The following is a 72,089-nucleotide window of genomic DNA, read 5'->3' on the forward strand; positions in this document are numbered from 1 at the left end:
ATCGATTGTCAGTTATCTTAAAATGAAATCAAATGATATATAGGAAATATTTTTAGCTAGAAATCATAGTATACATGTATATATTTATATTTAGCTAATTATTTTTTACTATAGTTTTATCTTAGGGTGGTAAAGAAAGAACATTCTTATACATCTTGTACATTTTATACACTTTTACATACTTTTTATATATATAATTTTTTATTATGTAGTTATATATGTAATAATATCTAATTTGCTTTGGTAATTGAAAATTGGTTAATTGATTTTTTAATTGTTTATTGGAAAAGCAATGTGATAGGTTGTTATTTTCTTATATAAAGTAGCTGCTCTGATTTTAATGTAACTCTGATGAAACCCATGTTGTAAGTGGGTGAAAGCGCTCAGTTTGTGGATGTAAATAAATGTTGTTGGTCCGTTTTTATTCAATTAGCGTTTTACTTTTTCTTTTTTACAAGTGTTCGTTTTTTTGGTTATTTTAGATCAAATAGGTTATGTTTGCCAGGAGAAAAAATACAGAATGTGAGTAGGGCATTCGAATATCTTAATGTAATGAAGTATGGAACTATGTGTAAAAAATTTTTTAGGCAAAGTGCGAAAAGTGGTTCAAGGCAAGCATTATAGGTAAATCAGACTGCAGTTGGTATCCAATAGTTCAATTAAATTCAGCTCGAGCCCAAGTAAATCCAAATAATTTTATTGGAATCAGACGAACAAAACAGGACAAGATGAGCGCTTTCACTAAGGTTTAGCTTCTTCAGATCTTTACAATATCCGGTGTAAATCCATCCCTTATATATTACAATCACCAATTACACTAATTGAACAATTACATAAAAAGAAGAATAACACATTAAAAACATTTAAAATTAATATATCCAAAGAATATTGTTATGAAAGACATTGTTGTATAAATGCAAAGCATATCAACTGTTTTATATGTCAAAGACATATAATTACTAGAGACAAAAATGTCTTTAAGCATGATGGAAGCTTATGATTATAACAATATTGCAGTCCTTCATGTCTATGATGAGCATATTCTATTTGGACATAATAAACATTAAGAGCTTCAACGGAGAACTTCACTATACTAAAATGTTATCAGGGATTACTGACTGGTGGAGCTTTATGAGTATTATTTCTGAGAAAATAGTCACATAATATATTATAATAATGAGCTACTAGTACTTAAAATTAGTGTTAAATTGTGTGTGGCATAGAGTTGTGGCATAGAATTATTATTGTTAAAAACTATATGAATGTAAATATAATAGAAGAATATGTAAAAGGAGTATATGGATATAATACTATTAAAAACTGTTTTTTAAAATATAAAGAGTATAAAAGCATGTAAATAGGATGTATGAGTGGTATATATAAATGTAAATATATCAATAATTTATGGTAATGTATAGTATACCTATGAAAGTAGGAGAATGAATTAATAAAAAGTGACATAGGTATACAAATGTGTGACTTAGGAAGTAAATAAATAAATAAATAAATGGATGATTAAATAAATAATCGGCATAAATATGTATCAATAGTATATAAATGTATAAGAATAAATATAAATGTAAATATGAAGGCATATAAAAATGAATATATAAATAATGAATATATAATATATGTAAAGTGATTAATGAAAATATTTGCTGAACATGCATAAATGAATGAATAGATGGATGAATGAAATGTGACATGAATGAATGAATAAATAAATATGTAGCAATAATGTATAAATATGTGAAAATGTGTAATAGTGAGAAGAAAGAGCATGTAAATGTGTGTAAAGGTGTGGTCCGTCAATGAATGGGACAAGTGAGACCAGCATAAATATAACCCAGACCCTTTTATATAATACATTTTATATTATTCATTACACGGTCATATTTATGCTGGTCTCACTTCATTATTTATATATTCATTTTTATATGCCTTCATATTTACATTTATATTTATTCTTATACATTTATATACTATTGTTACATATTTATTTATTTACTTCCTAAGTCACACATTTGTATACCTATGTCACTTTTTATTAATTCATTCTCCTACTTTCATAGGTATACTATACATTACCATAAATTATTGATATATATTTATGTATATACCACCTACCTCATCCTATATTTACATTTTTTTATCTTTTATTTTGAAAAACAGTTTTTAATAGTATTGTTTCCCTATACTTCTTTTACATATTCTTCTATTATATTTACATTCATATAGTTTTTATTATTAATAATATGCCCACAACTCTATGCCACACACAATTTAACACTAATTTTAAGTACTAGTAGCTCATTATTATAATATATTATGTGACTATTTTCTCAGAAATAATACTCATAAAGCTCCACCAGTCAGTAATCTGATAACATTTTTAGTATAGTGAAGTTCTCCATTGAAGCTCTTAATGTTTATTATGTCCAAATAGAATATGCTCATCATAGACATGAAGGACTGCAATATTGTTATAATCATAAGCTTCCATCATGCTTAAAGACATTTTTGTCTCTAGTAATTATATGTCTTTGACATATAAAACAGTTGATATGCTTTGCATTTATACAACAATGTCTTTCATAACAATATTCTTTGGATATATTAATTTTAAATGTTTTTAATGTGTTATTCTTCTTTTATGTAATTGTTCAATTAGTAATTGGTGATTGTAATATATAAGGGATGGATTTTACAGATATTATGCTAAGAAGAAAGCTAAACCTTAGTGAAAAAGCCATCTTGTCCTGTTTTGTTGATCCTGATTCCAAATTATTTGGATGATTTTGGAGCCCGAGCTGAATATATTGAAAACCATGGATACCAACTGCAGTCTGATTTACCTATAATGCTTGCCTTGAACCACTTTTCGCACTTTGCCTAAAAAATTTTTTACACTTGGCTTTTATCTTTATTTTGTGGCACGAGTGCGTTAATCCGTTGGTTTGAACACTTTACGCTTACTAAAGTATGGAACTATGTTTATTCATGTTGGTCCAAATGATGTCATCTTTAAGGGGTCACCGTCTGTTAGTACAGAAGTTTAATAGAAAAGCTTGTACAGGTGTTGAGACATATTTTTCACAAATCACATATATAGAAACGAGAGCCAGGTCAATGCAAATGAAAATGTTTTTCTTTAAATGCCTATATGAAAAAGTGTCCCATTTTAAAAATGTGGGAATGTTTGTAACATCCAAACCTAATTTTTTGGCATACATGTATTAGACAGGATGTAAGTCCACTTATTAAGACAAAGAAATTTAATTTTTGTAGCATATGTGTTGCAACATTTGACTTACACAAGACAGGATTTTTTCCAGGCTAGAATTTAAACTTTCAGCAGATAGCAACATTTGGTTTATCTAAGTTAGTTGTAATGAAGTTCTTTTATTGGAAGATTTGGCTTGTTCACATAAGACTGATGCTGTTATTAGATGGTGCAACAACATTAAGTGATAAAGCCCTAACTATGTGAATTGATTCCATTTGTGGCTCGGGTGTCTGAGGTGCTGGTAGAAAGCATTCATCAAAGATGCTCCCTGATGGGAGTTGTGGTCCACAGAAAGGAGGTGTCCTCATATGTCAATGAATGTGGGAGAGGGGAAACAGAGTAGATCATAATATAACCTCCTTTAGGAGTTGAAGTGGTTGCCAGCACCACCCCTCAGGATGCCCTGAAGATCCATGCCAGCCTCACCTCACTTGGACAGCATACAAGTGAGGCAGGAGGAGAATACACCTGGCAGTAAATAGAGGCAGGGGGATGACTGGAAAGGATGAAGTAGAAAAAGGAGTAGTGGTAGAAAACTAGATCTGTCAGGGACTATATATATATATATATATATATATATATATATATATATATATATATATATATATATATATATATATATATATATAGACATTCTAACAAAAAAATCACCTTGAAGTGTTACAATAGGGATTAAAGACTTTTAGGAAACATGCGGTTATTACATCTTTGATGACAACACCGATATTGTAAACTGAGTAACCATGAGAATAAAGACAACCCTGTGTCTTAACAGAATTTCATGACATTTTTATTTTGATCTGTTATAGGGGATCAGACCTGACATATAGCCTAAAATGTACTGTTGTAGAAGATGTTTGGTGATGTGTCTTTTGTTATTCATGGCTTCCACTGGAGGACTTTTTGGTTTTTGCTCAAAAGGCAGAGGGAAGCTGATATGCTGAATGGGTATGTGTGTGTGTGTGTGTGTGTGTGTGTGTGTGTGTGTGTGTGTGTGTGTGTATGTTGTCAATTTATTGAGTTTTCAGAAACTCAAAATTCATATCGGTGAGATGTTGTATTTTTCGGCTTTTCCCGGGTAGGGGTCGCCACAGTGGAACTCCGATCCGCTACTGATTGGCAGTAGATTTTTACGTACCGAGTTGCCAGCCCTGACGCACTGAAACAGATTACAATTGTTGGAATGTATAGGCCTCCAAAGTCAAGTATAGATGACTTAGAGAAATTTATACATTTCTTGAATGAAACATAGGAGGAAAAAAATCATAGTTGCTGAGGACTTAACTTAACCAGAAGCAGAGTGGAATAATACTGGTTTTGCAGCATTAGTAAGGAAATTATTTCCAATGTATGTTCAAGAACAACAGTTATTGCAGGTGTAAACAAACCTACAAGGGCAAATAGCAGACTGGCTATTATTTGTATGCCTAATGAGATGATTGTTTCTCATATCATGTTTTGCCAACTCTGAAGTCCATTGTTTATGGTGTTATAAAGGTAAAAATACCATTAGATACAGCTGACAAACTGAAATCTAAATCATTGCACAGAAGATTAATAATAGATCATGTGGAAGTAAAACAAGGTTGCACTATAACTTTTGAGAACTGATATATACAAACTAGACACAGTGTGAGATAAGTTCAAGAAAATTTGAAGAAAGCTTATATGAATATATATATGGGATTTCAAGGTTTAGAAGTAGATTAATATATATATATATATATATATATATATATATATATATATATATATATATATATATATGAATTCACTTCACAATCTTGAAATTCCTAAACATTGAATCTCATATGATAGAGACCATATGATCAATGTTTCGAAATATTGAAATTCTGAAACAACCCCCCCCCTAAAGAAACAACTATTTAAATGTTTCTGCAAGGGGGCTGCACCCTCCACACCCCCACAACTTAAATATAGCAACTCCGAGATTGCACTACAGCGAGGAAATCTCCCATTGCAAGCTGTATGTAGATCTCCAATCAGAATTTCAAAATTCTGAAACTTTGATCATATGGTCTTGACCATATGAATATCAAGGTTTCAGGATTTTGAGATTCTGAAGGGAACATATATATATATATATATATATATATATATATATATATATATATATATATATATATACTTTTAAATACCAAATTACCAAAATCCCAAACCAGAGAATATCGAGACCAGAACGTTGAAACAGCTGTTTCCTGAAAGTTTAAAATATCGACACTCATATTATAAAAACACAAGAAGCAAACCTAACCTTCCTGCCGTACACTGCTACAAAATATAAAAACAACTATTTACTTCTCTATGTTTAAGCAGGGGGAGCAAGCCCTTCTGCAACCCCCAAACCCAATGCTAATTAAATATGTCAACTCAGAAATCACACTACACTGAAGAAGATGGTAACTCTACCACTCCACAGTGTATGGCTGCATATCTACAGTTCAACATAATGTTCTCTGTAAATTTAGACAACGTAATTCTTTAACTGTTGACCATTTACTAAATACATAAACACACCTCTACCTGAAACATTCCTTCATGCTTGCACTTAAAACACAAATATGTTTTTATTTATACAATCTGGTCCACATAGTGCACTTAACCTTCAATTGCAGCAACTGGATCGTCTTTTCCAAAGCTCTTAAAACTCCATACCTACCCAGTGGTTCACTACCTCAGAAATTAATGGCTACCATACTTTTTTTCTCATAATCTACAAAACCTTAAAGGGATACCATACAATTTACAATTATACAACACAATTATTAACTTCTTTTTAGCATTTTGATATTCGATGTTTTAAACATTCAGGAAATAGCAAATTCGATATTCTGGTCTCGATATTTTGTGGGTTAGGATTCTGGTAATTCAGTATTTAAAAGTAGATCCATGTGTGTGTGTGTGTGTGTGTGTGTGTGTGTGTGTGTGTGTGTGTGTGTGTGTGTGTGTGTGTGTATATATATATATATATATATATATATATATATATATATATATATATTTTTTTTTTTAATTTATGGGTGCTGGGCATTGGATTGAAAGAAGAGTGCCCTGGTACCCAATAGAGCAACACGATTTGTTTAACACTGTCACGTGGTTAACAGGTGTGTGAGACTGGCAATCTTGGAGTAGGGGAATATTTTTTCCGCCGGGATTGTGCAATCTTACAGTTAGCATATATAGTTAATCTATATAATTAGGAAATTAGTAGAGGGTGGGGGAGGCACATCCTCCCACATGGGGGGTGCAGGGGGATAGCCCTCTGCAAAAACACTTACTGTTAGTTTAGTCTGCTTCTGGGTAATCCCTGGAGAATGATGTGCAGAATGTGTCAATATTGATGACTTCATTGTTATGAAATTGATCTACTGGGTGTCAGTGCACTGTTTGTTTAATCCAGTGTTCTACATACACATGTATATATCTATATATATATCTATATATATATATATATATATATATATATATATATATATATATATATATATATATATATATATATATATATATATATATATATATATATATATATATGTGTAGAGCCAGACAGGAATATATATATAAATAGATATAGATGTAAGATGTGGTAGGACATATAAATCGATAAACTGTGTGTAGATTGTAAAAATTATTTTCAAGCATATCAGATTGTGTATATATTTATGAAATCTTGTGGGAAGAGTTTGGCTGTGTGAAGAGGAAGATAATTAGTGCTAGTAACATCCATATAACTTTAAATACTGAAATTAAATTAAATTATAATAAAAAAGTAATATGCAAAGTACACTCAGACAAAGCAGAAGGAAAACAGAATTAATGATAATGATCTGAGAAGACACTAGCATGAACTTGCAATGGTATTACATCTGTTATTCACAAGGTTATTTATGTATTGGAAGATTCTGCAAGACTGGAGACATGCAGTAATAAAAACCCATCTTTAAGGGAAGGGCAAATAGGACAAACCCAGATAATTAAACCTTTCTTTAAGGGAAGAGGGAATAAGACAAACCCAGATAATTAAACCTTTCTTTAAGGGAAGGGGGAATAGGACAAACCCAGATAATTAAACCTATCTTTAAGGGAAGGGTGAATAGGACAAACCCAGATAATTAAACCTTTCTTTAAGGGAAGAGGGAATAGGACAAACCCAGATAATTAAACCTTTCTTTAAGGGAAGAGGGAATAGGACAAACCCAGATAATTAAACTTATATATAAGGGAAGATGGAATAGGGCAAACCCAAATAATTAAACCTTTCTTTAAAGGAAGGGGTAATAGGACAAACCCAGATAATTAAACTTATCTTTAAGGGAAGAGGGAATAGAAAAAACCCAGATAATTAAACCTATCTTTAAGGGAAGAGGGAATAGAACAAACCCAGATAATTAAACGTATCTTTCAGGGAAGAGAAAACAAGACAAACCAGATAATTAAACCTATCTTTAAGGGAAGGGGAATAGGGCAAACCCAGATAATTAAACATTTCTTTAAGAGAAGAGGGAATAGGAAAAACCCAGATAATTAAACCTTTCTTTAAGGGAAGAGGGAATAGGACAAACCCAGATAATTAAACCTATCTTTAAGGGAAGAGGGAATAGGACAAACCCAGATAATTAAACCTTTCTTTAAGTGAAGAGGGAATAGGACAAACCCAGATAATTAAACCTATCTTTAAGGGAAGGGTGAATAGGACAAACCCAGATAATTAAACCTATCTTTAAGGGAAGGGTGAATAGGACAAATCCAGATAATTAAACCTTTCTTTAATGGAAGGGGGATTAGGACAAACCCAGATAATTAAACCTATCTTTAAGGGAAGGGGGAAATAGGACAAACCCAGATAATTAAACTTTTCTTTAAGGGAAGGGGGAATAGGATAAACCCAGTGTCCTTTAGACCTGTAAGTGTAATTTCTTGATTTGAGACAATAATATAGACTATTTTGGATAAATTATTGTCAGAATTGGAAAGATGATCTACAGTCTGTCTGCAGGTGACTTGAAAATAGCTAAACTGATTAAATCTATTATATGTAGGCCATATCTTTAACGGAACTTGACCAAATTGACCACTTTTACACAGGAGAATAATATGCTGATAAATACATCAAAAACTGAGCATGTAATATATGGCAAACATGGATTTGAGTAGGATATTTGATATTGCACACAGTGATTGAAAATGCGAATTCATTTAACATCCTGGGTATATGGATATACCCAGCTTTGTGTTTTTCCTGCTCATGTCAGTAATTCGACAAATTATGGCCACAAAACTGCAACTGTATAAAAATATTTTTAAAGTCAAGGAAATTAGAAAGATGAAAGCATTGTTAGCAGTTCATATAAGACTCAGACTGGTGTGTGGGGTAATAATATAGAAACGTTATAAAAAATGTCTCAAGAAACCATGGAACAGTTATTAGTTGCCAAGAATTAAACTAACAACCTTTCAGAAGAAATTCTTTTTAAGGTTGTATGCAAGATTATACAAATCTGCTTAAATCAAAAGCTTAAAAAATCCCAAGACCTTATTCAGGTATATTGTGCATTTAGAGACAACTACCTCTGAGAGTATATGGGGTTATCAAAGAGTAGTAGAAAATCACCAGACAGATGGTGCTGAAGATTATATAGGAATATGAGATACACCTATTGTTTTTTTGACAGAGTAGTTGATACCTAGAACAGACTACCAAATTATATTAACAGAAGTACTAGTTTACACATTTTTAAGAACAGCTTAGATACTAATTGTGGGGAAGGGTCTTTTGGTATACTGGCAGGCTAGAATGGCATTATTGCTTGTACCTGAAAAATATGTATGTTTGAATAAGGCCAGTTTACTCATAAAATAAGGTAAAGATTAGAAAAAAAAATCTGTCTTTCCAGCATGTTTTCTTATGTTGGTGGACACAAATCCTTCATTCTAGTATTATTGAAGCTGTTTGTTTTATGGGTATGGGTTTAGTCACAGATGGATCAGAATGCAAAGCACAGATCTCCTCATAAGAATTCATAAGTGATCAATTATAGAAATATTGCTTTGAGCCTATCTTGGTAGCTAAGGGATTTTAGAACAGCAATCATCTTGGGAATGAACTACTGGAACCTTTCTAGCTATGTGATGTGTCTTAATCTACATCAATAACAAGCATCCCTCCAGATTAGTTAAATAGGATGACACATGGGAGTTCCTTTACATCCTGATTACCCTAGACAAAGTTTCATACCATATCCTAGTAGGATATAAGTCATCCTATATGTCTTATGAAACCCATAGATCATACATAGACCTAGGAGATGCTCACAGTCCACCCAATACCATACTTATGGGAGATTTTAATTATCCCTCTATAAACTGGAAATCCTACATGACCCCAAATTTGCAAGTGCAGAGATTCCTTGAGTTTGTTAACGCCCTGGACCAGTATCTGCATATGCCTACTATAGGTACAAACATATTGGACCTGGTACTCACAAATATAGAAGAATGCTGCACCCTCCTCCATGCCATGTCCTCTCTGGTAATGTCAGACCATAAAGCAGTCTTCTTTGAAATAAGAATCAGTTTTGTAACTCCAGCAAATTGTGTAACAGTTAGAAACTACTCCAAGACAAACTACCTTTTATTAAGTGATAACCTGTCAAAATGTCAAGCCCTTCCAAATTCAGATAACAAGCAGCCTATACAGAACTATTCATAGCATATCTGTACAACAAAGTCAATGACTTCATAGAAGCTGTTGTGCCTACCAGAGTTAAGTGCAAATCTAAATCAAAAAACAAACCACCCTGGGGAAATCCAAAATTAAACAGGGTGTACAATAAAAGAAAAAAAAGTCATAGCTAAAATTAGGAAGCATAACACCAAAAAAAGATAAAAACGGTGTCATCAAACTAAATGGATAACTTAAGAGGACTAATTAAATCAAACAAAGCAAAATTTGAGGTAAATATAGTATCTCAGGCCAAGAAAAACCATAAAGCCTTCTTTTGCCAAACTGGTGGTAAATGGAGCCATGTATGTAGAAATTGGAGATACAGCAAATCTTCTGGTTGACAAATTCAGCTCCATCTTTACCCCCAACTCACTGCTAGCCACACCCCAGGAATACCATCTAACATAATCCCTCTATCAGGAGGGAGCATGTGTTAGATGCACTCTCAAAGGTCAAGAATACAGCTTTGATAGGCCCCTGATAATATCCCAGGATGCCTCATAAAGAGCCTGAAATGTGACCTGTCATGGCCACTGGTGTCACTATCCATCCATACCCTCTGCACAGGCTTCATGCAATGTGAATGGATGACTTCAACAGTTATGTCTCTGCACAAGGCAGACCATCAATGGATCGTGGGAACTACAGACTCATTAGTGTGACTAGTGTCATATGCAAAGCCATGGAAACAATTATCATGGAGATAATTAACAATGACATAGGAAACCTTCAGACACTGGACCCAACCTGATTTGGTTTTGTCAAAGGCAGGTCATGCCTACTGAACCTGGTGGACTTCTTTGAGAAGGCCACTAAAGCAATGGATGAGGGCAAAATGGTGCTTGTGGCCTACGCCACTCAGGCATTGTAAGCAAATTAAAATCATTCATAAAAACCCCAAAGATACTAACATCTTACAGGAAGGTCTAACACAGACAAATGGCTGGTGCCAAAAGTCACAGCTTAAAAGTCAATGTCAAAAAATGCATAAAAGTGCCTTTTGGGAAGTTGACCATCCAATAAAACTGCCTCATTGATAATACACTCCTGAAACTAGACACAGTAGTCAGGGATTTGAAGACTTGTGTAAATAGTGACCTGGCTTTTGATCAATATGTGTCTAATGTAAGAAAATCATTCTCTGTCACTCATCTTATAAGTGAGGGTATTCCATTTAGGAATAGGGAAGTCATTATGCCATTGTACTCAAGCCATGATCAGACCCATGATTAAGTATAACTCTCCTTTCTGTACATACCAGTCTAGGCAGATGAAAAAACTGGAATGTCCATAGAGGTTCTTTGCAAAAAAAGAACTGGAATGTCCACAGAGGTTCTTTGCAAAAAAATACAGGGCATAAACACAATGTCCAATGCAGATCAGCTCAAATCCCTATCTCCATACTCTGTTTCCTACAGACTGCTGAGAGGTGATTTATGCCTGGCATACAAGGCATTTTCTATCCTACTCTGATGGACATTTTGCATATCTAGAAAATGAAAGGCACAAGAAGTACTAAATCTAAAGATTTAAACTTTAACTGTGACTTAAATAGGACATGTAAGGAGAACAGGTACATATCCCAGAGAATCCCCATTCTCTGGAGTAGGATTCCCATCCAAGTAAAGCAGAGTCCTTTCTTAACCCTATTCAAACACAACCTGGACTAGTGGAGGGGAAATTGGAATTCACCCCTGGTCTGATACCTATGACTCTAGTGGACAGAGGCAACTGTCAAATCATGTTCTGACTAACATACACCCTCCTTAAATAAACAATAGGGCATAATAACTCATGGGATACATTTTGGTTGCATGGCTGGGCTTAGTGGCCATTAGCCTAATATACACCTATGAACCTATAGGCCTATGGACAACTACATACCAATAGGAATATTTTAGTCTGCAGTTGGTTTAATTAGAGCAGAGTGCAGTAGGAGAATAACTTTCTTCAATTAAGATGACATGTCTTCAAATATCAGTTGTACTAAATGGATGGATTTCAAGGCTATTAATGCTATATGCTGGTCAAAGGAGAGGGAGCAGTTGACCTAAGTGTTAAGATTTTTCATTACTGTGTCAGTTTGGTGAGAGATCAAACCTACTGTATAAACTGAAGATAGAAATTTTGTTTTGCCCAAGGCAACAATGCTAGATTTTTGCTTTTAATTTTAGACCTTTTTCAGTATACCACTGATTAGTGAAGACTAGTTCCTGCTGTAGTGACAGTATGTCAAGGAGTGTTCAGACAATAACACCCAACTTACAGTAATTAGCAAACTTCCTTAGCCACTGATCTGGATTTACTGTTTGGAGGTCAGAGAAGAAAATCGAAGAGGACGGTCCCAGCACTGATCCCTGAGGTATGCTGTTAGTTACTTTCTTGCTTTCTGTGATGGTACCTGCTACTCTATCTGATGAGTTTTATCTTTTAGTTAGTTTGTTATTCATATCACGATGTATGGGTGTACATTTAGATCTGTGAGACTATTTACAATATCAGCATGGGGGGTGTCAAATGCTTTTTAGGTAGGCAGTGTGAAGATTGACAGCTATCTGTGGCCTCTGTAACCCTCTTCAAGAAGCTTTCAAAGACAGCAATTGTGACGTCTGGTGAATATCCCACCGGACTGCCACCAATAATGCGATGTACCCTTCAATCCTAGGTCAGTAATTATGGAACTTCAATCCTCACTAATGACTCCAATGTGAGACCATCAATTTAAAGAAGAGTATTATTTCACAATTTCCCCTAAGAGCACAACAGGAGCATGCTCTGTAGCCTAGGACTGGATTGTATACTTATGTCCACCTCTAATATGATTCTTTATTACACACTCCAGAGCAATGTGTCCCAATCTTAGACCTCTGATACACTCACATTTAAATAAATTGAGTCTCACACATCCAAAGACTTTTGGGAAAGCCTGACACAGATTTTCAGCTGTGTTCCTTCCCCCAAAGGATACTGTAAAACGCTGCCACCAACCAGAGTGTCTACATGCCCTTTCAAAGAGGTACCCAATTATTAAAATTAGGTATTAAAACCAATGGTAGCAAATAGCAGGCAGGCAAGCTTTTGGAGTGACCCAGGAATTATCAAAGCAGGTATAAGCACTCTTAATCAAAGAAGAATACACTGATTGATCAGCCACAATGTAAGATAATAAAAATATTCAATAATAAGCAAAATTATTAAAAATATAAAACAGTAATTTCAATAAACAAACAGAATTCAATACCAGGAAAATTAAATTAATTCTGAAGGATAGACATTCAACATTTAGAAATTCAGACTATAATTTCCTAGCTAACTGAAGAACACTGTCCTAATCTAAACTAAATGTCACTACAGAGCAAAGGCAGGCTTACAGTTCTTGGTGAGTCCTTTGCGTATCCACTGCTCAGTGCAACTATGTACTGTAAACTGAACTGAACTGAGCAGCTATAGTGAACTTAGCTGAACACAGCTGAACAATGGTTTCAGCTGTTTAAACTGTCTTCAGCAGGTTATTTTATAAGCAAGGTTAACTGTCTCAGCTGTTCCAGTTCTTATTTCCATTTCACTGTTTGAAAGTCAGCAGCCAGCTGTTTATTAAAGTTCCTCCCTGTCTTTCAGTCTCTGAAAGTAAACACAGAGCAACTAGAAAAATTTCAATGACATCATCTGTAGATCAGCTGACAGTTGGTTGACAGTTGACATCAGCAGACCTGCAGTTAGAATCACCTTCACAAACATGCGCAGTTAGACATGTAACAGAACATTGTTCAACTCTTGAAAACACCCTGTGCAAACACAGCATTAATCAACATACAAGAACTTATTTACACCATCATAGCTAGTCATGCTGGCATATAATACACATGTTACTCTGAAATTATGTGCAAAACTTCAGCCGGTCATGGTAGCAGATGACAGTGTCTAATTTCTTCACATTACTTATGATCTTCCTTTGACAAACCAAGTTGCAGAAGGTTACGGTGTGTACTATTTCTGATATTACACTTTATAAAGATTCATGTATGTATGTCTGTATGTATGTAAGGTAGGAGTACAGATTTTGGAACAAGCCTGTGATTGAAGAAATATCATAGATTTAAAGACACAGATACATACACAAACACACATGTACACACGCGTGCACACACACATACACACACACACACACACACACACACACACACACACACACACACACACACACACACACACACACACACACATATCACTGACAACATTGTAGAATGACCAAACATGGAATCTTGTAACTGTATGTAGGCTGCAGATGAGCACAATATAGCATGCTGTGTCCATTGCATTTTCACCTGTTGTGGACTCATTTTGCAATTAAATACACTTAATAATAGTGTACAGAATGCTCTTACTATATGCCTTACATGTCTACAATCAGCTACAGAAGCCACATTATACCTTGACAGCTGATGGCCTTTTTGGCCCTGTAGCAAACCACAAACATGCAAAAAGCTGGACAGTAAAGCAGAAATCTAGTCACTGTGATGCTGGAGCACATGTATCTGAAGTACAGTTCATGATGGTTGAACATGCATTCATTTCTTGTTCATTTTGCATGAAGAAGCCTTAAGTAAGATCCCTTTTTACAAATAAAGAAGTAAGTGAAGTAATGGATAGACTGACTGGTGTGTTTTTGTTTTTATCTGTATTTATCTGTACCATGAACTCAGTTACAGCTATATGTTAAACCAGGAGTGATTGTTAACACGAGCTAGACTGACATTGCCTACATCATTGTGGTGTCTCATCCTATGTCACAACAGATCACTACAGCACATTGTTCTTATGCTTTCAGAATGATTTTGAGCACTTTAGTCACACCTGTGGTGGTTGTTTGATAGGTTCATAGGCTGGTGTAAAAATCAGAGTTCTGGTTAGCTTTAAAATATTTTATTGTAGTGAGTAACATATACTAGCAGCAAGTATAAATGTCATAGCAGCATATTCAAATAAGTATAACTGAAAGCATCAATATATTTAGATCAGCATAAGTAAAAGCACAGTTAAAATAATTTCATCTGAACAAGTGTTGCATCAGACTTTAACTGAACTGCTATCCTGAACACAACATATTATATCATTTCAGCTCAGTGATTTTCCTCTGTAAACTGCATCCACTATCCCTAACCTTGGTTCTCAGGCCTTGCCTTGTTTTGCAGCCTTGTGGGTGTCTAGATGTTTCATCATTTAATATTTTCTTTATTCTTCCCTTGAGAAATAGAACAGAAAAAGAACAGTCTGTAGCCTTTCCTTGGGAACTGTTATCTCTCATGCTTGACCAGCAAGGTTATGGGAACTATCTCTCATGCTTGACCATCAAGGTTATATTTTTCTTTCAGCTTAACTGTCCTTTTTTAAAATGTATGCATAAATGAAACACAATTTCTAGGTCTATTTTACCTTTTAATTTGTCTAATGTCTAATTACTTTAAAATGGAAGTCCCTAATTTAACAGTTGCCCCGAGGTCCCTGATGAAAGTCTACAGGGACCTACTTTTACAAATGTATCATATCTGTATGACCAATAACCACAATAAGGGAGAAAAAGGTGTAATTGCAGCTTAGAAAACAGTTATCCACATCTCAATGGAACTCCATAAAATAGAAGACTATTGATGGGCTTAACAGAGTTTTAATGCAGTAAGAAAGCACACACATAAATGATATTCCTTGAAAATACGTTTATGTCTTCAACTTCATCATATACAATTAAAAACCTAAATTGCATACCTTAAATACTTCAATTAAATACAAATTCACCAATAAAACAGTAAATCTCTAAAATTAACATTTCATGTAACATTTACATTTCATGCAAACAATGTATTGTTATATCTATACCATCGATACTCTACTATATCTAAAGAAACATTAAAAAGAAAACAATAAGCTGTAACAGTTTTATTCTCTGGCACAGATACTGTTTTACAGTTACTTGTCATCTTCAAGTGTAGTTCTTCTGCTTGTAATCTAGTCGCACTAGAAGAATGAAGCATCCCAGACCTTGCAAAGTGCACAATCATGCCAAGCAACAATATCAATGTGATCCCTACACTCCATCATTCCAAGTCATTGCTGGGGTATTGAAAAGGCCTCCCTGCAGTTCCACTGTCCTTTGCTGTGTCCCTTGTACCATTAAGCCTTCCAATCCCCCCTCACCCATCTCTTGTGCAAGGTTGGATGACTGTTGTTGACAGATGTCCATTTTAAAAGACTATATTCAAAAAATCCAAAGCAGCCAGCAATATATTCTGTATCACAACCCGTAAAGCACTGAAAGCAGTATACTTTTTTTGAATTTGCATCCACACTTTTAACAAGCTTTAATTGATTAATGTGTACAATTTTAAATTTCCTGTCTCTGTGATTCTTATCACCCATTTTGATTTGGTACACTAGAGGCCCTGTTTGACTATAGTCTATGGTCCTTCCCAATTTGAGGCAAATCATCCCCCAGACACAAATTGCTTTAACATGACCTGTTGGTCCTGTTTCAAATGTACAATGTCAGCTAGATTTTCTAAAATCTTGTACATACTACCTGCATGAAACAGACTCATGTTGTTGATAGATTTCTGCAAATATTGTAACCAAACCTGCTGATATGTCATAGTAAAATAAGAAGACTGTGAACCCAAAGATGAGTCAAAGGGAAAATGTAATGGCATTTCTTTCCTGTCATTAACTCAAAAAGTGAAATTCCTGACTTAGCATTAGGTGTTGCTCTTATTCCCAGTAAATTGCCTGGCAACTGCATGACCCAGTTAGCTCTCTTCTCCATACAAGCTTTAGCAAGTCTCTCCTTAATGGTCCTATTTATTTTTTTTACTATTCCATTAGAACGTGGGTGATATGGAACATGGAATCTCTGCTGTATCCCTAACAGATTACACACTTTTTTCATAACCTGATTTGTGAACTGAGTACCATTGTGAGACTCAATGATCTGGGGCCATCCTAGTGGGAGAAAATATTATTCCATAATGCAGATGCTGCAGTTTTTGCTGTCATGTCCTTGGTGGGATAGCCTCCACCCACTTGGTAAAAGTGTCAACCATTACCAACAATTATCAGTTACCCTTTTGCTGGAGGAAGACATCCTGCAAAATCTATCTGTATACTGTGCCGTGCTCCTTCTGAAATTGCCACTCTCTGCAACTGAGTTTTTTTTAATGTATGGTTAGTCTGCAGACATATTATACACTCCTCCTGAATTTCTTTACATAATTTTTTCAGCTGAGGATTCCAAAACATATTCTTTATGATAGGCTAGATTTTCCAAAAACCTACATGACCCAGTAGCTGATGATTGCACTTGATTAGTTGCTTAGCCAATAATTTTGGTATGTACGGCAAAAGTGACCCTTGTTCTGTTTTGTACACATACAACCTTACTCCAGGAAAAGGACTGGCAACTTCCCATTGTGTCCTTTCATCAGCATCCCCCTGCATGTCTTGGATCTTTACCAGATCTGCCTCAACTGTTGAGCCCACTTGGCTTACCTCTGTTATACCTTCCACCTTATTCTCCTCCCACTGCACTGGATATACAGGAATCCCCTCTTTGGCAGCTTGTTTTTGCTAATGCTTCAGCTATGGAATTACCAGTAATGTGAAGATTACCGTCTTTCACTTGATGTGCCTTTTCTTTGCACTACAATACAAGTAATTTAATTCCTTCAGAACTGCTGCATGCTGTAACGGTTTACCTTTGCTGTCCACAAAACTCCTCCTAGCCCAAATTTCCAAATATATGGTAAGGGCTGTTACCACATAGGAGTTGTCCTTCTGGTAAAATAAATCATAATATCTTGGTGAGCATACCATGTAAACCCATACAGTTTGTAATTAATTTGTTTGTATGGATGTCAGCTTTAAAATGCTACATTAACCATTACTGCATGATGCTCCTTTAAAGAAATATTCACATAAATGTGATTAATATTATATTTCTCATAATCTACTAATTAAAGCATAATATATCATCAAATGGTAACAGAAAGAGACTACATATCAGTATACATGTTGTGTGGTTCAATGTCAGCTTCAAAATGAGGCATTACTTAGCATGTTAACATGTTCCCTAGCAAAGATATTTACCAAAATATGAAAAAATATCATAATTCTCATAAACTAAGTCCTAAACAAACTGTGATATCTGTACGTATGTACAGCATACAGACACAGTTCTTTTACCATCTTGAGTGCTAATATTGTCTTCAAAATGAGGTACTACTTAGCATGCGGACATGCTCCCTGACAAAGTTATTTAACAAAATATGAAAAATATCATAATTCTCATAACCAAAGTCCTAAACAAACTGTGATATCTATACACGTGTACAGCATACAGACATGATTTTTATCATCTTGTAAGTACTAATACTGTCTTCAAAATGAGGTACTACTGAGCATATTCACATATTCCCTGACAAAGTTATTTACCAAAATATGAAAAAATATCATAATTCTCATAGCCAGAGTCCTAAACAAACTGATTTCTGTACATGTGTGCAGCATACAGTTCTTTTGCTATCTCAAAATGAGGTTTTACTCAGCATGCTGATAAGTTCCCTAGCAGACTTGTACAACAAAATATGAAAAGTATCAGTGGCACTGGAAGTCATCTGGAGTGCCCCATACCTGTGCTTGCAATGTGATACGTTTTAGCAATGTGAATAACAGAGGCAGCTGCTGATGGTTTTACCTGACAAGTGATAATGACTCAGTGATATACTGTGACTGCACATATTGTAAATTAATAATGTGATAATGAATTGCATTTAATTACTGCAAGGTTCTGCAGGCTCAGACAAAGGTGATAATTGCTGCACATAACCTGTCGAGCAGACATTCATTACATTGGTGCACATGTAATTTAAGACTGAATTATTGCCATCTCTCAGGAAAAGACCAGAATAATTTAGTAAAAGTTGTATACCACCTATATATTACTGAGCCCTTCCTGTCACCTAAATTCTACACATGACGGACAGCCAAAAATATTGTCCAAAGTATATGGCTGGCCCTTGCCAGAATTAGTGTGCAAGTAATAACATTTATCTCACTGAGCCATCCACTGATTAGAATCAGACACACAAATAAAATCAGAAATATCTAAACTATATATCTGTTTCATCCATGACAGAAATACTGCAAAAGTAGTGATAACTGTTATCTCACTGAACCATTCCTCTGATTAGAATAAAATGCATAAGTGACAAAGATAGAACAATTTTCCAACTATTGTCCAAAATATCTGGTTGAGCAATGCTACAGCTAGTGTAAAATCAGTGACATAGCTCACTAAGCCTTTCCTCTCATCCAGACATGTTTTGTCATATCATATGTAACTTATCCACTTGACATTTTGATCCCCGGAAAGATCCATCTGCCTGGTATTGCATGACAGTGTTGGAGACAGGTACGTCATGATGCTGAAATGTAGCTACCATCATTTTATCCTTCAAACCAAACCACTACCAGCATACCCCCCTCCATCTAGAAGTCCATCATAAAGATACACTATTTCAACCACAGCACTTTATATATTTTTCAACAAATTCATCACCCAATCCCCTAAAAAAAGTTTCACTTATATACCAAAAATCATGCCATCTACTCAGCACAAGTAAAAAAGAAATACATAAAAAAAGTTACCCCCACTGTTCCCCAGTGCAGGCTCCTTATGTGTGTAGATTATTCTAGTCCAAATACTACTATGGTCAAGAGTTAAGTGTCTTACCCCTGGATCATGTGCAGCTTGTGTGACCCATGCTGAAAAAGTGCACACATCCTTCAAGCTTGCCTATATATCAATGCTCAACAATTTTTTTTTTTTTAAATTTGACAACTGTAAACTTGGGTTTATCACTATAACTACGATTCCCCTTACCATCTCTGAATCCAGGCCCTGCCATCTCTGAATTTCAGCTAAGGTTCAGCAAAACTTTGAAGTATACCATAAGGAAACAAATCTTAACAGCAGCATACAGTATAGACAGTTGATATATTGCTCTTAGACTGTGACATTATTTTATTAAGAGGCTCCCAATAATGACTGCTTAGGTGCATCACACAATATGCAGTACAGATGATTTTCCCCAGCTGTGTTACTGGCTCAAGAAAAAAAAATGTCTCAGTATTAACTTCTCAAAATCTCCCTCAGTGCTGTTTGATAGCTATCTTAACTTATCACAGCTCTAGATAACTCAACAGACAAAAAAGCTGTAAATATTTAAGAACTGATCTAGATCCTATTCTAACCTTCAAGTCACACACTGAATAAATCACAGCTGAAGTCAAGTTGCATGTTCAGTGTTTAGCCATTACCTTCAAGCCAGAAGTGATCTTGCAAAAATGTGCATATACCCCACCTAGAATATGCTGTCCCAGTCTCCACTCATCCCAAAACATACACAGCATCCAAACTACAGTCAGCAATATATGCAGATACATTCTCTCACCGAGGCTTGAACATTATTTAATGTCCAACCCTGACCAAAGTTAGTTGTTTTCCTGTTACAGCCAGATCTATACTACTGTTCTCAACCTTTACTCACAAACTAATATGTAACAGTTGCAGCCTTTCTCTCAAAAATAAAGAACACAGAACATCCCCATAAGTACTGATGTCTCAAAATGATGGTAGACTAGCCTTTTAGAGACCCCGTCATTCAAACTACCGGAGAAAAAAATTCTGCAAACTGGAATCATCTTCCAGCAAGCAATTGCAAACTGACAAATTGTAAGCACTTTATTAAAAAAGCAAAAACATTTCCTTAAAAAAAAAAAAAAAAAAAAACACCCAGTGCAACTATTACTGGACAGTAGCTGATGTTCTTCTAAATGTCTGCTCAGTTAAACCAAAGATTTATTGTCTTCCTGGTAGCCTATTATAACGTTGAAACTGGTGTAGCATTTAGTAGTTGTAAATATGTATATAAACTAATGCAGAACTCCAAATATATTTTAAAATTCCACCTACCTTTAAAACAGACATCTGTAGCCATTGCAGGAAGACTAATATAATAAGCTCTTCTTGTGGTTCAAATATCTTCAGAGAGACCATACTAAGTGTAATGTTACAGTGAGAACCTCTCCAAACAGAGATTTTGCAAGTGTGTAGCAATTTAAAAAGTAATAACTTGTGAGCTGTAACTAAGACCGACTAATCTGCTTTGACACCCAAAAGAAACTCTTCCACACATTCCCTTCATAAATATAGTCCTAAACGAAAGCTAATAAATAGCTCAAGATATGTCTTTACTAGACTTCCAGTTCACTAAACTTTATTGTATTCTATCACATTAGGTCACACTTAAAGCTGCAAATTGAGCAGGGCTTATGAGGAACAGAATGCGGATTCTCTGCTTTCTGACATTACACATCCTAGGGAATCTAACACTGAACCCAGTCACTTTATGCAATAGTCCCCATTCACAATCCATTTTACCACTACCACCCCTCCCTTCACATTTTCTTTACTCCCTATCTAGCTATCTGCTTTCTACCCCTGGAAGCTATTTACAACTACTTCCACATAGAGGAAGCAGTCAAGATGACTTAACTGAAACCTGAATGTGTGACTGCAACCTCTGAAGTAAATTAAAATGTTCTCATAAGTGACATGTTTGTTTTGTATTACAGACCTTTATGTTTCTAATGAGGTCTAATGAACTGTGCTGCTCTCCTTATCCCCGCCCTTCTAATGTCACATCTTCTTCAGCTTTTTTGAATTTACCCTTCAGTGTACCGCAATCTGTCTATGTTATATTTCCCTACTTCATCAAAATATGTTCCTGAAGTTCAAACTGTGCACCCCACTTCCAAAAGAAATTAATACAAAAAAGGTCATAAACCTAAGCACTACAGCAAATCACGTGGTTGTGGCTTCCCATGTGGCAATACATGAGCAAAATCTCCCTCTGAGTTTCTTACTTCTGCTTCCTTCTTCCCTAATGTTCAGTCTTTCTCTGTAGAAGAAACTCCAACTGTTGCAAACACAATAGTACAGAGTAGCACAAAGTCCCAAACTAGTGATGTTCCTTTCCACAAGTTTATTTTCTACTAGCACACGAGTAAATATAAAATAAAAACCACTGCGCTTTTTGTCTGAGTTTTACTCGGACTTCTTCAGACATTGTATTAACATAAAAACAGGTTTTAAATAACCTCCCTTTCCTAATTCAACCAATGCCCTTTCAGTAACAGTTCCTTACTAGTTCTTAAAGGTGCACTCGCTCCAAATACCTCCTAATTTCATTAAACTAAAACAACTCTCTTATAATAGCAATGTTCACACAAGCACATTCCTTTCATAATGTTCTTACAATGTACTCCTTCTACTTATTATTACATATTCAACATGAGTAACATAAATACCATTCAGGTATCAGCATTTTTGACCAGTGACAAACCTAGTCGTCACTAAGTCGTGAGGCAAAGGTTCCTGAATATACTTCCTTGTCATGTCCATCACCGCCCTCGTGTGATACAATGGTGTCATTCATTCATAAAAACTATACACCAAGTTCTGCAAGTGGTTGTTGCTGTTTTAGTTTGCAATTAATTATTACATTCTAAAACCATAAACTTAGAAGTAGCAATGGGTGTGTTTCAAGTACTAACGGAATTTAACGTAAAGTACTGTTCAGGCTCCTGGTGACAGGGATCTAATGACTAGCGGTCAAATGTTCAGTCTGTCTACCTATTTCATTTTATTTTTCTTTTATGTCCAAATTTTAATCAGTTGTTAATTTTTGCTCTCCCTTGGTTAGACAAATTTTAAAATTTGGTGGACATGATGCCAAATTAGTCAAAGGGCTTACCCTTCCATTTTACGTTTTCCTTTTGTTAATTAACTCTTAGCTGTAATTCAATCTACTCATATGTTTAAAACTACGTTGGCTAAGGTGTGTCCAGTTCAAGAAGTCGTGGTGTACTCACCACGGTCTTCTGACATACCCTAGTGTCCCACCAAGCATTCCTACTTATTCACTCCAGTGCTTAAATCTCCTAATAACAACCCCACCATTCCAGTTACCCCTATAAAAATCTATTATTCAGTTAAAATCGGTCCTAAGTTGTCCCAATAAACATTCTCTTGTCTCATAATGTTGTTTCTCACATTCTGTGAGGGCTATGTTTACCTTAGAAGGTTTTTAAGTTTGAGTATACAGGCTATAGAGCATAGGTCATTTAGCCCTGATTCACTATAGGCTTCTAATCTTAATTGCCAACTCAATTCACTTTTCTCCAAAAGTAACTTTTTAAAGGTGTCATTCAAATATTTAGTATTGTAATAGTTACTTTCTTTCCCATCAGTTGTACTTGCAATAATCCTGAATTTAAAATGATGTTCTGTGTTTTGGTTACAGTGTCTTGCCAGCGCATCTCAGTGTTTTCTTTTTGATAGCATACACATGTTCATAAATTCTATCCCTAAAACGTTGGTCAGTTTTACCCACATAAAATGCGGGGCATTGTTGACATTCAGCTAAGTACACTACAGATCTTGTATTGCAATTATAGTTCTCTTGGATAACAAATAGTCTGCCCCTAACTTTAAATAATTTTTCACTGCTAATGTAACTACAATAATGACAGGCCCCACATTTTTGTGTGCCTACTATATTTCTCTTACTTTTATTGTGTGATTTCAATAGGTTTTTCATGTTAGGGGCCCTTCTAAATGTTATAGTAGGGAGTCCACCTATCCTACTGGAAATGTCTTTATCCAATGATAAAAAGTGCCAGTATTTCTGAATTGATCTTTGAATGTCTCCTGCCACTGGGCTATAAGTAAAAGTAGATGAAATCAAAAAGTTCTTCTTATCTGAAAGCTCCCTAAGTTCATTTTTTTCATGGCAAAAGTCATTCTCTTTCAAAGTGGTGGTATTGTCAACATCTCTAAAGGTTCCCCCTGCATCTGTACTTTTGTTCAAAATTGGTTTATAAAAACCTCTCTTCCTTTTTAGTTTTACCTCCTAAAAATTTTCTCTCAAAAAACTAACCGGGTAACCCCTATTTATGAACATAGAGTGCAACAATTCACACTCTTCTTCAAATTCAGTCAATTGTTGTCATCCTGGCTGCACGTACAAGCTGACCTTTCACTACCGATTTTTTCTGATGCTGGGGATGTTGACTAGTGAAATGTAAGAAGGCATTTGAGTAGGTACTTTTCCTATAAATTTTTGCTGTGTACCTACCGTCTTGCCTATTCTTGCTGAGTTCCACATATAAATAGTGAATCCTGTTTTCTTGGAAATTTTTAGTAAATCTTAAAAAAACTGCTGGTAGTGTTAAGGAATTCTACTAAACTGTCAGCACAAGTCTTGTCCCCTTGGATAATCATAAAAACATCATCCAGGAATCTTTTGTAAAAAGTTATTTTTTCTCTCCACTGACTTTGGAAAATGTGATAAGTTTCCCAGTGGGCCATGACCAAGTTAGCAAAGCTGGCTCCCACTGGGGACCCCATTGCTACTCCCACTTTCTGCTGAAAATAACTGTTGTTAAATGATATAAAATTGTTTTTAAAAATTATATCCAATAGTTGTTCCACCAGCAAAGTTTCATTCTCAGTTGCCCCCTTACTTTTAAGATGGTCCACAACCCATTCAATCCCTACATCTTGTGGGATGCTAGAATATAAATCACATACATCGACTGTCAAGAAGTTGTTGTCAGCATTAAAGTCTAATTTTCCTATTTCTTCTAAGAAGGACCAAGAATCCTTACAAATTTGTGTTTCTTTTTCCACAAATTTCTTTAAAATTGAGTCGACAGCCTTAGCACAGGGGTATGTGATCGACTGTCTAGCATCTACTAACAGTCTAAATGGAGGGTCATTCAAATTTTTGTGAATTTTAGGGGTCCCAAAGCCCTGTGGAATTTTAGGGGATAACATTGTCAAGTAATTGTTTAAATTTATATCAGTCAAACCATCTATGAATAAATCATCAATAAACATTCTGATCTTCTTGTACGCAATGTTCATTTGGTTTAAACTGGTTTCTTCATATGTCCCCTCCTCTAATATTGATGTTAATTTCATGATGTAATCAACATTATACATCACCACTAAGCCCCCTTCCTTGTTCGGTTTCATAATTCTAATCGGGAGGCTATGAAACAATGTTAGTAAATGTCGCTCTTCCTCAGTGGTGTTCTCAACATTCCATCTCTTATGGTTATTGTTAACCAACTGTCTAAATTCATGTTCACACAAGGCCTCAAACATGCTAATGGTGGGATTAGATTGTGGATTATACGTACTGGCTACTCTTAATTCATTGTTCCCATATGATGAATTTCCTAATAATACAGTTAAATTCAGTTTACGAATAAACAATTTGAAATCAATAAGAAGTTCTGCAATGTTACATTTGTTTGTTGGAACAAAAGTCAATCCCTTCAACAATAATTCTACCAAAACTGTATCAATACTACATTCCATGTAGTTATAGATTTTAAAGTCCTCATCTTTGTTCAAAATAAGTCTATATGGTTTAGGATCTAATTCTTGTTGTTGCTGCGTGCGTTGTACTTTTTCTTGGGTGGTTATTGCGGATTCTGTTCCCAACCATTCCGCCTCCCCCCTCCATAGTTTTTTTGATGTTGTTGTTGTTCCTTCTGCCATTGATTTTGCTCATGGTGCTGCTGAAAGTGGTGGCCCTGATGTTCTGGGTCACTATTGTGGTCTCTATTAGGTGTCTCTACAAATCCAGTAGCCCCATTAATAAAGTCCATACTGTCAGCTCCCTCCTCATTGTGAATATTATCCATTCTCATATAAGGCCCTCCATGTAGTTCCTTTTTATTAGAATATCTCTGTCCAGGTAACTGTTCTCTCCTATTCCAGTTCCCTAGATTCTGTGAACTCAGTGGTTTAGGGTATGCATAGCCTTCTGAATAGGCCCGCAAGTCTCTTTGCAATTTCTTTATTTTAATGTTCTTTAATTTCTCTAGTTGTTGGGCAATACTAGTAAAAGTTCTGTTCTATTCATATTGATAACGGTTAAAAGCCAAGTCTTTTTTTATCTCCCTTTCCAAGGCCACAGTTTCCAAGGTCAGTTCATTTACTTGAACTTAATAATGTTTGACCATGCATTTCAATAATTCTAGCCCTTGATTATTAAATAGTTGTATCAATTCTTTATGAAACTCTGAGCCTTCTATTAGTCCAGTAGGGTATGAACAGTACCTCAAGCCTTTCGGAACTATTTTTTCTTTGATACATATATTAAAATAATTTAATTCCAATTGTAATTTCTTGATTTTCAAAAGTTTGTTATCAAAGAATTTCAATTTATCTACTAAGGGCTTGTGCTCCTCGTTCATGTTTACATTACTGTCGCTAGGTTGTGCATTGTCTAAACTCAATTCATCATTCAGCCAGTTTGTAATGTCATTCATGTAATTAACCCCACATTGAGTATTATTGTCATTATTATGCATGTTCACATGAATGGTGTTTGTGTTCAACTCACCCGGGCTTAATAGTTCTCCTCTGTTACTGTCTTGAGGTTGAGAGGGAGGTTTATTCTGCGTTTGGTGTGTATCACCTTCCATTCGCTTGTTGCTAGTCACTACTGTCTTTCCGTTACAGGTTACTAAGTTGACCTTCGCTGTCAAACAGTCTAATCGTTCGTTCATTAATTCCAGTAATTGGATCAAACTACCCTTCTCGAGTTCATCGCTATTTGCTGAAACATCCATCCCAGTTGTTGGTCGTCGATGCTAACTCACGACACAAACCGGCACCAATAAACGAAACTCCAACTGTTGCAAACACAATAGTACAAAGTAGCACAAAGTCCCAAACTAGTGATGTTCCTTTCCACAAGTTTAGTTTTTACTAGCACATGAGTAAATACAAAATAAAAACCACTGCTAAAAACAAAAGAACGTGTCGTTAAGCGCTTTTCGTCCGAGTTTTACTCGGACTTCTTCAGACATTGTATTAACATAAAAACAGGTTTTAAATAACCTCCCTTTCCTAATTCAACCAATGCCCTTTCAGTAACAGTTCCTTACTAGTTCTTAAAGGTGCACTCGCTCCAAATACCTCCTAATTTCATTAAACTAAAACAACTCTCTTATAATAGCAATGTTCACACAAGCACATTCCTTTCATAATGTTCTTACAATGTACTTCTTCTTATTATTATTACATATTCAACATGAGTAACATAAATACCCTTCAGGTATTCAGGTAGAAGGAGTACATTGCAAGAACATTATGAAAGGAAAAACCTTTTTTTATGTTAATACAATGTCTGAAGAAGTCCGAGTAAAACTCGGACGAAAAGCGCTTAACGACACTTTCTTTTGTTTTTAGCAGTGGTTTTTATTTTGTATTTACTCGTGTGCTAGTAGAAAATAAACTTGTGGAAAGGAACATCACTAGTTTGGGACTTTGTGCTACTCTGTACTATTGTGTTTTCTCTGTAGAAGCTCAAACCCCAGATTACCTAGAAGTATGGACACGTTTTGCCTTTCTTGTCAATCCTTAGGAAAGGGGGATCCGTTTTTCACTGAATAGGGAGCAAAGGGATCTTTTCTGTTTCGGCTTTGGCATTCACAGCAGAGTTTAACCTCTCAAGGACCAAATCGTTGATGTGCAAGGCAGGGGAGTGACAGTGGCATGTATACACAGGAAATGAGCACATCATGTGATCTTATGCACTGTAACCCAGAGTCTTATTTTTTAACAGTAGAAGTACCCAATTGCAAAATGTCGGGATGGGTTTTAAGCTGACTTTTTTTGTACTTGAGATGCTGAAGCAGTCACAGCAAAATAGAAACAACAGTGAAAGTGAAGGTTGTAATTCTTCAGTGTTCTTTGAATTACTGAGTGAAATTCTGTGTACAGTGTCCCATTTTATCTAGATCATCTAAATCCCTGTGTTTTTGCAAGAAATTTAAAGCATGTTTTAAGATGGGTTTGATTGTGCCAGTAGAACTGCAGTTGCTAGCTGTCAAACGTCTTACTTTCTCGATTGCCCAACATAGATTTAGGTCTCTTGATCATGTATGTGTCCATCTTGCTGTGATCACAAGAAGATACGGAGTGCATAGCAAGCTGATTTTCTTTAAAAAATCAAACGTGAACATTATGTTGCTCCACACTGAAAACTAAGTTGAGAAGGTAACTGACAAAGTTCAGGTACTTTTTCAACTTAGTTTTTAAAAGTTCAGCTAAAATGTGACTATAAAGTTATTCGCGGTTGTGGAAGGCACTCGGGTGTTAAAGCATACAATTCCTAGTTCCTCAGAGAGTGGTCAGCTGTAAGCACCAAGGTACCAAGGGACAGTACTCAGGGTTAATGAGTTAATCTTATGAGTGTCTGGTTGAATAGTGTTAGTGTAAACTGCAAATCCTGTATAATATGTACCTTCCTCATAAAACCTTGAACCATCCACATACACACACCTGGCCTCTGTATTAAATTGGTCTGAAAAAGGTGAATTAGGGACCGTGTCCATCTGTTCCTCACAAACATGAGGAGTCCCTTCATAAAGCAACTTTTGAGATAGGTAATATTTCTTCTCAATCTCTAGTGAAATGTTCTTCTGTTCTAAAACTATAATCCACTTAGATAATGTGGCTTGATTCACAACTCTGCATCTGTCTGAATACAGTAGAGTCTTCACTGTATGGTGTGGTGTTTGCACTATTATTGGAGAGAATTGAATTATAAATTCTGACTGCTGAATTCCCCAATATATAGCTAGCAAAGCATTTACACAAGGGTGATAACCCTTCTCCACTGATGTCAACATTCTGCTGAAAAAGGTAATAGCTCTTAGCCTGGTCTGAAGATTCCTTGATGTAAGGTATGAGGCTATCTCTGTAGCAGGACTGCAGAAATGCTGTCATTCCCTAATGTTGCTTAAAACTAAAAAGGATATTCCGCTGCTGGTATGATTAATTCAGTAACTACTGCCAGCTTTTGCTTCAGTGTCTCCACATGTGCTCCTGGAATTGTGAACTTATTTACTAGCCTCAAGTCTAATACCAGTCTGTAACTGCCATTCTTCTTCTTTACTGGCCACATTGGTGAATTACATTGGCTTGATTCTCTGACTATAATACCTTTCCTTCCCAGTTTGTAATGCATTTATGAATATCCTCCATTGCTTCTTGTGGAATGGGGTACTGTTTCTGATAAGGTAATAACCTGTCTGTAGGCTCCTCTGCCCATACAGTGGTGTTGGCAACCAAACCACAGTCTGTTTTATCTTTAGCCCATAATTCTGGAAATTCTTGCATCAATTGCTATCTTAAATCCTGCCCCTGCTTTGTGCAGTCTACTGCACACAATTTTTTGAACATTTCTCTTGTCTGTATCAATGTACAGATCATAGCAGATTTACTTTTTTACAATCTCTTGTTTTTTAAATCTAATACATCACCTAATTCTGACATAATGTCCATTTTCAAAATGGTACTGTCACACTGAGGATGTTACACAAATTTTGCTGTTATCCTTTTCCCAGGCTGATTGGCTTTATTCAAGAATTTAATTTGCAAAGGCTTGCTGCTGACTGCAGTTATTATTGTCCCTTTAAACCCTGATTTAGTGAGAACTGTACTTAGGTCTTCTGGCAGAGGTCTGTTTGTAACTAAAACTGAAGACCCTGTATCACGTAACACATTGTGCCACAATTTCTTTCCCATGAGTAATGAAATGTATGGTCTGCTGTCCTTTCCAACTTGGAATGAAGTCAAATACACCAACTGATTTGGTGCTGAACTATCACAGCCTTTATATATTCTGAAAATTTGTTATGTCAGTAGCAATATTAACCTGAGCTACAGCATATCTCTGATCATCTCTCAGGTTCAAACTTTGAATACCACTTATGTCATTCACCCTGTCATTGACCATAGTAGGCTGCCTTGTATCTGGAAAGCTAACAGTATTTCCGGTGTCTACCCATGCACTATGCGCACTCCCTTCAGAAAACAATAAATCAGTGTCGACTTCACTGGGAGCAGGAGGTGTAGGAACTGTTGATGTTGTGTCTGGTTTAGATTTTAAACAGTACAGACAAGGATACAATGAATCATCCAGTGAATAACTAGGTGGTTTGTCTGTAATTTTACTCACTGCTCCACCCCCATATTTTCTAACCTGCCTGGCTTTATTGGAAATGATGGGAACTGGATCACTAATACCAGCATTTACATGCTTGTATTATAATGTCCAGTATTTAGGACACTGTTTTTTTTACATGCTTAAGCTTTTTAGAAAAAAAAAAAATTCAACTGCTGTGATTAGTGGTCTGTTTTACTGCTGTAATGTCAGTATATACAGAAAAAAACGTATTACTGGCATCTGATGCTTGCAAAATCTGTTTCTGTCTAACCACTAAATGGACACCTTCTTCTAATATTTTGGCTGTGGCAATTACATTTAAGTTGATAGCTGTATTTGAGTCCATGAACTCTTTGCAAAAAAAGTTTCAATCACTTGTTTCTGTACATCATCCTGTTTCATTTGTCTGTCAGAATAATTGTGCACTATGGCATACACCAAATAAAACAATGCTGCAGTTTCCATAAGATTATCTGTTCTGGTTATTCTGAATTAATATAGCAACCTTGGGTCAAAACATGTTTTCTGTATTAAAGCCTGTAAAGCTTCATGGGCACAAAGGTTATCAGGAGGTCAGGAGGTAGGCCATGTACTTCAATGTAAGTCTTAAGAGTTTTAGGAAGAAAATCTTTAAAACATTTTGACAATTCATGACACCAACTAACCCCAGTATTACTGGACCAGTCTTTAAAAACCATAAGATTCTGAAATAATCCCTTCCTGTCATCCCATTTAGGAAGTAACTATAATAGTTTTGATGTATGATACAAAGTTTGAGCTGTGGTTACACCCACTATATCTGCAGCCAAAGATTCAGACTGAAAGGAAGATTGGCCTTGATCTGTCATGCCTTTTGCAGATGGTTTTAAGAACTGTTTATTAATCTTAAGAAAGTTCTTTAGTGCATTAATAAGTTTCCCCTGCATCTTGTCTAAAGGTAGTAATGTATCTATCCTTGCCTGTAAGCCATTTTTTATAATTTTCAACCAATTTATCCTGCTCACCTTCAGCATTACTTGTAATTCAACTGGACGGAAATTTCAAGAACTTCTGCTGTAGTAACTAAGAGACTGGGAGAACAGCCACTGTGAACTTACTGAAATATATGCTGTACTGGTAACTGGACCTGAAAGGGTTATGCACTACAACTGTCTCTGATCTTCTGATTGTCCAGAGTAGCTGCTGGGTTGCAAGAATTAGATAGCAGGCCTGTTCGGGTGCCACTGTAAAAAATCAGAGTTCTCGTTAGCTTCAAAATATTTTATTGTAGTGAGTAACATATAGTAGCAGCAAGTATAAATGTCATAGCAGCGTATTCAAATCAGTATAACTGGAAGCATCAATATATTTATAACTTCATCTGAACAAGTTTTCCATCAGACTTTGAACTGCTATCCTGAACATAACATATTATATCATTTCAGCTCAGTGATTTTCCTCTGTAAATTGCATCCACTCCCACTAACCTTGGTTCTAAGGTCTTGTCTTATTTTGCAGCCTTGCAGGTGCCTGGCTGTTTCATTATCTAATATTTTCTTGATTCTTCTCTTGAGAAAGAGAACAGAAAAATAACAGTCTATAGCCTTCCCTTGGGAACTGTTATCTCTCATGCTTGACCAGCAAGGTTATACTTTTTTTTTGCTTACCTGTCTTCTTCTAAAATATATGCATAAATGAAACATAACTTCTAGGCCTATTTTACCTTTTAATCTGTCTAATGTCTAATAACTACTTTAAAATAGAAGTCCATAATCTAACAGTTGCTATTAGGCTAACTGCCCTTGTGGGACATTTTAAGCCTAGCCAATTACTCCATGTGAGAATCAAACCCTGTATCTTGTGTCTATAGGGTAAACACCTTAACCATTATGCCAACCTCCCATTCCAAAGGATTTGGAGAAGTACTAGAATAGCTGCTGTTGCAGGCAAATTTAAGCCTAGTCAATTTCCCTTTCAAAGGTAGAATCAAACCCTGCATCTTGTGCCCTTGAAGCATATAGCTTAATGATTATGCCAAACCTTTACCCAAAAGGGACTTGTCCAACGTATGGTTCAAACCCATGATAGAGCAATTAAGAGTGTCATGCTCTACTAACTGAGTTAGATGCACTAGATTGCCTGTTAGTTTGTTTATTGCTTTATTTACATATTTATTTTCTACATGATTGTGTGCATTCATTGACTGTAATAGTGTAATGATCCAAGCTGTCCATTTTCAAATTCAGCTTCAGTTCACAACCTGATAAAAAAGATACAAATAATATAAGAGGTTGGTTACACAGTAATTTACATTATGAAAACAGTAGTATAATTAAAGATGCAGAACAGTTGTGAGAGTAATCAGTACAAGGTAGGCAATTGGTTGCTAAAGTTCTTAGACTAGGAGTAAATAGACTCGTAAAGGCATTTAAACTGCATAATGAATAGTGTACTGCATAATAAACATCAACAAAGAAATACAAAATTTTACCACAGAAGGACTCATTTACAGAGCAATGTAAACTAGTAAAGTTTGTGAAAGGCAGATCATGCCTCCTGAACCTGATCGACTTCTTTGAGGCCTTCACCAAAGCCGTGGATGAGGGTCAGGTGGTTCACACAGCCTATCTTGACCTCACCAAGGCTTTCGACACCATCCCACATTCTGGAATTATAGCTAAACTCACTATGCTAGGTATAAATCCCTATGTGACAAGATGGGTTGCCAACTGACTCACTGACAGAATCCACACTGTAAAAGTTGCAGACTCCAAATCTGACCTCAAAGCAGTGAAAAGTGGAGTACCACAGGGTTCTGTCCTGGCTAACACAGAAGGCCTCTGGCTAATGAAGTTCGCAGATGACTGCAAACTAGGAGCCATAGTCAAGTCCCCAAATGATGTGGACATCCTACAGAAGGGCCTCACTGAGACAGATGCCTGGTGTCAGAGCCATGGCTTCAAGCTCAATGCCAAAAAGTGCAGTGTCATCCCCTTTGCTAAAAACTCTGTACCCATGAATTACCTCATAGGTAGCAATCTACTTAACACTGAATGCGTGATAAGAGACCTTGGGACCCAGGGGGACAGTAGTCTCTCCTTTGATAGTCACATCGCCACAGTAGTCAGGAAGTCCTTCTACGTGGCACACCTCATCATAAAAGGGTTCTCATCCAGGAAAAAAGAGGTCATTGTTCCCCTCTACTCCTCACTCATTAGACCCATTATAGAGTACAATGCCCCTTTTGGAACGTACTTCACAAGACATCTGCAGCAGTTGGAAAGGCCACAGAAGTACCTCACAAAGAGGATTACTGGCCTCAAACAAATGCCCTACACTGACCGCCTCAAAAAAACTCCAGCTTTACTCCATAGCATATCGCCTACTCTAAGGTGATCTCTGCCTAACATATAAAGCTATGTCAAACCCAGAGCTGTTGGACATGCTACACCTAAAGAAATCCCAATCCCTCCAAGCTACACACTGTAATGACCTAAACCTTGTCACTACAATAAACAGGACACGCTGGAGGGATAGATTCCTGTCCCAGAGACTTCCTATACTCTAGAACAAGTTACCCGTCTATGTCAAGCAAAGTTCTTCATTAGCACTCTTCAAGAAAAATCTTGATGAGTGGATGGGAAATAGGAAATACACCCTGGGGATCACTTCTGTGTCTCTGCTGGACAGTGGCACAGGAAAATAACTTTCTTGGGTGGCATAAGCTTTGGAACCTTGCTGGCTAGGCTTATGTAGGCCCTTGGGCCGATAGCCTAGTACCTACCTATGACCCTATGAACATATAAAGGTACACTATTTTACAGTGAGATATGTACATCAGGAAGAGAAGGTTAGTAGGGGAAGAATATGTGGATGTAATAAGTGAGAAGGGAGGTTCACCATTTCACACTGAGATATGTACATTAGGAAGTGAAGGGTAGTAGGGGAAGGATTTGTGGATGTAATAGGTGAGAAAGGAAAGTGTAGATTGGGACATTTAGGAAGTTGAAAGTTTTATGAAAAAAGATTTGGGAGAGGGAGTTTTCAGGAGGAAAGATGCAGAAAGGTGAGATTTATGAAGAGGAGCTCGGCAGGGAATGGCACAACATTTTATAAACCTGCATTTGATGTCTGGATTAGCTAAGGCATTACTGGAGGAAGATCTGAGTATGGGTAGATCTGGGAGTCTCTGTGTGTATGTGTGTGTGTGTGTGTGTGTGTGTGTGTGTGTGTGTGTGTGTGTGTGTGTGTGTGTGTGTGTGTGTGTTTTATGGAAAGAGCAGATGTGTTGAATTTGTATTACACCAGGACGTGTGACTGCTACATTAGGTTAAACATCCTAATGAGGGGAGTAAGGAGACCCTCCAGTAACTGCCAGCACTAAGAGTGTAGGAAGTGCTGTTGAACTATTTTGTGGAATAGATTAATAGATGGTGCTGGTTCTGAGGCAACTGGATTTGGCAGGTAGTGTTTCACCTGTTTATGGAAGTTAATGATCAGTTGTAATAATTTAATATCTTCAGTAATGGTTTCTCAGACTTTGGGGATTTATTACAGAAAAAAGCATGTTCTGTGCATTTCAGGTGGTTGAATTTGTGAATGGTTTGCAGATTGAAAAAAGGACCTTGGGTTTTAAAAGAGGCGGAGTTATTTCTGGAATTCTCTGAGCATAGAAGGGGTAGCTTTCCTGCCATACCAGTTGTATAAGAGGTACCGAGAAGGAGGGAATATCTTTGTGGTGAAAGCCAACACACTCTGGCTAGGCTTATAAATGCCCTTGGGCAGATAGCCTAGTACTTACCTATGAACCTATGGTATGGTCAGCCATTTAGCTTTTGCAAGTGTGAGGCAGCATCATTCTCTTTTACAGGGATATGTTAATGACCAAGCAGATGTTTGAGGTGGTTTGTAGAACAACACTGTTCATTTATGAAGCAGAAGCAATGAGTGGGAGATCATATTCTAACAGAAGGAGGAGGACTCCTTACCTATTGCTGTCCTAGCTTTTATAGAGAGGAAGTGAGAAATTTTCTTGCACATTAAGAAACATTTAGTAACTTTAGAAACATGAATGTGATACTCAAAGTTAAGAGAAGTAGCTAGCTGAATTTCAAGGTGTCGGTAGCATGGGAATGATTCCAGGAGCTGTTTTTTGTTGTAACAGATGAACCAGGAGTTGTAGAATTTGAAGACTTTTTGCAGTATTCTGCAGAATATATATATATATATTTTAAGATGATTAGGCTTAGTCTGGTTAACCAGTTACTGAGGGAGGTCAGGTCAAGTTCAAGCTGCTGTTTTATTGGTGGCAAATGTGGGGTCAGATCTGTAGGTGACCATGTCATCTGCAAACGTTAGAAATGGGCAAAAGTGGGTGTCCCAAAGGAAGCTGTTGTCAAAAAGAATGTAGAGAATAGAAGAAAGTATTATGCCTTGAGGGACACCTTTGGAAATATGAGTTACAGGAGGGGATGTGGATCCAATTTGTACACTGAATTGTCTGCAAGAAAAATCTTTAAAAAAATAGGGCCACATCACAGCTGATGCTGGCATTTGTTAGGGATTGTAATAGGACAAAGTGAGTGGCATTGTTAAAAGCTTTTGTTAGGTCAATAAAGATTGCTCCAATTAGTAGCTTTGGTATCTATACTAATAAAGATATCTTTTGTCCAAGTATTTAGGGCAGTCATGATAATTCTTCGATGTGTAACCTGTGCTGCTGGTAACAAATTATAATGTTAATTTTTAAGTGGTTGGCTGCATATAGATTTGTTTTTTGAAGATTTTTCCTATGACTGTGAGGACTGAGACAGGTCAAAAACAATGGCATAGTTAGAATGTTTTGACTTTGGAATTAGTTTGATTGTGGTGATTTTCAAAACTGAAGGTTTATCTTTTAGAAGAAACATAAGCTATATAACCTCAGGTTGTCTTATTGTCTGAGGTTTTTAATTTTAATTATTTGTTTGAATTCTTCATTAATTACTTCAGAGCTCTGTGAACATGTGTACAGCATTATTAGCCAACACCCAGCTTTATTCATCTATATTCATTTGATGCTTAGTAAATTTAGTAGTTATATAATTTTCCTAATATTAACATGAACTTATACAAGTCTTCTAAGGGTCACTTGCTTCTGTTTGTTATACAGTGCATTTAATACCAGCAATAGCTTCACTTTAACTAGTACGTGTAACTTCTATAATTAATAGCTTTGCACTCTAATTTTTCTTGACAGATCCACTACCCCCAAGATTTATGTCAAATGAAAATAAATCTGCTTCCTCCTCAGTTATTTAATTAAAGACAGCTAAATTAACTGTAACAAAAATCAAGTTTTACTTCTATTGTTTTTTTTGGGAGAGAGGACAAAATACCCATGATCTGTTACCACTGTGGCTTATTTGTTAAAACATCTTTGCCTCCCACTTAATGTTACCAACTCAAAATGGTGATCTTTGACAAGTCAAACTTTTGTGTGCAGTATAATTTCCTTAGCAAATTCAGCAACAGCATTTTCTTAGACCAATATTTTCAGTGCAAGGGTCTCCTAGAGTATGTAAAAGCATTTTTACATAAACACTTTTTTGAAATTATTTGCATCTTTTTCCTGCAGACATTTCCCTGTTGTTAACTATTCTACAATGAGAAGGCAAACTACAATGTTATTGCAAGGCCGATAAGACCCATGCTCATCAGATAAAGGTAAATAAATGCAACATTTTATATTGCTTGCAGTACATTTTTGTCATACAGGTTTGAGTAATCTGGACATGAGGCATAGAGCTGATAAAATATAGAAAAGCATGTTTGCAAGGCACAGTGAGAATATCCATGAGAGTGAAGTACAACTTTTTCACTCTTCTTTGAGTATTCTGTATAGCTAGCTGCTTGAAAATAACCATGGATAATGACAAACACATTTCACACAATATAAGTATGTTTTTCCTGAAATAAAAGTTTTATCATTTCAGAAATTATATTTAAAATTCTACATATTTGAAAACATTACCCATGATTAGGTTTTTATAATAAAAAAAACATAAAGAGGATCTATTTTAGTATCTTCTTTTGTTTGGTTTTATGAAAAAGTATGATTTTGTGAAAGATCGGCGTTGTCATCAAGTTATAAATTTATCAGAATGGTAAGATTTATCATATAGCAAGTTAGGCTGAACAAAATCAGCAAAAGAAGCAAACTAGATTACGGCCTCACTGCGCAGATTAAAATTTATTTAATCCAAGCTTAAAATACTATATAAAAAGAGAGAGGAATACATCTAAAACAAGGTAAGCACTTTCACATCCTCAAACAGGTACTTCATCAGACCATTGAGTAACTGCTACGTAGAACTGATTTATACATGTAGCTAAGCTGTATAGCCTATCAGGAATTACCTTTGCAAACTCCACGAGCCCAAGTGAGACTTTAAAGAGACACACCCATTAAGACCATGGCCTTTGTCTGACTGCAGGGTAATAATCCATTGCACTTTTACCTGCTCTGTCTTATTCCTGATGTTACCCAAATGTCTACTAAAACTCATTGAAAGGCAAAGACGTGATCTGTTCCAGTACTACTAATATGTTTGGATATAGCATTTGTACGGACTCCCCTACTAATCTCACTGACATGTTCATGTATTCTTTCTCTGAGAGAGTGGTTGGTCTTCTCAACATAAAATGCTGGACATTTTCTGCATTTAGCAAGATATGCCAAATCTCTACTTGAAAAGTAAGCATGTAAATTAAAACTAAACAGCATGTCAGAGTCTGGATGTAAAAAGTATTCTAATTTTCAACATACATGCAAACTGTACAGTTCCTACAGCTAAAAAGTGGCTATTGTCTGTGGGGTCACGTTTTTGATTGATGTCTGATCATAACATGGCATATGTTTCAGATTCTTTTTCGTCTCAAAAGTAAAATATGGAACTGTCCCAACAATTTTTCTTATCTTGTCATCCACTGTCAAAATATTCTAATTCTTCCTCACAATGTTACAAATCTGAGAGACATCTGATGTAAAAGTAACGCATAATCTAAATCTATTATTTTGCATGTGCCTATCCACCCTAGATGCAACTTTATTATGCTGCATATAACATTTAATAAACTAAGGACACCCTCTGTTTCCTTGCCCACTCCTTCTACTGTTAACTTACCAGTCATGTCACTGTCCTTGTACCCTCTATCGATAAGTTCATCTTTAAAAGAACTCATAGTTTGAGAAAATAGTTGTTCATCACTTATCAAGCAGGAAAAACACATGGCACTTTTAGCTGTAGAAACTGTACAGTTTGCATTTATGTTGAAAATGTGAATACTTTTTTACATCCAGACTCTGGCAGGCTGTTTAGTTTTAATTTACATGCTGACTGTTCAAGTAGGGATTTTGTGTATCTTGCTAGATGCAGAAAACATTCAGCATTTTATGATGGGAAGACCAACCACTCTCTCAGAGAAAGAATATGTGAACATGTCAATGAGATTCGTAGGGGAGTCACTACAAATGCACTAGCCAAATATATTAGTAGTACTGAGTTATACATTTAATGAGTTTTAATAGATGTTTGGGTAACATCAGGAATAAGACAGAAAAGGTAGAAGTATGGTGGATTATTAACCTGCATTCCCATAAAGGCTATGATCTTAATGAGTGTGTCTCTTTAAAGCCTCGCTTGGGCTCCAGGAGTTTGCATAGGTAATTCCTGATAGGCTATACAGCTTAGCTGCATGTATAAATCAGTTCTGTGCAGCAGTTACTCAATGGTCTGATGAAGCATCTATTTGTAGATGTGAAAGCACTTAACTTGTTTATATGTATTGCTCTCTCTTTTTATATGGTGTTTTAAGCTTGGATTAAATCATTTTTAACCTTCACAGTGAGGTCGTGTCCCAGTCTGCTACTTTTGCTGCTTTTGTAATTTGTTTTAAAGTGGAGGACTGCTTAACTCGAGACAGAACTTTTTTTTTTCTAACTTAGGCTGAACAACAAATACTGTTTTGTAACAAATATTATTTGTTTTTCATTTCAGGATGGGAAACTGAGACAGAAAACAGACATATTGTATGTTTTTAACTGCAGTTTACCCAAGATATGGAAAGGATCAGTGTGCTTCTTTACCTGTCAGGAGGTAACCTAAATGTAAATACTTCATTTAAAAATTGTGGTTCCTTAAAGTTCACTACATTTCAGAGTAACATTGTATACTTTTTTCTACAGCTTTCAGTTTTTCTTCAGCTTTGATCTATCAGCGGCATGTTTTTGTGAAACAAAATATGACCTGGTACCAAGCTCAGTTGTACTGTCGAACAAATTACACAGACCTGGTGTCAATTAAGAGCAAGTGGCAAATGGACCTTGTTAACAGCTTGATTACTGTCAGAGACATTCCTGGTGTATGGATTGGTTTATACCGCAATACCACCACTTACCTTTTCCAGTGGTCCAATGGAGATCCGTTCATGTACTCACGATGGGTCACTGGGCAGCCTGGCCAGTGTAATAACACGTGCACTGCCATGTCATCATCTTGGGTAAAGCGTACTTGTAACATAATAATGTATTTTGTCTGCTTTCAAGGTAAGAATTCAGTAAAACTCCTTTACTAAATGAATCACTCAACAATTTTTTAATGGCGCATCAGAAAACAAAACAATCATGACTCAGGCATGCATCATAAACCACTGAAAATATTTTATAAAAAATGTCACAAAAATAAGTGAAACCCTGCATTTATTTTATAAGATAATGTATGTTTTAACATTTCATTTATATTTATCTTTATACACTGGATGGTGATTTTTCTAACAGAGCTGCTACAATAAGATAAGTAATACATTCCTGAACTAATGAGTAACTTGTTCTATTCCTGCATTTGTACCTTCTGTCAGTTACATGACTGCGCAGAGTCCTGCATTTGTACCATCTGTCAGTTACATGACTGCACAGAGATGATAAAAAGGAACACAGAAATGGGTATTTACATGGCTCATCCTTATTCTACAAGTTTGCCAATTTATGGCCAGCAGGGGTTCGGTACCATTTTTTTTAAAGCAACAGCCTGTCATTTTTAGGAAAACAAATTACTTAGTTTCTTTACCCACACAGGGGAGTGCATCAATAATACACTGGAAATGCACATTAGATTACAGTGCAGCGTATGCTGTTTTAACATATAAAGACACAGCTATACGATTAACTTGCATTCTCTTCTGGTATGCCTTTAACCACACTTAAATGAATGCACTTAACCTGTTAGCATCTGAACACTAAAGTCTTAGTTTAAAGTAAGCCTGATAATCCACAAATGTATTTCCAGTACAGAAAAGAGTAATGCATATTAGATAGGTTCACCATTGGTGCCTTCTGTGGAAGGTTGGGCTGGCAACTCGACACCGTAAAACTCCACTGCCAATCATGAGCGGATAGGTGATCCGCTGTGGTGACCCCTAACCAGGAAAAGCCAAAAGAAGAAGAAGAAGATAGGTTCACCATTGACCCAATGAGAACCTGAAAATACTGCCTATAATTAGGCTTACAATGTGCCTGGTAAAGTTTTATTAGTAACTTAGAACCAGTTAGATCCATTTGTGGCTAATTTCAATGGCAGCTTAAAGTCTGTGTATTTAATACATGATCTCAGAGGCTGAAGCAGTCAGTTGAACATTAAAGGGAACTCTCTTCTCACTTGCAGTAATTTGTTTTGCACACACTGTTAATACAGTCATATCCCAAGTTTAGCCACATCTAAAAGTGCATTAAACAGGATGCCACATTTGCTATCATACTCTAATCTGAAACAAAATAGCATCCTATTGTAAGAATTTGTATAAAGATAAAGCTCACTAGCAATTGCTTTGTGACAAATTAATGAAACCTGAACTTATATTTTTGATTTACTGTACCCTGGAACTATGAATGTTGCTGATTGTGTGCCTGTGAAAATCTACTAATAAAACTTTACAATCTTTTTTACGTATTCCTTATTTTTTACCTATTTACTTATTTATTTTGCATGCTACTGATGCATTTCTGGAGTGCTTCACCTTGAGCATTCACAGAGAATACTTCTCAAGGAATAAATCAGTGAAGAAATAACAGAGATTACACACACAAACACACACACACACACACACACACACACACACATTCATTCATTCATTCATTCATTCATTCATTCATTCACTTACTCAGTTACTCAGTTACTCACTCACACTTAGTATGTACACCTACAGAGAAATTAAAGGATCACTGATTTACCTACACAAGAAATATTTAGGATATAATAAAATACTCTAATGGGACAATAATCTTATAATTTAACAATTCTTTTTTTATACATAAGGGAAGCACTTTGGGATTGAATTTGAGTGATTTTATATATTTAAAATAAAGTGTTATCCATATAGGTGTCCAAGTGCAATTTATTGAATTATATTCTGATAATCTTATCATCCTACTACTGTTAATAATATTAAAATACAGTCTGAAAGCTGGAAGGTTTAGTCCCCCATTTTGCTTCTGTTTTATTAGTTTGTAGTATGAAACTCTTTGCAGCCTTGAATTTAGCAGCCTTGAAAACTCTACAACCCTTACATCTCGATCCAAATCTGAATCTTAATAACTCAATGCTTAACCTGAATAACTTTCCCCTTATTAAAGAATAAAAGAATTATGGATTTCTTCCCATTTCGGGATTGCTTTATGACAGAAATAAGAACTCATCTGTGGCTACCTAAGGCATACACAATTATTCTAAGGCAAATCACAGAATTATGCTCTTGACATCTATATAACAGTGATATAAAAATTGGGGACATAGAGAACTGTGAAACCTTGTGGAAGCTAATGTTATCTAGAGAAAAAATGTTGTCAAACACATACAAACTGATAACTGTGATTACATTTCAGAAAGATACTCTCTTTTCTAAATATTCGGTTGAAGTGAGCCCTTCAATAACAGAGAATCAAATTAAAGAATCAATTAAAATAACTTACAGGATAATCCCCCTGAAAAAAATGAATGTATACACAACTTATGATTGTAAACAATGCCTATTTTACCCCGTAGTTCTACATACAATGAACACATCCATTTCACCAATATGCCCACAATGTGAGCTCCAAAACGAGGACTTCATACACGTTTTGGAGTTGTAAATGTGCATATAAGTTATGGAATTCTCTAAAGCTTCAGCTCCAAAAGATGAGATATGAGAAAACGATGGTGACTTGGGAGTATACACTACTTCATATTCCCCACACGGATTTATCAGCATCTCAAATCCAAATCCTTATTACACTCTTCCTTCTCATGAAACTCTATATTGCTTCCAAATTAATGGATAGACTAACAATTACATGGGAAGACATTAAGCAAATGGCTATCAAACACTTGATAGCATACAAAATGGTTATTTATAATAAAGAAGAAGAGCTAATCTACGTGAATTCTGGGCAACATTTTTGACATTATATCTTCCCAGTAACTATAAATATTTATTTCCCATTTACACAAAATATATTGTATTGGATTATTAATCAGATTCTACTCTTATTCTAGGTGTAGAGTATTTTTGAAGTATACAGGTTACTAAATACTTGACTGTCATAAAAGAATGGCACCTTTGTAAATAAGTGTATTATCCTTTCTATGTATGTTTGATATAATTCTATTTACACTCTATTTATGTAATCTGTTCATGTGTGAAAGTGCTATTTGATAATATAAAACCAAATAAAGATTTCTGAGAAAAAAAAGAAATATTTAGGATATGTGGGAAATGAAAGCACTGATCATAAATCTGAATAGCCATAGGAATGCTAACTGCTGCATTGTTGTGCTTTTCACGCTGCATATTGGAAACAAACAAAGAAACAAAAAGCACACACACACATGCACACACACAAACATGCAGAATCCCACACACACACACACACACACACACACACACACTTGAATTGCAAATTACATTTTATTGTCTTGTGGTATAAAAGGTAAGCAGGACGTCTCATATTGTTTGTTTGCTTGCTTGTTTGTTTTACTGAGTTACGCTATGTTTTCCTCGGAAAGAGAATGGTATTACAAATGGCATATTAGAAATGTCCTTCAGGCAAATGAAACATGTATACAAAATAAGGTGAGGCACTAAATGAATTCTAAGAAATGACTCCAACTTATTGCTTAACAATCTGTTGCAGTTAATTCCTGGTAGTTAAAAAATGTCGGCTTCTTCATGTCTGCTAATTTTCTGGCCATCTGCATGAACCACCATCATAATTATCATCATCTTCTTTCGGCTGTTCCCGTTAGGGGGTCGCCACAGTGGATCACCTGTTTCCATTTCTTCCTGTCCTCTGCATCTTGCTCTGTCACACCCACCACCTGCATGTCCTCTCTCACCACATCCATAAACCTTATCTTGGGCCTTCCTCTTTTCCTGTTACCTGGTAGCTTCATCCTTAGCATCTTTTTCCCAATATACTCAGCATCCCTCCTCAGCACATGTCCAAACCAATGTAATCTTGCCTCTATGGCTTTGTCTCCAAACCTTCCAACCTGGGCTAACTAATATACTTATTCCTAATCCTGTCCACCCTTGTCACACCCAATGCAAATCTTAACATCTTTTAACTCTGCCACATCCAGCTCAAACTCCTGCCTTTTTGTCAATGCCACAGTCTCCAACCCATATAACATAGCTGGTCTCACTACCCTCCTGTAGACCTTCCCTTTAACTATTACTGGTACTCATCTGTCACAAATCACTCCTGATGCTCTTCTCCACCCACTCCATCCTGCCTGTACTCACTTCTTCACCTCTCTTCCACACTCAACGATACTCTGAACTATTGACCCCAAGTATTTAAACTCATCCACCTTCGCCACCTCTACTCCTTGCATCCTCACCATTCCTCTATCCTCCCTCTCATTCACACACATATATTCTGTCTTAGTCCTGCTGACCTTCATTCCTCTTCTCTCCAGAGCATATCTCCATCTCCCCAAGGTGTCCTCCACCTGTTCCCTATTCTCACTACAGATCACAATGTCATCTGCAAGCATCATAGTCCATGGGGACTCCTGTCTGATCTTGTATGTCAACCTGTCCATCACCATTGCAAATAAGAAAGGGCTCAGGGCTGATCCTTGATGTAATCCCACCTCCACCTTAAACGCATCCGTCACTCTCACTGCAGACCTCACCGCTGTCACACTACCCTCGTACATATCCTGTACCACTCTTACATACTTCTCTGGCACTCCTGACTTCCTCATACAATACCAAAACTCCTCTCTAGGCACCCTGTCATATGCTTTCTCTAAGTCTACAAAAACACAATGCAACTCCTTCTGACATTCTCTGAACTTCTCCATCAACACTCTCAGAGCAAACATCGCATCTGTAGTGCTCTTTCCCGGCATGAAACCATGCTGCTGTTCACTAATCATCATGTCCCTTCTTAACCTAGCTTCCACTACTCTTTCCCATAACTTCATGCTGTGACTGATCAATTTAATCCCTCTGTAGGTACTACAGCTCTGCACATCACCCTTATTCTTAAAAATCTGTACCAAAACACTTTTTCTCCATTCCTCAGGCATCCTCTCACTTTCTAAGATTTCATTAAATAATCTCGTTAAAAACTCCACTGCCATTTCACATAAACACCTCCATGCTTCCACAGGTATGTCATCTGGGCCAACAGCCTTTCCATTCTTCATTTTCTTCATAGCTATCCTTACTTCCTCCTTGCTAATCCATTGTACTTCATGATTCACTATCCCTACATCATCCAACCTTCTCTCCCTCTCACTGAACTCCAACTTTGTTTAACCAACAGGTTTATCCCTTCTTTTGTCCAGTGTTTATTTATTTATCTATCTGTGTGTGTGTGTGCGTGTATATATATGGGAACCTATCAGTTCCCATTAAGGGTCGCCACAGCGGATCATCTGTTTCCATTTCTTCCTGTCCTCTGCATCATGCTCTTTCACATCAACCGCCTGCATGTCCTCTCTCACCACGTCCATAAACCTTATCTTATGCCTTCCTCTTTTCCTCTTACCTGGCAGCTCCATCCTTAGCATCCTTTTCCCAATATACCCAGCATCCCTCCTGAGCACATGTTCAAACCAACGCAATCTTGCCTCTCTTGCTTTGTCTCCAAACTGTCCAACCTGAGCTGACCCTCTAATATACTGATTCCTAATCCTGTCCTTCCTAGTCACACCCAGTGCAAATCTTACCATCTTAAACTCTGCCACATCCAGCTCTGACTCCTGCCTTTTCATCAATGCTACCGTCTCCAACCCATATAACATAGCTGGTCTCACTACCCTCTTGTAGACCTTCCCTTTCACTCTTATTGGTACCTGTCTGTCACAAATCACTCCTGACACTCTTCTCCACCCATTCCACCCTGCCTGTACTCTCTTCTTCACCTCTCTTCCACACTCACCATTACTCTGAACTGTTGATCCCAAGTACTTAAACTCATCCACCTTTACCAACTCTACTCCCTGCATCCTCACCATTCCTCTACCCACCCTCTCATAAATACTAAATGTATCTAACAGATTAAAATTTCAGCCTAGGCCAGGTGATTTATCCATTGTTTTGCCATATTTATCCCACTGTTATTTCTCCTCTCCTTGCATTTATAGTGACCTCTCTTGCCTCTGAATAGAAGTTAAAGCACACATTTCAAAAATAAAGAGTGTGTACGTCTAAAATTAAAAGTATTTCCCTGAAAAGCTAGCTTCTAAGGAAGAGTGTAGGTCATTTAATTCGTTGTTATATACAACCCAAATTTCACAGTTGAGCAGAGCTATTATGGCTTGTAGTGAATAGGGACATAGGAACTTCATCCCTTCTGTAAAGCTAAGATATATATATATATATATATATATATATATATATATATATATTTTTTTTTTTGCAAACCCAGCTAGAGCCCATTCCATGCTAGTTGACCTCAGCAATTGTGGCCTTAGATCATAAGCTGACTCTTCATTAATGTATAGAATTAAATACAATAATATACCCTAACAACAGCCTACTGTTACTTTAATACTGAAAAGTTCCAAATTCTGTTGCAAAAATCACCTCATAACATTGTTAGAAATTTAACTGATTGTTTTTTTAACAATTTCTAGTTCCCATGGTAGGTGTAACCTCAACTCCTTCAAAACTGCCTTTGCTTTTGTGATACACCAGGATAGTAGTTATAATTTAAAATAAAATTATTCCCCATCGCCTCAGCACAGTAAACCACTACTCCACATCTCATTTGTGAAATCCAGAATTCGCAGCTGACACAATGCTCCTTTTGCCTAATGAACTCACATAAAAATCCTTGCTATTATTGTTTGTCAATTTCAAGTCAGTGACTATACCCAGCTCTCTGCAACTGCTTCCTATGTATGTGCCCTTTTTTCATCATCCTAACTTAAATTTGACTGTTTTGGAGTTAGAAGCCCTAGAATTTTTAAGTCAAAACAAAGATTTAAGGGTTATGCGATCTGACAAAGGTGGCACTTTAGTAATTATGGATACTAAAGATTATGTTGTAGCCATGAAACGTATGTTAGACGATGAAAATAACTATATACCAGTTACTAATTTGGACATTATAAGAAGTTTCACAAAACTAGACACTATTTTGTTTGATTTATTAAGTCAAGGTAACATTACCTACACAGATTATGACTTTTTGTTTGTTGAGTTTCCAAAACTAGCTTGCATGTAAATTGCACAAGTTATGTGATACCTTACCATTTAGACCAATTATTTCAGCAGGTTTTTCAAAAACAGAACCTATATCTATTTGGTTGGATCGCATTTTAAATCCTATTGTGCAAAAAATGAGATTTTATCTCAGGAACTCATGGCATCTCCTAGAGTTATTAAGTGATGTAGAAGTTCAAGGTTTAAATTTTCACTTTGCATCATTAGACGTAATATCACTTTATACATGTATAGACCATTTTAAAGGTGTAGAGATGACCAGAGAATATTTGAGTAAGTACACAGACATGGATAGTACATTAATTAACACTATTTGTGTTTTGATAGAATTAATATTAGATAACAATTTTTTCTTGTTTGAAGGTAGCAAATACAAGCAGGTTTCTGGTGCTGCCATGGGTTCCAGAGTGGCACCAAGTTTTGCTAATCTAGTCATGGCAACTTGGGAGTTAAATGTTTTACAGACTCATGTTTTATCTAAACATTTGTTATTTTATAGAAGATATATTGATGATTTGTTCATTTTATGGACTGATGATCAAGAGTCATTTGTTACATTTGTAAATGACTTAATGAGTCTACAGACTTTTTGAAGTTTACTATTGGACAGTATGGTGAAACATTAGATTTTTTAGATATACATTTAAGTTACAACAAAGGGCATGGACATTTTGAGAGTCAAATTTTTAGAAAGTCTAGTTTCACCAATCAGTATCTTCATTTTGACAGTTTACATCCACAATTTATGAAACGTGGAGTTGTCAAAGGGCAGTTTATTAGGTTAAGTCGTCTAACTACTGAGAATGAGATGTTTTTAAAAGAGGTTAGTAAATTGACTGTTTTTTTCATTGATAGGGGATATAGGAAATTATGGCTAGAAAATATAATTAAAGAAGTCTGTTTGTTAAGAGAAACCAAAGCCATTCCTATATTACATAGGTCTAGTACCATTAGTAATTTTGAGACTAATTTTGAGACTAAGGTTGAAAATATTAAAACTTACAGCTTAGCCTTTCCTATTCCCATAAGTAATGAAATGGAGTCTATCAGAAATATTATGACAGAAAATTGGAAACGTATTCTGGGGAATCAAGATCTAAGTGATATATTAGGTAGATTTCCTATCTTTACATATAAAAAAACTGTCAATTTAAAAAGTATTCTAGAATATAGCTACAGGTATACAAATATAAACAGTAGATTAGTTCCAGGTACATTTCCATGTAATAGTTGCAAACAGTGTAGGTATCTTTCTGGGACTAGTTCTGTTTTCTTTAGTCATATAAAGAAAGAATTTCACAGTAAAGATCATTACACATGCAAGACAAAAAATGTTGTTTATGTTGCACAGTGTAATTCATGTGAACATTTTTATATAGGAAAAACTATAAGAACTTTGAATAAGAGAATTTATGAACACCTGTTAGCTATAAAAACAAAGATTTTAACAACACACTTGCTAAACATGCCCAAAACTGTCCATTATTCAAAAAGTTTACTTTTTCAGTGTTAGAAAAGGTTAATGATGATTTATTCACTGGTAATTATAAGGTTTTATTGGAATGTAGAGAAGCCTTTTGGCAGATTATGCTTAGAGCAGATGCTATACCTGGATTAAATGAATCTATAAACATTAAATGTTTTTTGCAAGCACAAAGGTACTAAAGCTTTAATTTAAAGCTTTATATTAGTCACACATTTTTACTTTTATGTTAGTGTTTTAGGATATTGTTAACACAAGTAAAATGTGGTTATTAATTATTATCATTATTTTTTATATTTATACATGTAGTTTTATACAAATAGTGAAATCTATTGGGTACACATTTTTAATTTGTTGATTGTTGTATAGGACAGCTGTTAATTACATTAGTATTTGTATTGGTGTAAAAGATCATGTGGTTGCTGTTTCAACAGTATTTAAAATGAATGTTTCATGTGATTTTTTGTTTTCTGATGAAGTTCACAGAGATTAAAGGTGGACGAAACGCGTAATTTCTAAGTGTTTATTATTTGACTGAGAACATTCGTTCTGACTTTACATCTGAGTTCTAATATATATATATATATATATATATATATATATATATATTTTTTTTTTTTTTTTTTTTTTTTTTGCAAACCCAGCTAGAGCCCATTCCATGCTAGTTGACCTCAGCAATTGTGGCCTTAGATCATAAGCTGACTCTTCATTAATGTATAGAATTAAATACAATAATATACCCTAACAACAGCCTACTGTTACTTTAATACTGAAAAGTTCCAAATTCTGTTGCAAAAATCACCTCATAACATTGTTAGAAATTTAACTGATTGTTTTTTTAACAAGTTCTAGTTCCTGTGGTAGGTGTAACCTCAACTCCTTCAAAACTGCCTTTGCTTTGTGATACACCAGGATAGTAGTTATAATTTAAAATAAAATTATTCCCCATCGCCTCAGCACAGTAAACCACTACTCCACATCTCACTTGTGAAATCCAGAATTCACAGCTGACACAATGCTCCTTTTGCCTAATGAACTCACATAAAAATCCTTGCTATTATTGTTTGTCAATTTCAAGTCAGTGACTATACCCAGCTCTCTGCAACTGCTTCCTATGTATGTGCCCTAATGTATTTTGATTATATCAATTTGTATAATAATATACCAACTCTCAAGTGTTCAAGAGAAGTCTGCACTGTTCAAAAATTAACTTTTCAAATGTTGCTGCTGTTTATGTGCTTGAGGTCTCTGTACAGTGGGGATCAGAAATAAACCCTTTCCCCATCTTGGAGTTGGTAATTATAATTATAAATTTATAGTGTATTATATATATATATATATATATATATATATATATATATATATATATATATATATATACACACACACTATATATAGTTATAGTTATAGTTGGAGTTATAATTAACAAAGGCTGAAAACGGTACAGCAAGGTTTAACTCCTGCAAAAAAAATATATTTTACTTTTTTGTGAATCTGATTCAATCTTTTGTGTGTTCAAATCTTTGTGATTGGAACACTATTAGCGCTATGACAGGCATTCAAAGTTTTGATACCTTGAACATCTGACATAGACTCTTACATATATATGGGATACATACCTTGGGACAAAAGTTCATTTTGACAACGGGGACCAAAGCCAGTATGTTTGAATGAAAATCATTTCATTACACATACCACCTTTGTGTGTGTTTGAGATCACTGTATGGCATGAATCAAAGAACTTGTCCTTTCTCCACTGTAGTGAAATCTTGCAGTTGGTATATATATAATTAGAAGGGGATGTGGGGGGGTCACAGCCTCATACCTGGGGGAGTTGCTGGGGACTTGTCCCTACAAAAAAAAATAAAATAATTGTTCTGTTTTCAATATTTGAATACTTGATCACTTGTGGTAAGGCTTGAAATGTTGTATGTCAGATTGATGAAACTTGGATAAGGGAAGCCAGTTTACGAAATTTAGAAACATTTGGTCTAATACACCAGGGTTTTTTGCACATTATTCTGAGTGATGGATATGTTTGTTTCTGGACATTAATTTTGTAAAAGTTTGAAACATGTGCACCATTTGTGTTGATATCTATCTATCTATCTATCTATCTATCTATCTATCTATCTATCTATCTATCTATCTATCTATCTCTCTATCATCTATGGGGCAGGGAGAGATCCATTTAATTCACAACCCCTTCTTCCCATCTGCAGCCAATGTTCACATCGCTGGGTGGCTAGCCTTGCTATGGGGCATATGCATACAGACATCACACACACACACACACACACACACACACACACACACATATATATATATATATATATATATATGGGTCTGCTTTGACTCACCAAATAACACTTCACTGATTCCTAGTTGGCCGACTCCACTTCAATGAAACATCTTTAAACTGAAAGCATGGACTGCCAAAATCTTTTCCCTGTGAAAGGAACCACTTGGCCACCATAAGAAAACCTCACTGGACCAAAACTAAACCCACCCAAGTGGGGGGTTCTCACACCCCCCCCCCTATTTAAATACACCAACTCTGACACTGCACTACACTGGAGAAGGGGCAAAGTTCACCCTGGTGGCCAAGTGGTTTCTTTCACAGGGCATGGCACTAGGAACTAAGCATATCAATGTGCTGTACTAGTAGAGTGATATAATCTATAAACATATAAAACCAAATCCTACAGTCTGCTAGTATAAACTGCTTTATAACATTTGCAGCACTTTGAACATCAGTTCTTTTGTTACTGTTATGGACAGTCCTTGGGATAACAGGGATACCTGTCTGGTTCCCTTCTTTATGCTCCCTTAATATACCCCTAATGACCAGCACTTTAAATGTATTGTGGCTATATAAGGCCTTCACCTTGGCTATAATTCCAGGACCTAATTACAGGAACTAATCTTTGTTATTCCAATATGTCAAATAAAAAGGCTAGCTGACTGAGCCAAAAGTGTTGAAGATATGAAAAAATAATATACCTGCCTGCATTAAATCCTGAAACACGGTCCACCAATTATTGACAGACTGCTGTCTTTGCATGATGTTTCCTTTCATTGAATAGTGAGATTAGGTAGTATCCCTTCTAGTCTGGAGGCAATTATCTTAGCCAAAATTGTAATATCTGTGTTAAGAAGGGAATGAGTGTATAATTGGCCATACATATTGTGTCTACTTTCTCATTAAGAATTACTCTAATTCTTGCAGACTGCATGGAAGGGAGGTTTTCATTACTTCATTAATACTCCAGTTATTACATTCATTAGGTGGTCCATCTGGACATGCTGCCTTATCTTTTACAGCTTCTTTATAGTAGAATTCAGTTCAAGGTCAGTACTGTCTTTATGTAGCTAGGCTTGTTGTTTCCAGCTAATACTTTTCCTATTCCCTTTCTCTGTGAACTAGTGGGTCAGTTTGGGTCTATATTAGATCATCAAAGTGTTAATACTTCGAATGGTCTGATATTGACCTGAAAACAGCTAACACTGAAAATAGCGAAGCTGCAGATAACCAAATTTTTTTCCTAGGGAAAGAATTCGGTTGTCTGTTTCTGTGGCTAATGTTTTTTCTAGTCCCTTTCTCTGTGAACTAGTGGGTCAGTTTGGGTCTATATTAGATCATCAAAGTGTTAATACTTTGAATGGTCTAATATTGACCTGAAAACAGCGAACATTGAAAATAGCGAAGCTGCAGATAACCAAATTTTTTTCTAGGGAAAGAATTTGGTTGTCCGTTTCTGTGGCTTCGCTATTTTCAGCACTGTGGTGGAAAGTTACGGGTTGGGTTCAGGTAAGTGTGTGATTCTGCGGATGTTAGGGTTAGGGCGGGGTATGTGAGTTAGGGTTAGGGCACGGGTGAGGTGAGTGTGTGATAGTGATAGAATTTAGGGTTAGGATGGGGTATGTGAGTTAGGGTTAGGGCGCGGGTGAAGTGGGTGTGTGATAGTGACGGACCTTAGGGTTAGGGTTTGAGTTAAGGATAGTGGATAGATAGTACTGTATGTACAGTTTAGTGTAGAGTTAGATGAAGGATTTTAAGTGTATGTGTGTGGATTGCTGTTTTTTTTGGTGTGCTTGTGTTGTGTGTGTGTTTCTCAGAACAGTGAATTTTTTCCCAAGGAAAAAATTCGCTGTTCTGAGCTTTCGATGTTTTTAGAGTTCGTGGTTAGCAGTTAGAGTTTGTGGTATTCGATGTTCAGCTGTTTCAATGAACTGATATAGACCCGGTCAGTTTTTCATTCCCCCTCTTCTATATAAGTATTTCATAAATACAGTTTGAAATCATTCCTAATAGATTCCAGACCATCACTTCTATGCCTCTCCCATCCATTATCTTGCGAACAAAGTACATTTCCATTGTTTGTAGTTCCAGGTAGTTACTTTATCTTTGAAGCTTTGACATATAAAGAATATCTTTGGATAATTACAATGGATGCTTTTTTCCCTAGGTTTAAATGACTAATTTAGAACCGTTTATACATAATGATTTATCTGAAGAAGCTTGATTATAAAACTGACCATCAGATCTCATTTAAAGACTCCTTAGTCTTAAAAATGAATTTCATTTCTTGTCAGTATATGTGGAGTTTGATTGAACTTTACTACTCTTTATTTTCTGGCATGTATTAGTTGTTATATTCTGTCTGGCATCAATGACTAACATAAAGTACATTGTAAGTGTGTCTTCTTGAAATGTGAAGAATTTATTCTGAACCATGGGAAAACAAGCGTAGATTTAAGCAAGCATGTTTATACAATTAACCACTAGATGCCAGTAACAGATTATCTAAGTTTTCATCAGTACATGCTTAGTATGACTGAACTATTGTTCTTTAATTGCTGGCATATATCAGTTATATTCTTTGTGATGTTTATAGATGTGTGATTTACATGAATATTTCTACATAGATTTACATTTTGTGTTGTTTAGCATGATTTTTTCACTTGGTGTTTTGGTATTCACATGACAGCAAGTTTTATCATGTAACTGATTTTTTTTTTGTTTGTTTGTGTGTGTCATTTAAATGGGGATGCAGGGATATTGGCAGCTGGCTAGCAAAACCAGTTTTTTTCCTGTATTAATAGTTGCCTGTCTACTTCATTTTGGATTAAATGGATGTGTCTCATAAGCTAATGTTTCCTGTTAAATTTATAATGTTATCCACCACAAATGGATCAGGTGTTTTAAATTAATTTTTACCCATATCAGCCAGTTTTTGGAGAGTCTGGTAGGCCTTATTCAGCAATAAAAATTATTGCTGTATACATTTTATAAGTGGTAAGCATTTTGGCACTGTTTTCTACATTTTCCCCAGTTAGAGTTGATGACTTCCTGGAGTAGTGACACCACTACTTTGAAAAGTTTGCCAAAAAATTGGTGGCTTTAAGACTGACCTAGGGAGTCAAAAGGAACCCCTGATATTTGAGCTAAGAACAATGGCCAAAGGGGGCCATTTACACATTGCCGAAAAATGTGATTCAGAGACACATCAGCCACAATAATGAAAGGCAACATTATCAGCTAATGTGCATGTCTCTGAATCTGCTTAAGTACCACAAGTACAAATCAGCACATTTCCGTAGTAGTTAACACTGGTGGCCCATGGATCTCATTGGCAAATGCAAATTCCCTTATTCACTCTCCCACACACATGCACACTTTCAAAGATGTACACACAAACACACAACAACATACCTCTTACCTGTTCCCAAATTAGAATGTCCCTGACGTCTCTTCTTAGCTCTTGTCCCTGCCCTTGGACAGATCCTAAGTACCGTCTGCCCAATGCTAGACATTAGAGTTTCCTACTTCTTAGTCTTTGTATAGTACATAGGGATGCCAGATCTGTTGCTCTAGTAACATGTTAATTAAGTCCCAGTAATAGTATAAACATTCTCCCTGATGTCATTTAGTAATCCTCCCAGCTGTGTGCTGAAGCCTTGCCCCCACTCCAGGACTGTTGCAATCATTAAATTCATGCTGCACATTAGAGTTTCTTACTTTTAATAATGTTAAAAAAAACTGCTACACTAAACTAATCAGTTAGTGCAGTGAGCTAAAACAGCTGCTGTCTGCGTCAAGAGTGCAAGTTCATAATTCTTCTCCCCTTTTACTTTATTACTTTTTGCACACATAGGTAATATTTGCATAGCATTTCTACTTTCTAATGATTGTACAGAGGACTAGTATACTCTGTGGGTATGTTGAAGGGACAGGGATTGAATCTTTTTTAAGTGCCCTTTAGGCACAATATAAAGAATCATCCCTGGTGTCTAGTTTGTCACCCCTGCATGTCTTTCTTGCCGCAAATCATTGTTCTATTTTTTCAGTGCTATTAGGCACTAAAGAGTTATTTCTGGTGTCAAGTGTTTCTCCCCACTCCACTCTTTCATGCTGTAAAACATTGTTCTACTTGTTTAAGTGCCTGTAGTGGATGACATAAAGAGTACCCCAGGTATCAAGTGCTCCCCACCAAGGTTGTAGGATTTACTTATTAGTCTAGGTTTAGTGAAGATGTATGACATCCCCCCACCCCAGAATGCCTCATCAGCACTTAGCACAATCACGGAGACAGTCCAACTTGATGCGGTACGTCTTTGTGCTAAAGTGCCATTATAGGGCTGTCTCTAAATTGGAAATGGTGATGGTGAAGTGGACATCATGTATACACCTTGCAGTAACCTTACTGAATTCACTCCTGAGTTATAGAGAAATGAGAGATAATGTTTATGTTTGCATACAAAAGCCATACAGATATTAATGTCACTTTCTATTAATTTGTTGCAATAAGAAGAAAAAATTGGCAACTTTAATTTTAAAGTCTCATAGATGGACAAGATCTTAATAAGAGGAAAGCCTTTTTACAATTCACACATTAATTACGAGATTATTATTCATAATAGGAAAGTTGGGAAGCTGATGATGTATCTTATTTTGTAAGTTCAGATTATATTCCAGAGGTCAGTACAATATCAATTCTTAAAGGAGTCCCATTTTGGAGATGAATTGCTGAACATCTAAAACAAAAACAAAAAAAATGACAAAAGAAGAATGTTAGGAAAACATGCTTGGAATGTTATTGAGAATATTTAAAGCTTTATGGTAAATTTGTACAACAAGTAAAATTGATAGTAATCCAAATGAGGGGCAATCAATCCCTTTGAAAGTGGAAGAAGTGTTATAATTCTTTACATTTTTAGACAAGGAAAAAAATCAGACATCTTCAGACTACATTTTTGTTTTGTATTTGCCAAGCTGTTCATATTCATTCCATGTTTTTTGTTCCATATGACAGTATAGATCAATGATTCAGAGCATCCATTTGGGAAGATGGAAACAGAATTACTGCAAAAAGAAAATGTTCAATGAATAAGTGTTCCTGTTAAATGAATACTCATATGTGACTTTTTATCTACTTTAGCATCTATATGGTTAATATTTTCATAGGTTTATAGGTTCATGGGTACTTACTAGGATAACTATCCATGAGGATCTTAAGTAACTTAGTCTTACCTCCACATTGTAGTTTTTATTGATTATTGACATTTGATTACTTGAAAAGTCTGTCTGGGTTGGACCCCATTTCCAGCAAATTCCAGGGATAAAAACCTCCAAAGTATCACAAAGCATTTTAAGAGCAATAATTTTACAATCTTCAAAAATAATGCAAAAATATCTAAAGTTTAAGTCATTATAACAAATTAGACATAATATGAAAGCAATTAAGAATAGATACACAATTTTAGTCAGTTTATAAAGTAATTAAAGGTAATTTAGTGTAATATAAACAGGAATTGCAATACGAAGTGGTAAAAACAGGCTTATGGTATATTTACAGAGAAAACCAGGGAAGAGAAATTGCTAGAAGTAAGGAAATGACTGAAGAAGGGAGAGTAAGGAGATCTAAGGAATGAATCAGTATTTGTTCACATTTAGGGATACAGGTTATCCTGGTGTTGAGCAAGAACAGAGCCAGATTTTGGATGATAAGTCTTTCAAAATGGCTTTGAAGGATGGGAGGGAGGATATTGACTTGATGGCTACATGTAAGGAGTTCCAGGTATTAGCAACATGGTACGGGTACAGACAATGTAGCAAATTTGATAGGTTTGTAGAGAGACAGGAGGTTTTCGTGATTGGATTGTAATGTTCAATTGGGAACATAGTTGTGTAGGATGTGATTTAGTTCTTGAGAAGCAGATAAATGCTGGATAATTTAATAGGTGGTAAGAAGCTATGTGTATGTACTACTTGATGGGGTAGTTTTAACCAATTTAGGATTTTTAGTGCTATACAGTGGTGGGCTATGAAAGGGGTATTATTTGAAAATGTAACAACTTTGTTATAGCATTCCTCTCCAAGTTTTGATTCTTGTGATGCTTGAAGGTTAGTGAGGATAGGATCACCATAAAGCTTTTGGCTCTTTAAAGCACCCTTAGCTTTTATTACATTTTTCTAATGCAATTTTGTAAAATGCAGGTTGAATTTAGATTTTCATTCACTATTATCACTAGTAATTTGCTACAAGAAGTGACTTCAATGGCTGTATTACCAAGAGAGAGGACTTTAAATTATTTCTTTATTTTTTTCATGACAGAGGGATTTGGAGGAAAATGTAGATTTTTTTTTCTGGCTAAGCATGAATTGTGAGTTACAAAGCCATTTTCAGGAGTTGGTAAAGCTTGCTGAGTAATTTCTTTGGAGGCTTTCCTTGCTGTCAGATCTGCAAATGAGTGTGGAGTCATATACATGCTGTATTAAGAGGCCCTGTTGTGTGGAAACGAGGAGGGTATTGGTGAGAATGTTAAGAGGAAGGAACCAAGAATACATCATTGTGGTACAATGGTGGTGACTTGGAGGTATGGAGAGAGGGTGATATGTCATTTTACTCACTGATATCTATAGGATAGGTAACTTTTGAACTATGGAAGGCTGAGCTGAGGGAGACCTAATGAGGACATTTGAAGTAGAAGTTTGCTGGGTCAATATGTGCAGAAGGCTTTAGACAAGACTTGAGATAAGGCGAAGACTAGGTTGCCATTATCTCTAGCTTTATTGACAGTTTTTTATAGGTTAGAAGGGCAGTGCTAGTATTATGAGAAGGGAGGAAGCCATGTTGTGTGGGGAGTAGAAGTTCTTCCTGCAGGAGATAGTTTAGGAATTGTTTTTGAAAACATTTTTCAAGTATTTTGAAGAGGTGGAATAAGATTGCTATAGATCTAAAGTTAGTAATGTCTATTGAATTTCCTCCTTTGTTTGGAGTGATAATGTGTGACTTTTTCCAGAGAGAGGGAGTAGGAGATTCCTTGGTTGACTTACTCATAAGGATTAAAACAGGATAAGCAATGCTTTTAGCCCTTCTATTGTACATATTAATAATGTAGAGAAAGGACTAAACAAGAGCATGTTCTCCCTATCCATGAGAGGCCAGAGTGATAACAAGGAATTAATTTGTGGTTAAATATCCATTCATCCAACTTACATCTGAAGAGAATAATAGAGGTACTTTGCTCTATGTGGTTTGGAAGACAGTTCTATAGAAGTGGTATTTCTGTAAAAAAATTGTGAACCCTCCCCCAAAGCACCTCTAAACACATAAAAAAACAGGTGTATGTAGGGGGGCAAGCCCCACTTCACCTCCCCCCACACCCCGCAACTTAAATATGCCAACTCCGAGATTGCACTACAGTGAAGACAAGAGAAATCTCCCAGTCCATGCTGTATGCCGATCTCCATTCAGGATTTTGAAGCTTTAAAAATTCAAAAAGATGATCTTTGATCATATGAAATTCGAAGATTTAGACTTCGAAATTCCAAAGTGGACCCACTAATCATACATTTGAAACAAGAAGAGATGTTATTTTATGATGTACATCAACCAGTGTTGTTTATTTGTCCAGGTTATAACTGAGTTGCAGTTCTTTACCTAATTTAGAAATGTAATTTTCAAATATGCTGATTTGTTTTGCCAAATGATGCTTCATGCATGGAAGAATACAAAGGTCTTATCAGAAAGCTTTTAAAAATCCACCATTTTGTCTTTTAATTCTTATTTAAGTTTTCTAGCTATAATATCAGTTTTAGCAATAATGAAATACTGTTTAATAATCCCCTTAGAATGGATCTAAAAGTGGCCTACTTGATATATATATGGCAGTTTTGAATCTCAAAGTGCTATACAGAAAGGTTTCATCAATTACTTAGTTTGATCTGTAATACATTTGGCCTTCAAAGGATTTTGATTTATTCTCCACTTAAACCATATCAGGTGTTGTTCTGAACTCTAATTTTAAATCTTTTAAGAAATAGTCTGAGAGGAACCTAGACTTGATGCTATAAGTCTCGAAAATTGCCTTGGTATCAGAGAAAAATCAATTTCTAGCCATGTTTTAAAATGTTTCTTTCTGTGTGCAATATTAAACAAATAAATCTCAGTCTTTAATTATAATTAAAGCCAGCATCTCTATTCTTACTTGAGGCAATAGTTACTTATTTGTCTGCAATAGTTCCCAAAGCCAACCTCAACCATAAACTTATTATGTGAGCATGGTTGCTATTGTTAAAACTTGCAAAAGTTAAAGAAGAAATGCTGATTTATCCCCACAGGATGCATATAAAAAAATTGAACCAAAAGATGTGACAAAAATGTGCAACTACATTAAGCAAGTATATACCTGCCTCTGAGATTATTTCAGCTTTGATTAGTAATTAGACAGAAACCTTTTGTCACCAAAATTGCCACCCCAGCTAGCCAGGCAAAAATATGAGGACGAATTTCTCTTTATATGCATCAAACTATGTGGAACACATTTAGGTTTCTAAATAAAACAAATATTATATAATAAATGCTCATTTACATTCTAGAACAATTATGATAATTAGTCAAAGCTATCAGCAAAACTGTTATACATTGAGCATTTCCTTCAGGAAAAAGTCCAGCAGTTGAGCAAGGCCTCAATGACCCTGCTGAAGTCATAGCTAGAAACCGTACAAATAGAAAGGAAAAGATAAACCATTTGCTCCTTAAAAGTTTTCCCACAAGAATCTATATTTTCCTCTTCTTATTTTATGTTTTTTCAGTGTTGCAAATAAGAAATATCAACAGAACAAGAAATGGAGGGCACAACATACCACAGAGAGTCTTAAAGGAAGTAAATCCCTCCTCTGTCACTTTCTCTGTATGTCACTGATATACTGTGCCTATGAGAGTATGTAAACACCCAACCCTTGTACAAAGGAAAACCTGTTGTCTTATTAACTTTCTAATTGAATTCCAGTCTTCTTCTTCTTCTTCTTCCTTCGGCTGCTCCCGTTAAGGGTCTCCACAGCAAATCAACTGTTTCCATTTCTTCCTGTCCTCTGCATCTTGCTCTGTCACACCAGCCACCTGCATGTCCTGTCTCACCACATCCATAAACCTTATCTTAGGCCTTCCTCTTTTCCTGTTACCTGGCAGCTTCACCCTTAGCATCTTTTTCCCAATATACTCTGCATCCCTCCTCAGCACATGTCCAAACCAATGTAATCTTGCCTCTCTGGCTTTGTCTCCAAACATTCCAACCTGGGCTAACACTCTAATATACTTATTCCTAATCCTGTCCATCCTCGTCACACCCAGTGCAATACTTAACATGTTCAACTCTGCCACGTCAAGCTGTGACTCCTGCCTTTATGTCAATGCCAGTCTCCAACCCATATAACATAGCTGGTCTCACTACCCTCTTGCAGACCTTCCCTTTCACTCTTACTGGTACTCGTCTGTCACAAATCACTCCTGACACTCTTCTCCACCCACTCCATACTGCCTGTACTCTCTTCTTCACCTCTCTTACACACTCACCAATACTCTGAACTGTTGATCCCAAGTATTTAAACTCATCAGCCTTTGCCACCTCTACTCCCTGCATCCTCACCAATCCTCTAACCTCCCTCTCATTCACACACATATATTCTGTCTTAGTCTTGCTGACCTTCATTCCTCTTCTCTCTAGAGCATATCTCCACCTCTCCAGGGTCTCCTCCACCTGTTCCCTACTCTCACTACAGATCACAATGTCATCTGCAAACATCATAGTCCACAGGGACTCCAGTCTGATCTCGTCTGTCAACCTGTCCTTCACCATTGCAAATAAGAAAGGGCTCAGAGCTGATCCTTGATGTAATCCCACCTCCAACTTAAACGCATCCGTCACTCCCACCACAGACCTAAATGCTGTCACACTACCCTCGTACATATCCTGTACCACTCTTACATACTTCTCTGACACTCCTGACTTCCTCATACAATACCACAACTCCTCTCTAGGCACCCTGTCATATGCTTTCTCTAAATCCACAAAGACACAATGCAACTCCTTCTGACCTTCTCTATACTTCTCCATCAACACTCTCAGAGCAAACATCACATCGGTAGTGCTCTTTCCTGGCATGAAGCCATACTGCTGATCACTAATCATCGCCTTTCTTCTTAACCTAGCTTCCACTACTCTTTCCCATTACTTCATGCTGTGACTGAGCAATTTAATCCCTCTGTAGTTACTACAGCTCTGCACATCACCCTTATTCTTAAAAATCGGTACCAAAACACTTTTACTCCATTCCTCAGGCATCCTCTCACTTTCCAAGATTTCATTAAACAATCTAGTTAAAAACTACACTGCCATTTCACCTAAACACCTCCATGCTTCCACAGGTATGTCATCTGGACCAACAGCCATTCGGTTCTTCATGCTTTTCATAGCTATCCTTACTTCCTCATTGCTAATCCATTACTTCATGATTCACTATCCCTACATCATCCAACCTTCTCTCCCTCTCATTCTCTTTATTCATCAGCCCCTCAAAGTACTCTTTCCATCTCAACACACTGTCCTCGCTTGTGAGTACATTTCCCTCATTATCCTTTATCACCCTTACCTGCTGCACATCTTTACTAGCTCGGTCCCTCTGTCTAGCCATTCAGTACAGGTCCTTTTCTCCCTCCTTAGTGTCCAACCTTTGATACAACTCTTCATACGCCTTATCCTTAGCCTTCACCACCTCTCTCTTTGTCATGCACCTCATCTCCTTATACTCTTGTCTACTTTCTTCATCTCTCTGACAATCCCACTTCTTCTTCACCAACCTCTTTCTCTGTATACTCTCCTGTACTTCTTCATTCCACCACCAGGTCTCCTTGTCCTCCTTCCTCTTTCCAGATGTCACACCAAACACCTTTCTAGCCATCTCTCTTACTAGCTCTGCTGTAGTTACCCAGCTATTTGGTAACTCTTTACTGCCACCCAGTGCCTGTCTTAACCCTTCCCTGAAAATCACCTCACAATTGCTCTTTTTCAATTTCTGCCATTTGATCCTTGGTGCTGCCCTCACACTCATCCTCCTCTTCTTGATCACCAATGTCATCATACAAACCACCATCCTATGCTGCCTAACTACACTTTCCCCTGCCACCACTTTACAGTCTCCAATCTCCTTCAGACTGGCCCTTCTACATACGATATAATCCACCTGTGTGCATCCTCCTCCACTCTTGTATGTCACCCTATGCTCCTCCCTCTTGTTAAAATACGTATTCATCACAGCCATGTCCATCCTTTTCGCAAAATACACTACCATCTGACCTTCTGCATTCCTTTGCTTAACACCATACTTACCCATCACTTCCTCATCCCCTCTGTTCCCTTCCCCAACATGCCCATTGAAATCTGCTCCAATCACCAGTCTCTCACCCTTGGGTACAGTCATCACCACTTCATCCATCTCACTCCAAAATTTTTCTTTCCCATCCATCGCACACCCAACTTGTGGAGCATATGCACTAACAACATTCATCATCACACCATCAATTTCCAGCTTCATAGACATCACTCTATCCGACACTCTTTTCATCTCCAAAACACTCTTAGCATACTGTTCCTTCAGGATAATGCCGACACCATTTCTCCTCCCATCCACACCATGATAAAACAAATTGAAACCGCCTCTGATACACCTAGCCTTGCTCCCCTTCCATCTGGTCTCTTGCACACAGAATATACCAACCTTCCTTCGGTCCATCATATCAGCTAGCTCTCTCCCTATACCAGTCATACTGCCAACATTCAAAGTTCCGACCCTCACTATCACAGTCCTAGCCTTTACCTGCCTTTGGGCATGCCTTCCCCCTCTTCTCCTCCTTCGGCCAACAGTAGCCCAATTTCTGCCAGCACCCTGTTGGCCAACAGTACTGGTGGCGGTCATTGTTAACCCGGGCTTCGACCGACCCAGTATGTATATCTGTACTGTTGTCTGCATGTATGATTTGGCAACATTTTACGCCAGAAGCCCTTCCTGATGCAACCCTCCCCATTTATCCAGGCTTGGGACTAGCACAAAGAAATGCACTGGCTTGTGCATCCCCAGTGGCTGGGTTCCAGTAATATTTAAAAAAAGTTTTTTTTTATATTTTGAGCCTTTGTCTCCCCCCACCTTTAATTATTTTTTTGCTTTATCCACAATTCTTAAGCTAATAAATATTTTTTATAGGCGGATTTTGTGTGGCAAATTTTATAAGCTTGATGGGGTGGGGTCTTGCCTGAGTCTATTTCCTGTCACTGCATAAGTTCTGATGAAGTTGTTTGAAAATAGTTGCCAGTTGGTGGTTCCTTTATCTTGATGTTGTAGTTATTTTTATTGTTTTGGCTATGCGGGTCCGGGTCCACATTCTTTGGTTCATAGACATGTCTAGTATTTCAGCAGATGGCACAAACTTCCACCATACAATGATTTTATTTAAAAAAATAAAACATTTATTTCTTAAATAATGTCATTGTGTAATACTAATAATCTACTCCTGGTTTAATTTCTCCAAATATTTTGAGTTTCATATACCATGACACTAATGTATCCCATTCATAAGTCAAAGTATAAATAAAGGTAATGAAATTAGCATCGTTCAGTCTTTGATGTTAGTCAAAAGTGTCCTTCACAGCACCTGCAATGTGCCCAGCATTGACTCCTTCTGCAGTTCATAGCATATCTAAATATGACTGTAAATTCTTTTTTATGAGACCCATTGCCCTACTACTATTGAAACTGTCTGTGTATCCTACTTCCACATTGTCCTATTTTTGCCTGCAAATTCTGGTGTGTTATGGCTTTTTCTCTGTCTGTACTTAAGACACTATAGTCAATGGGTTAAGCAATTCAGTGATGAATTCGACTTTTGTCTTCTTTTCATGGAGTACTATATCTGGCTTTCTCGCAGCTATTTTTTTGAACTGTTGGCAGTGGGTGATCCCATGTGATATAAACGTCGTTTTCTATAGTGCTTTGTAGCTCATGTTTTCAATGTTTCTCAGGTACTTTGGTATTGTAATGTTTGTGCAATCCTCAGTGCAACAGTCTTGCCACATTATATACCTTTCAGTATACAGTCCTCCTGCCATTAGTATATGACAACCAGCAACACGATATGCAACTGTTTCCAATTCTGTTTTACAAAACCGGCATTTGTCTGTTTCTCTGACATGTTCAATGGACTTTGTAAACCAACGTGTATGTAGTTCACTATCCTGGGCAGTGAATATTAACCTTTCAGCTTTCAGATTCATTTCACCTCTCCTTAACCATTCCTGCATCAGATAATGAGCAACACAAGGTTGGTACAGGAGTTTTCTATACTTGCAAGTATACTCATGCCTTTTCCACAATTCTTGTCATCTCATCTGATCAATTACCTTTTCTTTTTTGGCATATTCAGTTGCTTTCTGATTTTTGTCTATTCCTGGTTTGATTTCAGTTCGTGCTTGACACTGACATGCTTCTGCTAAACTAAGCAGGGAAGCCATTTTAGACTTGTTCTCCTCATGTTTTAAAACCTTCACTATGTTTGGATCTTTTGAGGTCAACAGATATGTATGAACTCCTATGATTGCAGATGAATGCAAGTAATTAATTACAGGAGGTCCATACCTCCTTCAGAATGGAGAATATATAATCTTGATAAGCACTAATCTTTATAAATCATTTGATCAGCATGAAGTATTTTCTTGTTTTTCTGTCCAACTCATCTAATACCTTTTGGGATCAGTCAATCACCTCAAAACTGTAAATTAAAACAGGAAGAGCAAATTGGTTTATAGCTTGGATTTTGCTCCTAGAAGTGAGGGCTGTTTTTGGTATTAATTTTAGTCTTCTAAAATATTTCTAAGTTTTGTTTGCATTTTTTCATGTTTTATTGTCTATCTTTCATCAGTAACCAAATAGTTATATGCTCCATGCTGCTCAAGTTCCTTTATATCACATTCCTGTTCCAGACTGATATTTTATTGGGGCTGCAGCTTTCCTGCTTTATAGGTTGCTTTTGCATATTTATCAAGACCAAATGACATTCTTAAATCATCTGAGAAAGTTTGGACCTCTTGCAATTGTGTTTTCAGTCCTCATCTGGTAAATTATACAGTTTTAAATTATCCACAAAAGGAAGAAGAAAAATGTTTACAGTTTGTTATTTTCTGGGAGCCAAATGGTAACCATGACCTAATCTGTTAAGTAGGCTGCTTGATGGGTTAAGGGCAAGACAAAAGAGCAGCGGTGACAAAGAGCCACCATGGAATTTTTATCCCTGAGATACTCATTTGTCCTTTATCATAGCTTAGCAGCAGAGTGGCTTCCCACTATTTCATGGCCACAGTAATATAATCAGTTAATGCATGATGTATCTTGTACATCTGCAAGCAGTCCATTATCTATGAATGTGGGATGGTGTCAAATGCTTTATTGTAATCTATCCATGCAGTACTTAGATTCCTTTACTTCTTACAATTCTCCATTATGACTTTATTTAACCACAATTGATCCTTTGTTCCACATGAATTTCTTTTATTGCCCTTTTGTTCTATTGCCAAGATTGAGTTTTCTTCCAAATGACTATAAACTCTATCGGCATTAATTCCAGTACATAGTTTATACATCATCAGAAGGCAAAGTTATTGGTCTACAGTTTCTAGGATAGTTTGCAGGTTCGCTTTTAAGTAGGAGTATTGCTTTTCCTGTTGTTTATCAGGTTGGTGTCTGTTCGGGATGAGCATATAAGTAATTCTTACTCAGGGATAAATCTTCTTGTAAAGATGTTAATACTTTTAGCCTGCAGTTAGGTACGCATCTTGTCCTGGGGTTTTCCAATTAGGAGCTTTTCTTAATTTTGTTTCAGTTTCTCTGACTGGTACTTCATCCCATTTCATATCATGTACATTGGAACTTCTTACTGTTTCTTTTACTTCTTTTATTCATTCAGCATCTTTGTTATGTTCCCCAGTGTCTTCATAGATATTTCTCAAAAATGTATCTATTTCTTCTTCTTTTTGGTGATATTTCTATTCCTTTTGCCTTGTTTCCCAGTTCTCTATAAAACATTTTGGTCATCAGTGAATTGCTTATTTTGTACTTTATATTTATCTGCCTGTCTTCTAAGTTATTCGACCTGTGCTGATGTCTTTAGTTTATTATTTGTAATAGTGTATGATAGATCCTGGTCTGTTCTGATAATGTGTGTTTTATCACGTCTATCTTTTAAAGTATTTTTGTTGATCTGTACCCTCTTAATACTCTTCTAACAGTGACACTTCTTGCCTTAATTACTTAATAGTTTTCTCTATTCAGTATTTCCATGATGACATTTAATTTCTTCCTTTTCTTTCCCATATTTCCCTGTGGTTTTATGGTAAGACTTTTCTGTAATTTAGCAGCACAATAATATATCCTAGTTACTTCTCTTATATCATATTAAGTTCTGTCAGTAGACTTGATTACTGTGTTCATTTGTTTTATCAAACTTCTAACGTTGTGGGTCTTATTGAGTTTCTGTAGTCTGTTTCTTTCATTGATCTTTATGTTTATCAATCTCTACTAAATCAAGCAACTCTTCCATTAGATAATTTTCTCCTGCATTCTTTGTTCTCCATTTCCTGCGGACATTCTACAAAACGTTCCAGAACATCTTCCTGTGACATATTCTCTTCAACGTCATCCTGTGTCATCCACTGCTCTTTTATATGGGAACTTACTGGCTTATCAAACCACAACATTGACTGTGTAAGAGGTGTCACCATTTCATGCTCCTCCCTTTCTGTGCAACTCCAACTGAACTTTTGTACTGGCTTCCTACCCAAGGTTCCAAAGTGTCTTCATATGACAACTGATCAAATGCTTCCCATTCTACTGGTTTCCCCTTAATTTGGGGACTCATTGTTCTATCATGCTGTGATGTTACCAGAGATGGATTTTCTACACTAAATCCTTCACTCCTCAGGTAATCCATAACTTCAGTTTCTATTTCTTTAACTTCTCTATTATTAATCCTTGTTTCTACTTTCCCCTTTGTTTTCTTATTTTTTGTATTATAAAATTTTCTGGCTGCCTTTGCCTGTACTTCTCTTTGGATATCTTGGCTGCTGCTTTTTTGTACTGATTAGTTTTGCTTTCTCTTTTGCATAAATATTACACCATACTAAATCTCTTTTTCTTTCTCATGTCATATTTCTTCTTCAGATGTCTCCTGCTACTACTGTTTCACTTTACTTTGGGAACTAATTGTTCCATCATACTGTGACAAAACCTGTGTTAGATTTTCTATACTAAATCCTTCACTTTACAGGTATTCTATAACTTCAGCTTCTGTTTGTTTAAATTCTACTTTACTGATCTTCTGTTTTACATTCCCCTTTATGAACTTATTTTTGTACTGTAAAATTTCCCATATCCTGGTATCTTTGTATTTTACTTCAAATATCTTTGGAACTGCATTTTATATTGATTAGTTTGGCTTTCTTCTTTATATAAATATTAGACTATATCAGATCTTTTTTTCTTTCCCATACCCATGTTTCATTTTTACACCTTTCAAAAATGTCTAGATTTTTTTCCTTTATATTTTCACATTTCCTCAATCACTTTTTTCCCAAACAGCCCTAGGTTTCTTTGTGTATATAATATTTTTTCATGAACCTGTTGCATTAAACAACACAAATTTGCATTTGAAGCTTTTGACAGTTTTTCTTGTGCAAGTATTTTTGCTTTCTCTAATTTCTTTATTAATCTTTTTGTATATCTTCTATCTGTAAATTCTATGCTTTTTGCTTAATAGTAACAATGCAAAATCTCTTTGTTACCTGCAATAGTCCATTCTATCTTTTTTATGACTCTTTTTTTGGCCTGTCAGTTTTTTTAGTTTTTTTGTGGACTTCTACTTCCTTCTGCAACAGTTGTATAATCCTCCCACTGACCCTGGCGTAACCCCATTATAGGAATGTTTCCATGTCTTGAGAATTCTACACTGTCATTTTTTTTCCAGGCCTGGCACCAGGGTGCTTACTAAAACTGGGCAGTTTTTTATCCTAGGACTTGCATACCCAGCTGTCTGTTTTTATTTTTAACCTACTTCTGTCCATGATATATGCTATAGAAAAATACAGTCTGTAAATCAGTGTTGTCTTGGTGAGATTTTGTAAAAACAAGGTCCAATTCATGAAGGTACTCACCAAGACTTGAGGGTGAATTCAAGTCTAAATATACTACTCACCTTTGCTTACTGATTTTATCTTATTTCCATTTGGACCCATAACCAGTCATGGTATATTGCTAAATTAGTTTCTATCGTGTACAGTCGATGGCAAAATAGTTTTCTTTCAGAAGAAACTTGGATGGAACATAGGTTCCAGGAAGAGATTTTTAATTCTTATGAAACCTCCTGAGCATCATTACTTTATATATAAAAATATAATACATATATGTACATATATATATATATATATATATATATATATATATATATATATATATATATATATATTTTTTTTTTTTTTTTTTTTGCGGCTGAACTCAATGAATGTTAAAATAATAAACATGAGTAATTAGCATTTTCTACACTTTACTAGAACATATAATGTATAAAGTTTCAAATACAAATAATGATAGTGATGATTAGTTCAGTTCCCTTTACTTCTGAAACCACTTCCTATTCACACTTTGAAATATTATTTCAAAGGTGCTGAAGACATTCAATTATTTCAAGACATATACAATTAAAACAGATTTTTAGAGACATGAAGCATGCAAACAGTTTACATAACCTGATGAAGTCCATAACCCTCTACCAGTATAACTTAGGGCATGATTGCAACATAACATTTATGGTGACAGCTCTGTACTGTGTTATATCACTAAGAAGGAATGGATAATTGGATAAAGTCAGACATGATATAGTGACCACTTTTATGGGTCTGGTAATAAATGGGGCATCCAGTGTAAAGGTTACCTTGTGCTGAACATCTCCCAGTTTACAGTTTTCTAGGAACACATATGGTTCTAGGGATATGAGTGTTTGTTTGAACTGTTAAATAATAACACCCTTTAAAATTTAGAGCACAAAATTTATAAAAACTTTATTGGAGAGGATAATTTAAGAAGTTTATTAATGTTTGACCAATATTGTTTGGGATTATTTTGGTGCTGGAAGAGTTGGTGGTTAAAGAAAATTTGCTTGCTTTTACTAATGATGCATTTAACATGAGCCCTAACTATAGAATAAAACAAAACAACAACAAATGCAACCCTTCAGGAACACTTTAATGCACAAATATTTAACGCTTTCATCAGTGGTAGCTCCGACTTCATCAGAATAATATTATTTCAAAATCATACACTTTTTAATCATTAAATTCAGTTACATGTCCATAATTAAACACTACCTTTCTCACTTTTAAAGAAATATGGCATCCCCTTTTTTATGAAACACAATGATCACATAATGTGAATTTATAGGTTAAAAATACTTTGCAACTTGTATAAAAATCTCAATAAACCCATTCATAATAATACTGCACAATGTTTTTTTCTAAAGAATACAGTTTTGAATTAAGTTTCAGTACACTACTGATGGATATCCTGTGGAGTACCTGCATTGTACTTTATTTGCCATCTTAACTCTTTATATTCTAAGTACATTCCTGCAGATACCCCTCTTGGTCTCATATCCACTTTATCAACCACTGTAAATTTAAAATTGTGTGAGGGGAATTTCTGAATGTACCTCGCTAGTGCATTATTGTAATCACCTCTGGATATGTCATACTGATGTTGATATATTCTTCCCCTAAACATGCCCTTTGTTTTTCCTATATAAAAATTCAAACATTCCTGACAGACCACTAAATAATCTATACCAGCTTTGTAACAGTTCCAATTCTGACTTCTGTTCTTTCTAAAATGTACCTGCATTGTGGACAATGCCCACACTTGTGCATCCCACCATCTGTTGCCCCTCTGTCACTTTTTTCAAGTAAAGACTTAAAGCATATGCCCTTTTTGTAAACAATGGTAGGTTCATTCCTTATTTTATGAAATAGGTCAATGTCCACTCTGAAAATTTTCCAGTAGTGTCTAATAATGGCACTTACATTATAAAAGCTGAGATTATAAGGTATAATAAATGCTCTTTGAAACCTGTTGGTATTGGAATTCTCAATTGCATTTCCTATTCCACCCCTAGCTATGTTGTCAGTACATCCTAAAAGTGGTGCAAAAATACCTTCTTTCCTTTTATGCTTAATCTCTCCTATTATTTGATCCAATAAGGTTTTGGAATATTTTATTTTTTTTTATTTTATTTTTTTTTTTTATTTTATTTAGCCATTTGTTAACATAGCTCCAAAAAATTACATGTCAAAACAAGTAAAACTCCACACAAACAAAACCACAAAACAAAAAATTACATATAGTAACAGTAACAAAAAAAAAAAAAAAACAAAAAAAAAGGCAAAAAAAAAAAAAAAAAAAAATAAAAAAAATATATTAAAAATATAAAATTAAAAGAGAAAAGATTAAGGAATGTCAAAAAAAGAAATGAAAGAGAGAGATAAAAGAAAGAGAATGGAGAGGGAAAGAAGTAGAAACAAGAGACAAGAGAAAAGAGAGAAAGAAGTAGTAGAGAAGAAGGAGGAAAGAGAGAGATAGGAGAGAGAAGAAAGAGAGGAACAGAAGGGAGAGAGAAAGATAAGAGGAGAAAAAGAAAAAATATTAAGAAAAGAACTATATAGATATTAGTAAGGGAGAGAGAAAAATAGTAAAGAGTAGACAAAAGTAAGTGTAGAAAAAGTATATAAGTAAGTATAGTAGTAAGTAGTGAGAATACTAGTTGAAAAGAAGTTAGGCTGAGTAGGAGAAGAAGTGCTAGTGGAGAGTCATACAAAGCCAAAGCCAGTGGTTTGGTTGCTTTTTTTTTTTTTTTTTTGTTTTTAGGTAGGTAAGGAGAGTGAGGTAGTAGTAGTGGGTTCCATCCCAGTCCTACTACATTGTACAGTAACACAGAGAGCAAGAAGTTGTGTGATTTGGTGATTTTTTCATGAGTTTAGAAGAAGAGAAGAAAGATAAGGGAGAGATAATATAGAAGTAGGGACTACAGCTGAGATAGTATTGGGTGTTTCAGGATGGTAAAGTGTCTTGTGGTAAATAGTAAGTTGTGAGATCATAAGCTCCAGTTTGAAGCTTTATGGTTGTAGAGTTGTAGGTTGTGGATGTGTTGGTCTGAAAGGGGGTTACTGTGGCAAGGGGGCAATGCTATTGTACAAGTTGTAGTTTTATTTAGTTTAGCCTTTCTTAAGGTTACTGAAAATGGGTGGTAGAAAGTAGATATCAGATGGGAGTGGGGAGATAGTAGCTCTGGAGGAGGTGTAAGAATGGTTTAATAATGTAAAGAAGAGAACCTTTTTTTGTTAACAGTTTTAATAATCAATATCCCATCTTTTCAGGCATAGTCCTTTCTTTTTAAGTTCCTCAGTTGTTTTGTCAACTTCCACTAACATTCCTCTATAAACATGCATTTTGCTATCAAACAATAAATCAGCTTGAATACTATTATTAAGTATGTTAACAGAGTCTTTAAGTTTGTCCATTTGTTTATCATTGTCTCTCAAAAGAATTTCAAAAATTTCACAGCCTTGTATATTGAATAATGTCACTAATTCATGAAGTAAATGTGAATCACATACCAACCCCATGGGGTACTTCCACAGTCTCATTCCTTTAGGTATTTGCTGCCTTCTAATGCATTCTCACAGGTAACAGTTTTCCAGCTGAAGTTTCTTAAATGTCAGTGTTTTCTGTTGCAATGCCTTTATTTGGTTGTCTAAATTCCCTAAGTTCCTTTGTTCCACTTCACACCCAAAAGAGCTGGGGAATCCTTCCTGAAGCCACACATTGAATGAAAAAACATCACTCAGTCCTGTATCCAATTGCAAATCACTGTTCGAGGTACTTCCTTGTTGGCAGCCAATCACTGCATTCCTGCTATCTGTTATGGGAAATGTAGTTCTCCGTCTCAGTGTAATGCTAAAGTCCATGAATGTTTGTGAATTAAAATCTTTTTAATTTGAGAGGCTTCAAGACCTGTACGATACATTAGCAAATCACTTGTATTGGAATGGGCTATAAGCAGTGAGTTAATTTCTGTATTAACTCAGACAAATTTCCTCTGCAAGCCACCAATGTAGTTGCTTTGTTGGTGTTGGTGCTGCCCTCAGGCTCAGATCCATCATAACCAAAATAACAAACTAATAAAAAACTGTTGAAGAACACTAAAGTTAGAATAAAACAAAAACAAAACAAAAAAAAAACAAAAGATGCAACCATTGAGGAGC

Source organism: Protopterus annectens, chromosome 9.part0 (genome assembly GCF_019279795.1).
Source record: "Protopterus annectens isolate FY-2018-M chromosome 9.part0, PAN1.0, whole genome shotgun sequence".
In the NCBI taxonomy this organism is placed as follows: domain Eukaryota; kingdom Metazoa; phylum Chordata; order Ceratodontiformes; family Protopteridae; genus Protopterus; species Protopterus annectens.